The sequence below is a fragment of the Ursus arctos genome, unplaced genomic scaffold, assembly GCF_023065955.2.
Source record: "Ursus arctos isolate Adak ecotype North America unplaced genomic scaffold, UrsArc2.0 scaffold_13, whole genome shotgun sequence".
Classification (NCBI taxonomy): domain Eukaryota; kingdom Metazoa; phylum Chordata; class Mammalia; order Carnivora; family Ursidae; genus Ursus; species Ursus arctos.
In genome coordinates this window covers 63351416-63423504 of record NW_026622797.1, presented here as the reverse complement: position 1 = coordinate 63423504, position 72089 = coordinate 63351416, and positions in this window count along the sequence as shown.

The following is a 72089-nucleotide window of genomic DNA, read 5'->3' as shown; positions in this document are numbered from 1 at the left end:
TCATGACTTTCATTTAAGTCAGATTCCCTCCCAAAGTCTTATCTCCAAATACCATTAAGTTGAAAATTAAGGTTTTGACATATGAATTTTGAGGGTACACAATTCAGTCTATACCACTATTCACTAAGGAACATTTTGAGATGAGCAGAAAAACAAGTTTTCCAGATTATAGAGAAACATTCAGAGTCCAGTGGGTTTTGTTAGGACAATGCTCAACTGAAAGTCAAGACACGTGGTGCTGAGTTCCAATGAGTTGGCCCAAATTAGGAAACATCTAGAACTTTGACCTTCTCTGGGAGTAAATTGGGACTATGAGAAAATTTTTCCATGGGATTGTGCATTTCTAAATTAGATAAGAAATATGCTGTGTCAAAACAATAATGGAAAATTACAGGTAAGATATCTTGAAGATGACTTCTTTATTTTAGAGATTGACATATGAATTAAGTTTTTAAAGCAATCATGAGACTGACAAACTGTTTAGAGAAAGAGCAACTTGGAAAAAAGAAGAGTTGTATGGAAAGATGTTTGGGGAACTCTATTTGGAGCTTTCTACCGTTGATTGTCTTATTAGCATTTCTATACTGCTTATTGGATATTTTTCTTCCCTGGAAGTTTTATTTTCTTTCTTTAAAATGGAATCTATGAGATTTTAAACTGTATTTTTTGCATTCAATTGCTCTAATCATTTAAACAGTGTTCAATGGTTTCATAAGCAGTGCTGTAAGAACTGATGGGTAATTTGTTAAACAAAACAAGAAAAAAAAAAAAAAACCCTGTGAGACTGGGAAGAGAGACGGGGCATATCAAGACACTGTTGCGACTGTGTTAGAGCATTGGGTTAATTATTACTTTCCAGAAGTTAATGATGAGAACTATTGGCTCAAATGTGAGAGTGAGGAAAAGAACACAAACTCAATAGTTACTTTTCAAGTGTGAGAAAATAGTTACTTGTTTTCCCTTGAACGTGACTATCTATTTTTATGGGTACATAGTTAACCTTTAAGGGCTGTGCCCAGCCAGCATTAGATATTAGTAATAGATGTGCTGCAATACATTTGATTAGCACTACAAAGCAGATATTTTCCAAATGAACATTTTGTGTAATTTTATTAAATATAATCACACATTCTCTCCTTTCCCCCCAATCTTCCTCTACTGGTTAAACATGTGTCATCCATCTTTAAAAATTATGTAGAAGACTCAAAAGCCCTTTACAGCTTGAACAATAAATTGTGCATAGGAGATATACAAGTTTAGCTGGCATAGGGACAGAAGACCTGCTGTGTTTTATTCCAACTATAAAAATAGAAACGATCCCCAGTGTAGTTTGATAGATAATGATGGAGGTTGCAAAAATTATTGTGACTAATTGTGTTTACCCTTTTTGGTTAAGCCAATTGAAAATCAAAGTGGAATCTCCCTCTAGATAAATTCTATATTTTATTACATTTATAAAATCATAAAACAATATGTCATCCTCAATTTAAAAAAATAATTATATTGTTCTTGAAACTGTCAGAACGTATTTGATGGCATATTACATAAAGAGGTAAGCAATCTGATACGGTGACCTAAATGTTCCCAGTTTAGCCATTGCAAGACTTGGTTCTCTGACTTCTGTTTAAAAACAGTGAATCAATTGCATCTTACAACCTGTTTGCATACAGTAAGAGATCTAGTTTGACAGCCTACGTAATACTGGAGATTTCTGTTCTATAAAAGATCTCAGGATCTTAACTTCTTCATTAGGGTTATACATTAAACAAACATTGATGAAACTAGTATCTTTTTATCCTCCTAGGATAAAAGGAATAATTTAAATCCATTTTGAGAATCCAAACTTTGGTGGTCAGTTGTCTTCTTTTGTTCTCCAAGTTTGTAATTAATGAGGTTTAAATAAAACTTCAATCTGGTGGGTAAACTGGTTTGGGCTTTTGACTTGATTGGCCAGTTTGAAAATGGTCAATCAATTAGTTTGCTTCTGCCCTCCCCCCTTTCATTACCCCCAGACCCGGATTGAGCTGTTGTTTACCTGAGTAACTTATTAGCCTTGGTTTTATGTATTAGCATAGTCTTGGGTGAAGAAGCTTATCCAAATGTATTTGCACTTTGATAAAGCCCTTGTTCAATAGAAAGGACCATAAAAGTATTTATCATATTTCTGATGTGTATTAGTCAATACAAAGCATGAATCATTGAAATCTAACTGGGTGCAGTATTAGATGGGGTGTCAGCTCCAAAGGGAGAGTAGAGATCTTTCCCTGCTGGTGAGAAAGCTACATATACACATCCAGCACTATCCAATGCTGTAAGGATGCTGGGAAGCAGGCAGCTGGATGAAACCCTGAATCACCTCACACACAGCTGCTGCTTCACTTTCTGCGAGAGCAGGGTTATGCTGATGAAGATATGAGTATCTGAAGAGTTGTTGTTGTTGTTACTCCTTTTTCTCTTGTCTGGCCATCTGTGAATCATGGACAAACAGGAATGGGTGGCTCTCTCCCTGCAGCACCTCATTACCAATCCAAATACCCCTCTCTCATATATAATTTTGCCCGGGCCAAACTATTTCTCATTATTTGATCTGGTTCTGCATTGTCTTGTACCTTTCATCTTGCGTCTTCTGCCTAAAATGATTCTACTTCAATCTTCATTTATTGAAAGGTACCAATGACCACCATTTCACTGAAACCTTTGCTTATCACTTGTTCCCCTATACTTACAAATGCTTCGCCTATACCACTATTATACACATAGTTTTTACACATAGTCTTGCATTTCTTTCTTTCTTTCCTTTTTTAAGATTTTATTTATTGATTTGAGAGAGAGCTCAAGCAGAAGGAGTGGCAGCCAGAGAGAGAGGGAGAAGCAGGCTCCCCGCCGAGGAAGGAGTCAGATGCCGGGCTCAATTCCAGGGTCTTGGAATCATGACCTGAGCTGAAGGCAGACGCTTAATAACGACTGAGCCACCCAGGCACCCAGACTTGCATGTCTTGTTGTTATTTTAAAAATATGTCCACAAAATATTCTTTGATACCCCTTGTTGCAAAAGGTGCAGCTCAATTCAGCAGTCTCTTGGCGGGGGGAGGAGTTGGACTTAGTGACTCTTCTAGTAAATAGAATTTGGAAGAATTGGAAGAAGTAACGGAGTGTCACTTGCAAGAATAGATTATAAAGATCTGTGGTTTCCTTCTGGGATGTTATGTCTTGTTCTCTCCTGAATCACTCTCTCTGGGGGAAACCAGTATCATGAGAAGACTCAAACAGACTTCAGAGAGGCTTACGTGGTGAGGAGGAACAGAGACCTGCCAAATGCAGTGACCTCAGAAAGGACTCTTTCCCAATGAACCTTGAGACACTTCCAATTGCAGCCAACAGCCTGACTGAAACTTCATGAGAGACACCAAGGCAGAATCATCCAGTTTAGCTACATGGAACAGGTCTTGATCCTCAGGAACAGTGAGATTATGTTTGTCATTTATGCTGCTAAGTTTGGGGTAATTTGCTTTGCAGTAATAGATAACTAATACACTTATATTTCCTTACTTTCTTTTTTATTGAAGTATAAACTTTTTGACGACTATTGATACATTTTTAGTCAAGATAATACATGACTACGGCTGTAAAAATGAAATTTCAAAAACGTAATACAATAAAAGTTTATTTTTTACTAACACCAAATCCAATACGGGCATATTTTCTCCAAGTGGAGACTCGGGTATTTAGGCTCCTGATATCTTTTGGCTCCATTGTTCGCTAGAGTTACCACAGAGACAACTGTTTCTTTTCCTGCATCTGGGTGGCTGAGAAACTAAAACAGAATAAGAGAGGCATGCTGGCTCTTTAATATCTTGGAATGGAAGAGATCCGTTCCATTTTCACTCATATTTCATTCCATTTAGAACTCAACCACATGGATCCACCTAGTGGATCCTCCTAGTGACACAGGAGGCTAGAAAATACAGTTTTCTTTTGTTCCTAAGGAAGAAAAGAACCAGATATGGGAGAACACTAGCAATGTCTTGCACAGGTTTCTAACCTTTATGACATTTAAGTCAATGTTCTACAAAATTAGTGCTCTAAAGAATTTGTTGAATGACTGGATGAGTAAACAAATGAGTTATCATAGAATAAAATATTATTTTAAAATTAGCTGTACAAGTGTTAAGTTTGATATTAATTCAAGTCAAATATTTATTGAGCAGTTACTATGTGACAGACTCAGTTATATGTGCTAGCACGTAGCACATAGCAGTAGTGATCGACACGCGTAAAATCTACTGACAATCCACTGAGTGTGAGATAATAACAATAAACTAGTAAATAAGATAATTTCCAGTACTAATGAATACTCTGAGAAATATAAAATGTTAATTTGATGGAACGACTGAGGAAGGGAAAGTGGAGTGCACATTTAAATAGAGTATTTAGAAAGGCCTTTAGGAGAAGTTGATATTAGAACTGAAATCTGAGCATGACAAATCGGCTCTACAAAGATCCAAGGAAGAGCATTCCAGACTGAAGAAAAAGAGCAAATGCCCTGAGGAAGGACTTTCCTCTTTAGCTGGTTGACAGGAAATGATGTCAGAGAGGTAGGAAGCCACCAGGTAAAGAAGTATTTTGTGGGCTGCAGTGAAGAGGTTGGCATTCATCAGAGAGTTTTACGCAGAGAGATAACATAATTTGGTATAGATTATTGAACTTTTACTATCTTAGGTTGGGTTTTCTAGAAGCAGAGCATGAGAAAATAAGCAGTATCAGGAGGGAAACAAGAATGAAGTCTCAGTGGAGACTAGCTTCAGTCTGATCCCATGCGAAAGCTCTAAAGCAAAAACTGCAGCACAGAATTAGTCCCTGAGGCAGGAGCCAGTCTTTTTTTTTTATTCCACCTACCAGTCACTGGCCATTTTCTATCCTGAAGCTCTAAGAGGGCATATAGCCTCTGGAAAAGACAGCTCCTATTCAATATAAGTCAGTACTCCAGAGGAGACCAGGATCAGCTATGTATTATCAGCCAATCCTCGCAATAGCTGGAAAAGGAGACCAACACAGGTCTCCAAAATCTCTACTATAGTCACATTGGCTGCTGAGTGGAGAATTGATAGTGGTGGTGGTGGGGCGGGGCAAGTGGAGAAAAGGAAAACCAGTGAATGGACTACTATAATATTACACATGAGGGGAGGGAGTGGATTAAACTGACGCTGGACTTAGAAAAGTGGGGTTGAAAGAAAGTAGAGATAGAGGATGTATTCTGGAAGGAAGGTAATGAGACTAGACGTGCATTGAGGGAACGTGGGGATTAAGGATGACTTTTTTTCTTTCATGTATGTATGACTAGAAACCGCAACTTACAGAGAAAATTTATGGAGGAATAAATAAGAAATATTATATATCTTTCCAAGATCCCCCAAGATAATTTCTTTTGTTAAGAAAGACTTCATTTTCATATATCACTTGGGGAGAATAGGGGAGAGAGGTTTTAAGGGGAGGAAGGAAAAGTGGAGAAGGGAGGTACAGGTCCAAAAAGAAAGGGGTGTTTAGAGAGATAATAAGATGGAGAACAGTAAATAAGGTAAGGAGAAAGAAATAAAAACATGTATGAAGGGGAAAAAGAAAGACCCAGGATAATGAGTGCGAGGGGGTTAAGGAAGAGAGAAAAGTGAAAGTAAAAGGGGATCTATAGGGGCGCCTGGGTGGTGCACTTGTTAAGCGTCTGCGGCTCAGGGCGTGATCCTGGCGTTCTGGGATCGAGCCCCACATCAGGCTCCTCCGTTAGGAGCCTGCTTCTTCCTCTCCCACTCCCCCTGCTTGTTTTCCCTCTCTCACTGGCTGTCTCTCTGTCAAATAAACAAATAAAATCTTTTAAAAAAAAGGGGGGGATCTATAGAGCAATGGTTCTCAAGGTGTGATCTGAGGAGCCCTGGAGATCTTGGAGACCCTTTTGGAGGTCTGTGAGGTCCTTCACTGCCCCCACTCCACGTCTGTTTAAGGTCAGGCTTTCTTCATATACTTCAACCAAACTACATATTGCAACACACTGAACACAGAAGCAGGTATGAGAATCCAGCTATTTTTTATCAGCCGGGCACTAAGGAGACTTGCGAAAATGCAAAACAATGCCATTCTTTTTTTTTTTTTTTTTAAACTATAGTTGTTTTCTAATAAATATTTTATTTTAACATGTAATGTGTTTCTGTTATTTTTTAAAGGTTTTTTTAAAACTTTTTTTCCAAAAAAGTGTGTCATCAACTGGTTATTTAGTAATCATATTTCAGAGGTTCCATTCTGAAACAAACATCCAAAGTTGCTAGATAAGAAGTAAAATACTCAGCATGACAGCAATTTTCTCATAGCTATGTCAACTCAAAGTCTTTTCACTGAGCGGAGTCAAGTCAATATCAGAATGGGCCCCACATAACAGAGCATTGTTCATTTCTCCTACTTTTTTTGTCTGTCCTACCCCAGTGTTCCATGATTAAAAATGGTAGGTGTTTTATGATGTAAATAATAGAGAAATCGAGGCATCCAAAATTCATTAGTAATCCAAGAAATTCTGTGAACTGACAAATTGCTTTTGATGAGGTATGAAACTCACTTAAGACATCTTATGTCGAAGAAACTTCAATATAGGGATAGTTGAGACCTAAAATCAGAGCAGTCAGTAGCATCGCTATGGACAGAGGGCATCTAGGAACCAGCTAAACACTGACTCTCAATCCTGGTCCATGTTGTTTTTCCTTCGTGCCTTTCACATTTCTCATTTCTCCTCTTTTCACCGCATGGTACCCTGTATTTTCCAGGTCCAAGTCTATAGAGGGTCACTTGCGTCAATCATCCCAGCCCTCAGGCATGGCCTCCACAGACATTACCGCAGCACTGTGCCCCCTCCCAGCCCATCCTTGGCTGCTCCTCTCAAAATTCATCTGCAGTTGGCAGCCAGAAAAGTTTCAGTGAGCAGGCAGCACAGGCCATGGAAGACACAGAGGGCATGATTTATTTTATACATCTATTTAATAATTTTAAAAGAAGCTACAACTTTTCAAAAATCACGAAATTGCTCTCATGGTTGGCACTCATTTAGAATACAGTCATCGTCGTTATTCAGGCCAATTTTTTTTTTTTCCAGTTAATGTTGTCTTAATATGGACTTTAACGCTTTGGCCTAAAATTAGAAGTGGAGAAATCCAAAGTTTTTCCTCCAGGTCAACTCTTAAATATGTTAAAATTGTTCCTTTACTTTGGTTAGAAATACCCTCCATTCTATTAAGGACAATTTTTGAAGAATTAATCAGAGGTGAGAAGACAGATTTAAAAGAAGATAGAAAAATCAGACACCAAGTAAGCAAACCTATTGACATGATGTTGTCAGAATGTGCAGTAGGTATCAATAGCAGTTGTAACAAGTTATTGGAAAAGTGCTTGTCATTTGGTGCTTGAAGGCAGTTTCTATGAAGAAAAATCTTTCGCCATACAGTAGGTCCTGCGGTAAATTTGGGCAAGAGAATACTCTGCTAGATAGGATAGGGACTAGTAGTCACATGGTCATTATCACCATGATCCCTAAAAAATAAGAACACAACATGTAAAGCTTGGAGATACATTCACAGCTCCAGGAACGTGAGCCTGATTCGGATCTGCAGAAGCAGGCAGCTTCCTGTCCCATTGTACTGAGGGAAGTGCTGCATCTCACTCACTGCAGATGTGCGCTCCAAGTGCTCAATTAACTTCTACTGAGATCCATAATCAGGGATTGTTTCTAGCTTTAAATTTAGACTGTGTATCAGAAGAGACTTTTCATAGGCAGTTTGAAGCCATGAGAACTGATTTTTTTCCCAGCTTTATTGAGATATAATTGACGTACAGCATGGTGTAAGTATAAGGTGTGCAATGTGATGGCTTGCGAAATGATTACCACATAAGGTTAGTGACCACATCTATGACCTCACATAGTTTTCATTTTTTTGTGTGATGAGAACATTAAAACTCTACTCTCTTAGCATCGTTCAAGGATGTAGTACGGTACCTTAACCACAGCCATCACGCTGTATGGTACATCTCCAGAAGTACTCGTCTTATAAAGGAAAGTTTGTAGCCTTTGACCCACACCTTCCCATCCCCCTCACTCCCCAGCCTCTTGCAACCACTAATCTACTCTGTTTCTATAAATTCAACTTTTCTGGATATTTTTTAATTTGGCAAAAGATTATTTAGAGAGAGATTTTATTTTTATAAGAATTTCTTAGACACTGTGATGCTTTGATATGTTCAAATACTTTTGATTTACTTTGGACAAAAAACTCATTAATATGGCAAATCAACTATAGCGAGGAAATTTCAATTAGATTTATAAAAAGTTATTCTTAATACAAGGATAGGTACACAAATACTCATGACAATATTCGATGAAAAATTGCTAGGTAGAGATCTTTTAATCTATATAAGATTAGCTTATCATAAATAATGCTTTTTCGGGGCGCCTGGGTAGCACAGTCGTTAAAGCGTCTGCCTTCGGCTCAGGGCGTGATCCTGGCGTTCCGGGATCGAGTCCCACATCAGGCTCCTCCGCTATGAGCCTGCTTCTTCCTCTCCCACTCCCCCTGCTGTGTTCCCTCTCTCGCTGGCTGTCTCTCTGTCACATAAATAAATAAAATCTTTAAAAAAAAAATAATGCTTTTTCACAAAAAAATATATTTTAAAATATATTAAATTTCTTCCAGATATCTTCATTGCTCTATTAGTATTCCTAATGTATTCTTTTTCTCATCTTTAATTTCAGGTCTCATTCTATTTAAATCATCATAAATTCTCAATTAGTGAAAATTACATTGCAAAGATTTTACTGAATTGCTGAGAGTATTGGTCCATTTTAATTTTGAAATTAAATTATAAACTGTTTTGTTACGTGATAGAGAGATAATAGAATTGGGACAGTGATTAAGTGATTTAAAAATAAATACGTATTCGGTAGTCATTTTATAATTCTCACAATTCTAGATTATATTCTCTCTCTCCCTGTCTCTCACAAACACACCCCAAAGGAGAAAACGTGGAAATAGAGATTCATACAGGTTAAGTAACAGTGCTAAAATCACAAAACTAATTTCACCTTAAATTCTGCTTGATAGTAAAACAAATTGGATTTCTTCTTGCTTTGAGAAATTTAGTGAGAATGACAATTAGAGACAGACCCTATACTCGGAGGTAGAAGACTTAGTTATAGAGAAGCTATGTGTTAAAAAAGAAAAAAAAAATCCTGAACCTCTAGCCACTGGCTTTCTCTCCTGCAAAGCCCGTTAGTATTATCTACTTTACAAAGGTGTGAGGATTATATTCCGAAAGTCCTGTTTTACCCAGACATATTTTTCCCTGTGCTTTTTTATTTCTTTTAAAGATTTTATTTTTTATTTGAGAGAAAGTGAGCGAGAGAGCATGAGCAGGGGCAGAGGGAGAAGGAGAAGCAGACTCCCCACTGAGCAGGGAGCCTGATGCAGGACTGGATCCCACGACCCCGGGGATCATGACTTAAGCCAAAGGCAGACACTTAAAGGACTGAACTACCCAGGTGCCCCTTTCCCTGTGCTTTTAAAATGGATTGGGGCATAAAATGAGAAGCCAAAGGGGGAGGACTCATTTGTCATGTTGTGTGGGTGAGGAGAGAACTGTACTAATGATCAGTTTTGGCTGCAGAAACTCAGCTAGAGAGTGCAAAACAAATGTTGTTGCTCATAGTAGTGTTCAGTGAGGGTTCTGTGACAAAGTAAGGGGGTTCCATGCACCTGGAATCTAGATAGGCAACTGTATTTGTTTTCTACTGCTGTGCAGCACACATCTACAGATTTAGTGACTTAAAGCAACACCATGTTATTATTTCAGTTTCTTTAGGCCGAAGTTTGGCCATGGCTTAGCTGGGTCCCTGCTACAGGTCTCACAAGGTTGAAATCAAGGTGTCAACTGGGGCTGTAAACTTATCTGATGGTCAAAATCCACTTTCAAGCTCTCCTTATTGGGACAATTCATTTTCTTGTAGATATGGGATAGAGGAACTTCGTTCCTAGAGTTCATTCATTGTCCTCTGCCATATGACCCTGGAAATTTGATTTCTTTAAGGTCAACAAGAGCACATCCACTGCTACTCCCTATCTTTTACCTCTAGATCCTCTTTTATGTGCTTCAGCTGATTAGGACAGGCCCACCCAGGATGAGCTTTTTTTGATTAACACAAACTTAACTGAATAGAGACCTTAATTGTATCTTCGAATTCCTTTGATCTTTTCCATATAAAGTAACTCAATCATAGGAGTTATCTCATTATATCTATAAATCTTACCCACCCACAGCCTGAGGGAAGGAATAATAAAGTAGGGTCATGTTACAGTTTCCTCACAGTTGATATTATGGTTGTCATCTCATGATCTATTTCACTACTTTCCCTTATAGGGCAGGCATACAGTTTGGGGACAATACTTTGTCTCCTGGAATAAGCCCTGATTAGAATAAGCAAGTGCTTTTAAACATTTTTAATGCAATTGATAAATGCATAACCAATGATGTATTGCAGTCTAATGCAGACACACACACACGTATATAAATGTATACATGAAAACATCTAGGATTACAAAGTGTAATTCATTCTGTTATTTTCTAGTCCAGTTTAGCTTATTCTACTTCAGCAAATTGAGATCATAAACCCATTAATGTGTTATCACCATAGGAAGTAAAGAAACACTGGACTAAGGCAATCATTGTAATTCTATTCCCTTGCCAGTGACTGCTATAAGAAAGCTAAGCATTTTACCCCTCAAAACAGGACAGGCTAAAAATTCAGAGGGAATGACTTCTCCAGCAGGATAAATTAATAGGGGAATTAGGACATTTAAAAGCAAAATAATCTGGAATACATGAGAATACATGTAGAAATATTTACAAATATAAATGGAGGACACATTACAAATTAATATTTTGTTATCCCACTGTGGCTGTCCTGGGTTTTTAATAAGCCTTGCTAGACTTGATGGTGTCCCTATTCATTCTATATATTCTTCTCAATTGAGTGAAGCAATATTGTGGCTGAAGCCTTGTCTCGTTTCATTTATTTTATGTCGCCATGCTCAGGAATGTAAAGGGAGACCTGGAAGCTGGTGTCATGGTTTTATGTGCACAATGGCAGTACCAGTTGTCTAGAATTCAGATTTAGAGGATCAGCTTTGCGTACCACGTGAAGACTAATTGTATAAATGTCAATCTTTTTTGGGGCTCATTTAATTATGATACTTAATTAACATCAATGTCAGTGAAAGAAAAAATACCCAAAGCTTTCCTAAAAGCCGTTCATATTCAAATATATGTTGATTGATAGAAGCCTATTGTTTCTCAGTGCCTGGTAATGTTCTTCACTGCATATATTACCTGGAGACTTCACCAAACACTGAGATATTTGGAACTCTAATGAAAAAATAGCTTCTGTTGTTAGAAAGTGCAATTTTATGAGCAGACTTAGTGACTCTCCCTATCCATCTACTGAGCATGTATCTACAACTTGATTGATTTCGACACATTCTTTACTAGCTGGTTATTGGTCACAGAATCCCATGAATAAAAATAAGAATCTATTTATTGGTTGGCATATCAGAACATGTTAGGAAGGCATGGTTTCAATTTATAAAGTATCGTCTTGACTCCATTCCTAGGTAATATGGAATAAAAATAAACATGTAACTATGTGATTTCTTAATTTAAATAGACTTATCCAATATAATTTAAATTAATTTTGTAAACTACTTTGTAATGGATTACTAAATAATGAAACCAGTTAGACCAGAAATAGGGTTAGACTCTAAAGAAACCATGCTGCTATCAAGTAAGAGTGTGAATGGAAACATGAATCTCGTCACATCTTTCTTGAGCCTTATTACTGGCTACATAAAATGTATTAGTTCTATGGTATTTGTAAACAAAAAAGTGATTCTAACTTCTTTTGCAGAATAGGAAGAAATATGAAGTGATGGAGCTTATTGAATAATGCTGATGGTAGACAGCCACGATCAGTTTCAATGCACGTTTGTACGATTTGAGATGAATAGGTTATAGCGATCACAGTGATCTTACAGCGGGGTAGAGTGTAAAGAACAAAGAGACAAATTAAATAAAAATCAAACGTATTCATTAGGAAGCACAGAATGTATGGCATGTTTTTATTTCGCTGATAAATACATTGTTTATCAAAGCCTTCAGCATATGGCAAAAATGAATTATTTCTTTCCCTGTACCCTTAAATGCCTTTAAAGTCATCAAAAAAAAAAGAATAATGCAGCGCTAGAGAATAGGCTTAGAAATAGAAAAAAGTAGAGAAAAACAGAAGCGAGTGAATCTATAAACCAGCAATCTAAGTCCTAATGAGAGAGGAAAACTATAAGAATAGATTCAAATAAAAGCTACAGTTATAGTATAATATTAACCTCCAAACAAAATGTAATTAAGTGTAGAGGCAAGACCTAGTTCTATAAATAGCTATCCATAATCATATACAATCGGCATGCCATTATTTTCTATTAGAAAAAAAGTAAATGAGAATAAAATGTAATATTAAGTGTCTGATAGAATTGAGCTCCTAATTAAGTCTTCAACTGAATTAAGTAAGCATTTCCCTTTCACTTTTTCTTTATGTGTCATGTATAGGCTGTTAAAAATGCTTGGCATAATTACAGTCAAAATAGATGTATTTTTGCCTGTTCTGAACAACATGAAGTTTGGCAGGAAATGAAGCACCCAAACCACAGCCAAATTACTGAATCCTTGAATTGCTCATGCAAACAAGAAAAACCTACGGTCTCCTAAGCTGGAAAAATAATTATACTTTTGTGACTTCCCTGTCCAGCACCTAGTTTACAACAACAACTTCCTGCCACATCCAAAATAATCCTTTCCTGGCACTCAGCTGTAGGCGGTGGTTTAATCTACTGAATGTTTATTACAGGATCTTCACTAACATTTCCTGTATTAGTAAATCTTAAAGAAATATTTAAGTCCTTCACCGTTTGTAAAGGGTGACTTTTTCCTCCAAATTGGTCACATTTCATTAGGCTGTTACACTCTGGCCTTTTGTAATAAGCTTGAAATCTCTATACTTCAATTCCTAGAAAGGCTTAATTTGGGGGCTGAGGGAAAGCATGAGGAGACATGTAGCTTTTCACCACTAAGTTCTACATTTAAATCCAGTGTCCATTGTCAGTAACCAAGTATCCTTGCATCTCATGACCATTCCAGAGCTGCTACAAGAGCTTTAGTTGCCTCAATTTAATTTCTAGTGAATATGCTGTATTTATTACTTCAAACTAAAACCATGTCTGGCTGAAAGTCTTAGCTGGGTCTACAATTAAATGATTTGTCAAGAAATAAGCTACACGCTGAGTCTTAGTTGTGTGTGGAAATTCTAGTTCATTTGGGAAGGTTTTGCTCTCTTCTAGATTTTTTAAGAACTTTAGGAAGAAACATAATATTATAACTCAAATTTTTCCATAAATATGTTATAATTATAAAAAAGTTAGAAATTGACTAAGTTATGAAATTTGAAAGTAAACTATGTTTCGCCTATATTAAAAAACAAAAACACTTAGGACTTCTGGTTCTAGCCATGATGAAGTAGTTGGTATTATTGCTATTATAGGAGCTTCTTTTTTGTTGTCATAAACAACTATAAATACTGGAAATAAATACAAAACAACTTTTTGAGACATTAGATAGCAGAGTGCCACAATTCTTGAGAAAAGGACAAAGCATGAAGTGAGCTACACATTTGCCTTGACTTTCTCTCAGAAGCCATTTTCCAAGTTATGTAACGAAGTAGAGCTTAAACTGGGAGCAATTCTGAATGGGGAAGCTGAGATTTCTATTCAAGCTCGCTAAACGGGGCTGAGTTGGGGGGCAGTGGCTAGAAAAGAAGGGAGCCATAAGAGGCTCTTAATCATAGGAAACAAATCATAGGAAACAAACCTGAGGATTGCAGGAGGGAAGGAGGGTGGGGGATGAGATAACTAACTGGGTGGTGGACAGTGGAGAGGGTATGTGTTATAATGAGCAGTGGGTATTATGTAAGACTGATGAATCATGGACCTGTATCCCTGAAACAAATAATACAGTGTATGTTAATTTTTTTTAAAAAAAAGTTTAAAAGAATAAAACAATGAATAGTCATAATCTTACAACCTAGTTTAAGAAATAAACCTTTACCAGTGTAGCTGAAGAAGAAGAAGAAGAAGAAGAAGAAGAAGAAGAAGAAGAAGAGAAGAAGAAGAAGAAGAAGAAGAAGAAGAAGAAGAAGAAGAAGAAGAAGAAGAAGAAGAAGAAGAAGAAGAAGAAGAAGAAGAGAAACACAAAGACCAAATCTCAAAATTCTGCATAAAAACTCCCACAGATCCTTGGCTAACTCCTAACTTATGCATACACAAGGCAATACTTTAGGAGGCGTAGCAGAGCTGAACAGAGATTTCAGAAGTCACAAACTGCTGTGGAGATATTAGGACTCAAGCCCAGTCAGAATGGAATGAACCTGATCAACAGCCCAGGCATTGAGTGGAGACTTCAAAGGGTCAAGCTCTTATAGTCAGGGCTATACCTAAGAAGTAAGGACAAAATTAAAATAGACCTGCTCCAGAAGGTTGGTTAAAACCAAGCCTTGAAGTGACTCAGTTGCCCACTGGAAAATAAAATAACCTTCTTCAGAAGAATGTAACATAATCAGAACCTCAGCAATGGCCGGCATCCAAAACAGACTCACTAGGCATATGAATAAGAAACAAGTGACAGATATTCAAGAGATAAAGTAGCCACAGACCCGAAGGGGAGCTAGATTTCAATTTTAACAACAAACCTGCAAATAGGATTAAGTGTTAAGCTACATATTAAAAAATATATAGAAAAAGGTGAACGCAGAGGACTAACAGATGAAGTAATGAAAGAGAGAATAAGACCATTAAAAATTAGAAACACTTTAGAATTAGAAAATGCGGTATCTGAAATAACTCTTTGGTAGCTCTTGGTTTTCATCAGCAGTGTTACTGAAATTCAATGGGGAAAGGAAGGTACTTTCAATAAAAGGAGCTACAGCAAGTGGATAGTTACATGGCAAGAACATGGACCTTCACTCACTGCATTCCATTAACAACAATCAACCTGAAGTGGCTCAGAAACCTAAATAGTGAGAGTGAGGACAATAAACTTCTAAGAGCAAACATATGAAAACATCTTCATACTTTGGAGAATGCAAAGATTTTAGTAATACGCAAAAGGTACTAACAATAAGAGGAAAACTAAGTTTAACTTTATCAAAATTTGAAATTTTGCTCACTCAAGATACTACTAAAATTGCAAGTTCAAGGCACATACAGGTAGAAAACTTTTGCAATACGTATGTCTGACAAAGACGTTTATCCAAAATACATAAATAACTCTTACCAATCAGTTTGAAAAAAGCAAACAAGTTTTTCTTTTTTAACAGACAGAAGGCTTGAACAGGCATAAACCCCAAAAAAATCAAAAGCAAAAAAGAATATCTGAATGGTCACTCAGATTGTTCATCAACATCATTCAGCATCAGGAAATGAAACTTAAATTTATAAATTAAAGTATAAACTAAAACATACTTTCCAGATTGGGTCAACTAAGCAGACTGGCAACATCAGAAATTGGCAATGATAGAGAGCCATATATCACTCGTAGTAGCTTGAAAAGCACAAGCAATTTGTAAAATGTTTGATAGTATTTTATAAATTGACACAGTAATTCCATCACTAGATATATACCCCAGGAAAAAAGGAACATTTTTCTAATTCATGGCCAGTTTATTCACAATAGGCCACTACTAGAAACAACCAAGCCAAAACTCAAAAAAAAAAAAAAAAAAAGGAGAATGGATAAATAAATGGTAGTACATTCATTCAATAGAATACTACTCAGAAATTTAAAAAAGATTGAGATATTGTTGCACATAACAACATGGATAACCCTCAAAGAGCATTATGTTTATTGAAGTTGGCCAGGCAGCAGAAACATTATATGACTCAATTTATTTTAGGTAAATAAAGGACATTATCAGATGATCTAATATATGCTTAATTGGAGTCTCAGGAGGAGAGTTGAGAGAGAATGGGACATAAGTGATACTTGAGGAAATAATAGCCAAGAATTTTCTAAAATAGAGAAATTAATCCACAGTTTCAAAAACTCTTTCTAGCCAGGAAAAAAAAGAAAAAGAAAAGTAATTAAACCATATTATGGTCAAAAACTGCTAAAAACCGTAAAATAGACTATTAAAAATATCAAGAGGAAAAGAAACACACATTACCTTCAGTGGAACAGGAGAAATAGGTCTCACTTTTCAGCAACAGAGCGGAAGCCAAAAGACAGTGAATGGGTATCTTTAAAATGGTAAAAGGAAAAAAAATGCTCACCTAGAATTCTGTATTTGTTTAAAATATTTGTTTAAAGATTTTGTTTATTTATTTGATAGAGGGAGAGAGATAGAGATAGAGAGCACAAGCGGAGGGGGAGGGGCAAAGGGAGAGGAAGAAGCAGAATCCCCGCTGAGCAGAGAGCCCCAGGTGGTGCTCCTTCCCAGGACCCTGGGATCATGACCTGAGACGAAGGCAGACACTTAACCGACTGAGCCACCAGGCGCCCCTAAAATATATTTTTGAAGTAAAGATGATATATGAAGTTTTTTTTTTAAAAAGCTGAGTATCTGTCACCAAAGGACTTGAACTATAAGAAATACTAAAGAAAGTTCTTAAGCCTAAGAAATTATCTCATATGGAAGCATGAAGTGCAAGAATGAATTAGCAGCATAGAATGAATATCAGCGAAAATGTGAGGGAAAATTGACTGTTTAAAACAACATGAATTTTAATGTTTTATGGGGTTTATAACATGAAGAAATAAATTATATGAGAATAATAGAATAAAGGTGTGCATTACAGATGAAATTAAACACTGGGTGTTCTATGGAAGTGTTGAATGACTATATTGTATACCTGAAACTAATATTACACTGTATGTTAACTACCTGAAATTTAAATAAAAACTTCAGAAAAAAGTAAAGTAAATTCTTTTGAAGGTTTCTGCATTATTTGGAATATGGCAAGAATAACTATATATAGTAGACAATAAGGTAAGAATGTATGTTTTAATTTTAGTGTAATTAGTAAAAAAAAAAACTAATAGAAGAGATAAAATGGATTACTGTGAAATTCTTGATTCACACAAAGAGGCAGTAATGGAGAAATAAAATAACAAAAATACTCTTGGCACAAATAGAAAGCAAAAACAGTGGTGCTAAACCCATTTCATCAAAAATTACAATACTTAGGAACAATTGAAGAAAAACATACTTCTAAAGCATAACAGTGTGTTAAGTATTCGGAAATCCAGCAGCTATAAATAATTCTAAAAAATTAAACAAGAAATAGATTTTTTTAAAAGATTTATGTATTTATTGGGGGGGGGGGGCACAGAGGCAGAGGGAGAGAATCTCCAAGCAGACTCCCCACTGAGCCAGACTTGGAGCTCCACCTGGGGCTCCATGAGCGGCTGGACATGGGGCTCGATAGCCCGCCCCATGAGTTCGTGACCCATGAGATCACGACCTGAGCCGAAACCAAGAGCTGGTCACTTAACCAACTGACTCACCCAGGTGCCCGAGTAGAGACAGATTTTATTTTATTTTATTTTCACATTTTATTTTATTTTATTTTTTTATATTTTTTTATTATATTATGTTAGTCACCATACAGTACATCCCTGGTTTTTGATGTAAAGTTCGATGATTCATTAGTTGTGTATAACACCCAGTGCACCATGCAATACGTGCCCTCCTTACTACCCATCACCAGCCTATCCCATTCCCCCACCCCTCTCCCCTCCGAAGCCCTCAGTTTGTTTCTCAGAGTCCATAGTTGAAGAGACAGATTTTAAAGTCTAGTTTCCATTCTCATGTTTATCTGTCATGTTCAATGTATTGTGTAAGTATGCTATATTATTACAAACAACAGGTGATATGCTGGATGGATATACTTGGTATCACAGGAAATGCAATCATTCATGAAGGATAAATATGACATAAATCTATCTGTATATTAAAAATATTCTGTATTTTTCACATTTTGCTTTAACATTTTTATCACAGTTCAACAATTTTGTTAAGTAAGCATTTGTGTATCAGCATATTGCTGCTGATTAAGTGAGTCTGGTATCCCAGAAAGATAGTGCCTTAATGTGATACTGATATAAATCAGAGTTCATGAATACAAACAATACTGTGTGAAATCAATCAATGTAGAGTTCCAGTCAATGGCCCTGTTAGATTAACCTATGAAACACACTTGAAAACTCTTCCGTAATCCTTAAGCAAAATGACCTTCATTGTTCTGTCAGTTCAAGTCTCCATCTGCCAGGACTTGATACCTCTCTAGGATTCTATGAATTTTTCTTCCTGATTCTTTTTTATTTTCGGGTAGCAATTTTTTCAAATCATCCCAGAAATACAAATTTATAAATTTTGATAATTATAAAATTATTGTTGTATCATACAGAACACTTAATTATTAAATTGTGAATACAATTTTCATTTTTCATCAGTTGAGAGATTTTAAGAGAATTGAAAGATAATGTAAACAAAATGCAAAAAATAAAATAAGGGAAGCAAGACTTTGCAATGTTTAGAGACTAATTCTTTTATCAGCTTCTAAAATATAAACAGCTTGGTAAAATATGAACAGCTTCTATTCTGACAGTGTATTACTTCTCATTGCCTCAGCAAAACTATTTTTGAATCTACAAAGCTTTTGCCACTATCCTATTCATGGGAAATCTATCACAGTTCTGCAAATCACTCAAATTTTGTAGGAAATTATAATGCTGAAAATGATCACACAAGGCTCCATTTTAGCTTCAGCCTAGTTCTGTTCTTGGATATCAGAACATGCTGCAGGTGTTTAATCCTGAAACAACTCTACAAAATTTGGTTCTTACTACCAATGAAGTAGTCATTCTTTTTCAAAAGCCATTAATTTCATATTAATCATGATTGTATCTTATGCAATTTTTACAGTTAAAAAGTTCATGTTTCCAATTATTTAAAGTCAATATTTTTATATTTACTGCTAATATTATAATAGTAAAATATTACATTTTGAACATATTCCAATTCTAAATCTATCTGCCTTGAGGTTAACATTATCACAATTTGCTAGAGGATAAAGCAGGGTAGGTAATTTGAAAGGGAGGAAAAACCTACTGAATGGAGTTAGGAAGTGGTTCATAAAAAAAAAGTAAATGGATTTGGGAAATGAGACACACATACTTTGTATAAGTAACAGCTACTTTCGTTGGCCTTGGCTTTACATATAATTTTGGAATTACCTTAGAAAGAAAAGCTTACTTTTTTTGTTGTTTGATTGATTGATTTGGGGCCCTTACTTGTATCCAAGTGAAAACTTATTTAAAGGTATCATTTGTGGGCATGTACTTTGAAATTTTCTTTTCAGCTAAGGCAAATGAAAATTTTAAGGTATTAGAAAAATACTTCTCCAAACACTGCAATGTTCCAATAACTTCATAAAATTGCATTAAAATGAGTAAATTGACCTAGTAGGCCACCGAAGTAAAATTAACAATTAAAAGTTGGCATTTGAGATATTAGAAGATATTGAAATAGATTTATTCATATGGAATATTCGACTCCTAAAATATTAATTAATTTCATGATTGCTATAGAAGTTTTAGACCAACTATGTATTAGAATTAGATTTAAATCAGAAACTAATTAAGGTTTGTTATAATTATATGCACTCTTATGTAGATTCTCACTTATCCACCACAACCAGATTTCTGTTGTATAATCCAGAGACAAAATTTGCTAAAATTCCCATATAAGATCAGGATAAAGTCAAGCAAATATAGGAAAACTTTGTTTCTTCCTCCTTCTCACTCTCTCTGATGTGAAAAACGGGATGCCGAGAAAGTTCGACTTTTCTGAAAACTTTAAGGAGCGGAAAATCTTCTTGTCATTTTCTAATAATTCCTACTGCTAGGTTGGTATTATTAGGAATAGACATATTTTGATGATCATGCCTGTTGTAATTCTTGCATAATTATTTCTTAAATTATTTGAATTAATCAACCATAAAAGACCAAATGTATTTGAGCTATGGTTTCTCAGAATTCTAACATTTCCAACATAGTTACCTGTGCTCATGAGACACATTCGTCACTGGTCACATGATGTTTTATGGGAAGAAAATCCTGGTACCGACTTTAGCTCAGAACCAGATTCAAGATGATCAAGACTGTGGAAACAAGTTCTTGAGATCCTGCGGGCAAATAGGCAATATCTGAATTTCTGAAAGATTTTTACCAGGATCGTGTAATCCTAAGGGGGTGGGCTTGACAGTTCCACAATTAGCTCCAGCTGTGCTAGTGGTGGCGCTTACGCTAGTTTCATAGCAGCCCAAATTCTTTGTTTTCTCAACATTGAGTTTATTAGTTTAGCAAGGAATTGATTACTTTCAAGCAAAAAAACAAAACATCATGCAATGAGTAAAGCAAAGAAAGTATGGTGGTGCAGGAATATTAAAATAGGTATTTCATAATACCCAAGGATGAGTCAAACAATAGGGCCTCAGGACTATCTAGAAACAAGAACTTAGAAAGATATTAACGATGCACAAAGGACATGGCCTGTGTTACCTGGGGATATAGGGGCTGACACTTTCACTTCTCTCTAGCTCTGCTTGGTTATTCGTTCTTTCTGCAGATTTTTTGTTCTACCTCATTTATATAAGGTCGATTTATATCACTCTCTAATTCTAGTAATAGTAATATAGTACTCTTGACAATCTGCAAAATAATTTCAAAAATTTACTTAGTTTACTGTCAACAGTGTTATGATACTGCAATTTTGAAGCCATTTTATAAATGTTGTATGAATATATATGTATGCGTAAGAATAAGTAGATAGATAGGTAAATAGATAGGCAGACAGATTTATCGTGGAGAATCAGTTCACATGGTTAGGGGAGCTGAAAAGCCCCAGAATCTGCCATCCGCAAACTGAACATGCAGGGAAGCTGGTGGTGTTAATTCCATGCTGAATCTGAAGACCTGAGAACCAGGGGAGCTGATGGTGTAAATCCCAGGTAAAGAGCAGAAGACTGATGTCACAGCTCGACAGGCAGGCAGAAGTAAGAGGGGTGATGCTATGTGGAAATGTAAAGGGGCGGGAATAGTCAAGAGAACCTTGAATAAGTACAAATTGGAAATCTTAAACTACTAAAGAAAACATCTTATAACAGCACCTCACTACATAGTGGACAACTTGACAATGGCATATTTATGTTGGCTAATACTATTTTTAGAAGATGCATAATGAATAATTGGGAAAAAGACATCTGACATTGAAACATATTATCAGTATTTTAGGAAATTTTTTTTATACACATATATAATTTTATAGCAAAAATTGGATAATTACTGATGCTAGATGTTAGGTATATGTGTGTTACAGTATAATTATTTCAATATTTCTATATGTTTAAAATTCTTATAATTAAGAATATTGGACAAATATTCAGAATGTTCTGAACTTGCCTTTTAGATGCCCCATCCTGCTGAATAGAGGGAAAAAAGAATTCATACAGTAGGATGGCTGTAAATTTCTTTTTGTGTGTTAATCCCAGCACTCCAGTACCTATGTTAATCTTTTTCTCAAAATCTTGCCTAATGTATTCAGAAGTAATCACCTAATCCATTTGTCTCTGTATTACTAATCCATTTAGAATATTCTATGACAGAAAGTATCTGGCTTCTGATATCACACCCTTAGTGAACATGTGTTGAGTGACTTCAGACAAAGATCTATGTTCCATAGTATGCTAATTTTCCAATTTAGGGCATCACAATTAGTTCCAATTTTATCCAATAGCAATTCTATGTGCTCCACATTTTCTCTAAGGGTCTCATTGTTTGCAATTCCACTCAAGGAATAAATACCAGTATTGAGCCTTGTTTAATTGCAGGAGACAGAAGCCTACTTAAGTTTGATCAAGTAAAGGAGATTTATTATACAGCTATTAATGAAAAAGGGAATGCTGATCAAAGCCTCAGAAAGAGAGGAAATTTGGGCTGCCATAATTTGTTAATAAGAGATTGCTTTTAGCTTCTTAGTTTTTATCTTTTTATCTCCTCAATATCTGTGTCTCGGATTTATCAGGAGAGACTAACTGATTGAATCAGTCCAAATGATGAATTGTTCTTTGGAATAGGAGTCTTCACGTCCATGCAGATGCAGTTAGGAGGGAGGGAGCTTGTATGTCCCATATTCAAAGTGGGAGAACCATAGCTGTTGGCCAGAAAGATTCTTTCAGAAGAGATTGTGGGCTGGGAAATAGTGATCAGCATCTTCAAGACATCTTGTCAACTCAAGCATTGTCAAGGTCATTAGCAAACTGAGCCAGTTTTCAGCAATGATTCTAACTTGGAAAAGTAGAAGGATTAGGTCTGCATGCGCATGAATTCAGCTAATATTTTATAATAAATGAGAAGAACATTTGAAAAATCTTGTATGTTTCACGATCAGCTTTCTGGAAGAAGAGACTGCCCTGAATACATTACTTCATTAGTATTATACTAAATGCCTCAGACCTTCATCAAGGTGTAACAAAGTGTTTAGATAAAATAGCCAACTTGTAATTACAGCACTGATAGAATCTGCTCTGTTATCTGATCCGTGGGTCTGCCACAACAAGCTCCTTGAATCTATGCAAAAGAGGGGAGAATAGATTTACATTTACATCTGTCTTCCTACAGAAATGTGAATGAAAGGAATGTCATGCATTTTAAAGAGGTTTCCAATGGATTCACTCTGGTTGGACCCACCTGTCTCATCAAGGTATTTAATTCAACTTGGCAAACATTTAACTATGATGGCTTAAGAATACTAAGTTTTGTGGGGAAATTAATACAAAGTCTATACCCTCCTAGAACTTAAAGTTTCTTATGATTATAAAATACAGATCAGTTTGTGAGCAATATGGTTAATATATGATAAAGTGTTAATGTATCTGTTATAAACCATGTGAAAGGTAGTCTGGAGAAAGAGTTAAGAAATTTTCAGGCACGGTGTGTAATGACTTTGACAAATGGGTAAATTCTGGATAAATGGAGATGAAAAGGGAGACACAAGCTGAATGGACGAATATTATAAATAGAGTGTGATGAATTGAAGTTAGGATACTAAAGACCACAGGCTTAAACCATTTATAATTTACGAGAAATTTTTGGAGAAAGGCAAGGGGAACATATCCTCTCCTCTATGATTTTATGGACAGAGTTGTGCTTTGTGGAATTAGGACTGGAAAATTATGCTGAGCAAGTCTGGTGAATTTGAAAAAGATGTCTCATTCCTTTGCTAATCTAACTGAATAATGATTCAGGAAGATGCAAGTGTCATTTTTGTGACTCAATATTATCTATTTTCACAAGTACCATCCAAATACTGAAACAAACACAAAGACAAACCATGGATTGTCTGCTGCTTCTTGGCAGTAGTACAGTAAACGGTTTTACTAAATTATATGTTGTTTTTCAAATATTGTAATGAAAGTCTGACAAAAATTCTATTAAGCAAATTTTTTCATTAAAGATACACAGTTTATAGGGGTCTTTTAATTTGAAGTACCAAGGATACTTTCAACTATTTTTCCTAGGAATCTCTCAAAACCCTGAAAATTATTTTTCATGTAGATTAAAAGTTCATGTTAAGTAATAAAATGTGTAATTTATTGTTATAGCTTATCACTGAAAAAATAATTCTTATCTTTTTCCCCCACTAGCTCTTTAGAACTTGCACATTTAAAAAAACTATCTTCCACCTTTTTATTTATCAAACGTAGCTAGTGATATCTCCCTGTAGGGTTACAGTGGGAATTAAATGAGATATTTGAGTAGATTTAAATGTACTTGAGTAGAAGCAGCTATAAGAATCCAAGCAATAATCTAACAGCAAAGTGTGTCCATAGAGAGCCATTTTAACACTATTAATGTCATGTCAAACCAAGCAGCCTGGGGGAGGTATCACTACGTTGTAAACATGCTACCTTTTTACTCCTCTCTTTAGACATTGTTTCAACCTTATCCTTTATTTCTTATAACCAATATTAATACTCTCCCTTGAAATATCTCTTTTTCCACCAGCCAAACTATTATTCATCAACAAGCACTCCTTCAATATTTAGAATGTGAGCATTTAAATGCCAAGTTTCATATAATTCATAATATATCTGAGTTCTCTGTTGTGACTTGAAGATGTGAACTGGTCTTTAAGGATTCTGAATAGGGGCACCTGGGTGGCTCAGTCAGTTAAGTGTCTGCCTTCAGCTAAGGTCGCAATCCTAGGCTCCTGGGATCCGGCTTCTCCGTCTCCTGTCCCTCCCCCCATTTGTGTTCTCACTCACTCTGCTCTCTTTCTCTCTCAAAAAAATAAATTAAAAAATCTTAAAAAAAAAAAAAAAAGAACTCTGAACAAATTGAGGAGTAAATGTAGCTTCAGAAATGGCCCAAAATATTAACTTATTTTTTGAACTGGAGGGTGAGATAAGTCACTAATGCTACCATGATGAGGGGTTAAAGCTCCTAAGAGCTGGAGGAGAAGTGGAAATGTTTTATCCATATTGCCCTGGAACAGTAGAGGATATTGAAAGAAACTTCTTTTTCATGGATCAAGGAAAGAAAGCAGAAAATCAAAGGACATGTCCTTCTACACCATGCTACCTGTTCCGAGTTGGGAAATACAACCTATGTGCAGTTTCTTAGTGATCAAGAGAATATTTATACCAAAGGGGATGTTAACAAATATTCCTCCGAGGTTTTAAAATGCATGATTCCCCTACATGCTTGTGATAATTCTACCGTGACCTTCTGTCTCATTCCAATATTAATGTTTTCAGCAAAATTTCAATCTCTATACTATTTTAATAGATTGCTGTTCCTGAAACTCAAAGAGACTACTGTTTTAAGTGAATCCATAAATTTGTTCTTTTATTCTAAGACCTGACAATTCTTTCCTTGAGAATAGCCTAAGGAGTCCCATTAAGGCAAAACTCGTTGTGAATATCCTCAGATCTTACTGAGTAGTACTTAAATTAGAACACCTTCATGATTAGTTAAACAAAGCTATTCTTTTTATTTAAATTTTTGGGCCTTTTCTGGAGATTTAGCCTAGTGGTTTTATTAAGAAATAGGCCTGAATTATTTGAAACCTCTGTGAATACATTCGCAAGGCTATATTTCACAAAGTAAATTCCCTCTGTATTTCACTCTCCTACTTTTTAATTAATGTGACTTAACCTTTTTTGTTTAGATATCAATCATTCATCATCCATTTAGTTTTTATTCTTTGTACACTGAAGTTAAGCTACTACCAGCATAACATAATTTACTGTTGGTGATTGTATCTGATAAAATGACTTCAGCTACATGTCATGGAAACTGATTCAAACTGGCTCTAACAGTCTAGAAATTTGTTGTGTCATAAATGGTTGTCCAAAGATAAAGTTCAGGGCCAGTTGATTTCAGTTTCCCAGTTCCACTTTCGTGTATGTGTATGTATATCTTAATTGTATGGGGCGCTGGGGTAGCTCAGTCAGTTAAGTGTCTGCCTTTGTCTTGGGTCATGATCCCAGGGTCCTGGGATTGAGCCCCACGTCAGGCTCCCTGCTCAGCAGGGGAGTCTGCTTCTCCTTCTGCCTTTTCTCCCTCTGCCTCCACCCCTGCTCATGCTCTCCCTCCCTCTCTCTCTCTCTCAAATAAATAAATAAAATAAAATAAAAAATCTTAGTTGTGCATGGTGGCTTCTACTTCAGGCAGCATTTCTCAAGGTGGCTTCAGTTTTCACACTAGCATACTTTGGCATGCAAAGGAAGAGATGAATGCTTGTATCCTAACATGGCCAGGAAAACTCTAAGACACACTTCAACTGGAATGTTTAACTCATATATGTGCCATGATGTTTGTCATGGGAATAGAATACATTGATTAATTTAATCCAAATTTAGGCATTAGCTATATAGTTGGCTCTACCCAAGGCCTAGCTATGACTCAAATTTGGATATCTTAATCAGATTAGGATTTGTATTACTAAACAGGAAGAAGCCATGTAAATGATCACCCTGCCCACTATAATGATCTTCTTTTGAAACAGAACCTTCTGTCCAGTGTCCTTTTCTCATGATCAAAGGCAGTTTTATTCCACATTGTGCAAAGGATAAGAGGTGCTATGTGTTAGTATAGAAAATTTTTTCCCCTCTATAAATCTTACAAGTACATATTTAGTTAAATATCATGATCTTTAGCATCCCATTTAAACCCTTGGGCTAATTATCTCAAGGGTGATCCATTACATGCTTAGGGACAGCATTTAGGTTACTAAGATCTATTGATTATTTGTCTAATTTATTCACAGTGATGGTGTTTCTAATTATTTCAATCAGAATGTGCCATCTACTTATACTTGCTAAAACTGTGTTTTAAAAGTAATAGTTTACAATCATCCTTCAAATATTCTGAGGTTTGCATTCCTGTAAAAATCAGTATATGTTAAAATGAGGAATATCAGATCCAGTGTTCCCGTAGAAAAAATTTTATAATGGAAAGTTATGTTGCAGACAAAGAGCCTGATGCGTTTTCAGTTTTGTTTTATTTTAGAAATGGCTACAAATAAACTGATTTATCAATTCTTAAATTAAATATAAAAAATATACTTGTAAGACAAATAGTATGTTTTTCAGTGCGTTTATTGAATTGGGCATCATGGTGCCCAAGTACCTAAAATGTTATGAATTCTGATAGAATTCTAGAATAATTTTTCTTTACTTTAAGAAATTAGAGGTATAAAAAAACATGAGTCAGGAACATAGAATATAAGTGGCTCCTTTGAAACAATTTTAGCAGGAAACTTTAAGCTATTTTAAGGGATACAGAGGATGACTGCTGGATTTTGTTTGAACATTTATTTAGCTGTTTGTTTTTTTGTTTGTTTGGAAGTTGGTTCATGGATGCTTATTTTGATAATTTCTATTGATCATTGTAATATTCTCTGCAACAAAAATAAGCTTAGAGTCCTCTGTATTTGACATTGTATCTATTTCTTCATGACTGGGTAATATAATTGTGTTATATCTAAATTGTTTCAGAAAATGTATATGCCCTTAAAGTACAGTATTAGAACTGTCATTGCCAATACTTAATGATCTATTTTTATTTTTCTAGATTTATTTATTTATTATTTTATTGCATTTGGAAGCAAGAGACTATAGAAGGAGGGAACACAGATCTTCCATCCAAATTCATTGGGAATTCCTTTTTTGGGGGAGTGGGGGTGGAATTCTTTTTACTGCAGGATTGTCAGTGCTGTCCATGAGAGATTCTAGGGAGATACTCAATTCAAGCTAGTTGAAGCCAACACAGGGATTTTAATCAGCTCACAGAACTAAGAAAGTCAGGAATGGAACTAGGCTGTTGGAAGAGTGGACATCAAGAGCATTCTCTTTCTGTTCAGATTCTCTGAGTACTTGTCTCTTTCTTTTCTCCTCTAAATATGCCCCCTACCTGTCCTATTGCCAGCATCAAGTTTTAATCAGTTTAGCTCCAGATTCCAAAAAACAAAGGCCTTTCTCTTTGTCCCCATATATAAAACACTGGACACTGAAGTCCAAATAGTCAGACTGGACTCATGAAATGACCTACCATATCAATGTAATACAAGTCATATCCACATGTGTAATCCTGTGTCCAAGGATTAGGCAGCTGTAATTGGACTCCCTCCATCAAAACTATATGCAGCAAGAGAGAAAAAGTACTTTATGAAATGAGAGTGAACATAACAAGTAGAAAGCATGAAAAGATAATAGGCAAATAGAAACAGTAGGTACCCCTAATGTCTCTTTATATCTATGGTAGGCTGAATAATGGCCCTAAAAGATAGTCACACCCTAATCTTGGAATGTATGAGTGTTACCTTATGTGACAAAAATGAACTTTGCAGATATAATTAAGTTGATCATTTTGACAAGGGCAGATTATCCTGGTGGGCTCTAAATATGATCTCATATATTATTTTTTTAAGAATTTATTTATTTATTTAACAGAGAGCGAGAGCAAGCACAAGCAGGGGAGCACCAGGTAGAAGGAGGGGGAGAAGCAGGCTGCCTGCTGAGCAAGGAGCCCCACTCGGGTCTCAATCTCAGGACCCTGGGATCACGACCTGTCCTGGAGGCAGATGCTTAACTGACTGAGCCACACGCCTCCCCCCCCCCAAATCTCATGTATTCTTACATTAGAGAGCCAGAGAGCAATTTGACACATGACAGAAAAGGAAAGATATTGCACCACGAAGGTAGAGATTAGAGTGATGTGACCATAAGCCAGGGAATGCTGACAGCCACTAGAACCTGGCAGACGCAAGGAGTGGATTCTTCCCTAGGTCCTCAGGAGGTCATGCAGGCCTGCCCACACCTTGATTTGGGGTCAGGGATACTGATTTAGGACCTCTGGCCTCTAGAACAGTGAGGGAATAATCTTTGTGTGTGTGTTAGGTCACCAAGTTTATGGTAATTGTCCCAGCAGCCATGAGAAACTAAAACAATGCCCAGCAATTGCTCTCGTGGATTTTTTTATTAAAGCTATGTGTAGATGGTTTGTATAATCCTGATCCCTCAGCTTCCTTCCACTATACTATATTGCCTCAAATCCTTTCAGGAAGGAAAAATGGATGAGAAGAAAGACCATGACTATTTTAATGAAGATACATAGGTTCAGTGCTGGTTTCAACCTTCTCAATTATTTGATTTTGTGCATGTTAACTGACTTCTTTGATGTGTACCTATACACACATTAATGGCACTTCCATAGGAAATTTGGTATACCTTAGGTACTAAAATACTCTTGGTTACATTACTCAATTCACCATCACCTTCCTGTCCATGCACATGTAGACATACTCCCTTCTTTTAATGGTCAACGTCTCTCTTAAAATATTGCACCAAAATCAGTGTAATTATTAGCATAATAAGTCATATATGGACTAGTTAGCACATAATTAATTCATATTTCTCATTATCTGGAATACACACACAAATTATTGATTACAAAGTATTTCAATTGATCATTAAACATTATAGATACCAGTTGTAAGATTGTGATTTAAATATGTATATATATTTGCGCATCCAGATGACCAAAATATATTTCTTACCTACATCTGTCTTCACCCATGGCTCCTGGCTCTTAGCTCCCAAACCCTTGGAATTTCCTAAGTGTTGAGAGTGATAAAGTTATCTTTTGTTATGTCAGTAAAGTAACTTTTGGAAAGCACCTAAGCATGGGAGCTGGTTGCCAGTGGAGCCAACCTATGATTAGAGGGTTGGAATTTTAGTCCCACCCCTTGGACTTTAGGGAGGGGAGGGGGCTGGAGATTAAGTTCAATCTCCCATTGTTAATGATTTAATCAGTCATGCCTGTGTAATGAAGCCTCCATAAAACCCAAAAAGATGGGATTCAGAGAACTTCCATGTTGGTGAACACAGTGGAGGAGCTGGGAGACTGATGTACTCATGGAGCATGAAAGCTCCGTACGCTTTCCCCATACCCTGCCCTATTTGTGTCTTCCATCTGGCTGTTTCTGAGTTATATCCTTTTATAATAAACCAGTATAATCTAGTAAGTAAAATGTTTCCCTGAGTTCTGTGAACCACTCTAGCAAAACAATGAACCCAAACAGGGAGTCGTGGGAACCTTTGATTTATGACTGGTTAGTCGGAAGTCCAGGTTAACATTCTAGACTTGTGAATGGCATCTGAATGTCAAACAGGAGGTCATGGGAACCTCTGATCTATAGCTAGTTGGTCAGAAGTACGGGTAACAACCTGAGTTTGTGACTGGCATCTGAACGTGTGTGTGTGAATCTTGTGGGACTGAACCTTTAACCAGTGGAATCTGAAGCTATCTCCAGGAAAACAGTGGCAGAATTGAGTTCAATTCTCAGACACCCTGCTGGTGTCTGAGAATTGTTTGTTGGTGTGGGAAGATTACACACACACACACACATTGAAATCGGGCCCAGATACACTTTTACCAATATATCCCAAACCACAATAAAATAGATGTTCACATTGGTCATTGCTTAATGAAAAGAAATAAAATTTGACAGGTTTATTAAAGTCTGTCTTCACCACCCCCATTCGCTTTCTTAATCTCTACCGGGAAAGACTCACCTGAAATCAGTATATTTCAATCTGATACATGTTTTGGTCACTTGGCAGATATAAATGCATTTATTACCATTGTGTTATTGCTTTCTATGGCTTAAAAATACAAAAATGGTGTAATGTATATACTACCTCGTAATTTCCTTTTATAACTCAAAAAGATTTTAAAGATTTATCCTTGCTGAATAGTGCAGAATTTGTTCATTTATCTTAATTATTTTTTATTAGTCAACACTTTGTTAAATGCATATATTCAGATCATTTCATTTATACATTCTCTTGCGGAGGAATAATTGGGTTGCTTCCATCTTTCCCCTATTACAAGCAATCATGCAATTAACATGCTTAAATATGTTTTCTTGTGCAGTGTTGCCTGTGAACCCATGAGTGTAAATTATTAAATAATAAAGAATATGAAAATTTATAATTTTATTGCATATTTTCAGATTGCTTTGCAAATGAATTGTATCTCATTGCTGTACCGATAGCTATGCAAGAGAAATTCTATTTCCTACAGCTTCATCAACACTTAGTGCTTTCAAACTTCCTATTTGTTATCATATGATTTAATGATATCTTATAATTTTGATTTGCATTTTCTGGTTTTTAGTGAAATTAATTTGACAACGAGTTTATTATCGTTGGTTTAATTTTCCTGTTCCATTAACTGCTTTTTTATAAATTTGCTCATTTTTTTTGATGGGGGTGCTTTTCTTTTTCACTTAATAGATATATAGGAGTTTCATATTCTCTAAATTTTGAACTTTTATTAAACAAATGTGTTGCACATACTTTCTCCAAGGCTTTCCCTTGTTTTTCATTTGGTTGATGGTTGTTTTTGTTTTTAGTATTGTTTACTAATGTAAAAATTTAAATGTCAAATGTTATCAAATTTAATGACATTACTGATGTCATAAAGATACCTTGTACATTATGTTTTAATAATATTCATATTTGCATCTTTAACCCATTTGGAATTTAATGTATAGGTATGAGTTAGGATCCAATTTAAATGTTTCCATATAGATTGCCAGTTATTCCATTCTTTCTCCAGTGTTTGTAATGTCATTTCCTATATACATGTATATATGGGAAATATATATATACATACTTGTCTGTTTCTAGATTCTCTCATTTGTTACATTGCCTCAGGTTTTTTTTGTAGTGTTCTTATAATTAGTCTAATTTTATTGTGAGTTTTATATGTTGTTGGATAACTCTTCAAAGTTAGCTGGGCTGTTCTTGGACCATAAGTCTCACATAGACATTTTAGCATAGCTTTACAAGTTCATAAAATATCATATTGGGATTTTAATTGAAACTGCTTTATATTTAATTTCATATTTAACTTGGGCGACATGACATCTTTATAATTTTGAGTCTTCTGATTCTGAATATGTTATAATCTCTCCATTTATTTGCCCTCTTTTATGCCCTTCAATAAAGTTTTATATTTTTTTCCATAGAGAATTTGCACTAATCTTGGTTGGATTAATTCCCAGAAATCTTATGATTTGGGTTGATTTCATGAATGTTATATTTATTAAGCTGCATTTCTTAATTATTTTATTGTGGCAAAGTAATGTTATTGATTTCAGAAATTGTTCTCAAATCCATCAAACATAATTAACTATATAGTCTCAATTATGCGTAATTATAGCTTTTTTTCTCACTCACTTTCAGTTTTTTTATTCTTGTCTTACAATGAATAGGATCTCCAGTACAATGTTTAAGATACAAAGATCATGAACCCTCTTGCCTTGCTTCTGATTTTAAAGATAATGCCTCCAAAAATACAATATTAAGAATATTTTCTATATTTTGTTGTTCGTTACAAATATCAGGTTAAAGAAATTTATTTTAGTAGTTTGCTGTGAGTTTTCTTTATAAATGGATGCCATGTTTTTTCTGCATTTAGTGACATTATCTTTGGTCTTCTCCTTTAATCTGTTAATATGGTGACTAATATTAATAGATTATCTAATATGCAATACCTGAATTGAGAAGATAAATCCAGAAGTCTGTAAGTGTGTCTTAAATTTTCCAAATGCATGGAAATCAGAAGCTAGTTTTTCTTTGCTAGGACTACTGTGCATAGCTTTGCATCATGGATAGCTAAACTGACCAACCATCCCAGTTTTCCTGGGGCTGTCTTAATTTAGTACCAAGAGTCCTCCATCCTGGGAAACTACTCTCTGGAACTCCAAGTGTCCCACTTTTCACTGATACATGTGGAAGTTGGGGAGAAAAGAACAAAAGTCATATAGCAACCAAAAATAGGTACTAGAAGCAACACGGTTTTTAGTATTAAATAGACACAGCAGGGATCCTTGCCCTCCATTGTCCCTGTTGCTAGTTTTCCCTGACCACTGATGTTGGCAGTCATGATTTGTAGTTCCTGATAATGGATCATGCAATGTTGCCATCACTTGATTGACTGAAGATAATTGTGTACCTTAAATGTGTTGTATTTGTGAACATTAACAATTTGCCTTTTGCCTGTGGATTAACTATTGTCCTTGTATCAAGATACAACTAGTTTAGTTTCAAACATGGTGAATACTGTGACCAGCTTTTCCAAGAGTTTAGATAATGAAAATGAGAAAAAATATAATATTAACATCAGCGTTACCTAGAACTCAATGGAAAAGAAGACTAAACAACTGTGTAATTTTAATGACAAATAAAAACAGGCTCAGGAGCTATGTAACCAAACAAATCATACTGTAAAATATGAAGAAAATAATTTGAAGGTGGGCATGGGGGAGAAAGCCTGTATGAAAACTGAATCCGTAAGTCAAAAACCAGCCAAGTACTTCTAAATCAATCATGTTTGTTTGTTTGTTTTTTAATCTCCCAAAGACACCACTGCTCAGTCAAAAATTATGGCTGCTGAATTAGTTTTAACAGATCACATGCATGAACATACATGACCATATCTATCCCTTGATTGCTCAATGGCAATGAGTAATGTTACACTTCCTGATATAGAGGTTGCAACTAAAATGTGTCGTGTTTAAAAAAGAATGTCTAGTGTTTGTTCCTTGTCAGGTAGAGCTGTTTCTGTCAGATCTTACTAATTATCATGCTTTTTTATAGTGTATTGAGTGAAGAGGTCAAATCACAGCAACAAAAACAACAATGACAAAAAATGTTCCCCTTCGCTTCTACATACTTTAATTTCTGAAATGAAGGTTCAGTCTGCTTAATTTCTATGAAAACTTTAATGAAATCATAGAAACTACAAAAGAGTAGATTGCTGATATCTCGTCTAAATACAAACCAGGCCACGCTCATCTGTCTGCATATTCAGCAGAAAGTGTAAATATAAAATTTGGCAAATTCCATTCATCTATAAACTTTTTGCCAAAGAAAATGAACAACTCTAATCTGCTAAAATGTCCTGCATATCTTGTATACTAAAAAGAGGCATGATTTGCTTACCTATGATATTGGTACGGTTATAATGAAAGTTTTTTGTCACTTCTTATTTCATGAAAAGCACGTAACAATGAAGTCTCTGACTTGTAGAAGTTTTTATAATATGTATATCATTATTGTCTCCCATAGAAAAGATGTTTTAAAAATCTGCCATAAAATCATATTTTCAAAATGTGGGAAAGAAGAATGTCCTTCTCCCGTTTGAAAATACATTGATGTTGAGTGTAGAGGAAACGATTACAGTAAAATAAAAATATCTGTGCTATTTCTCTGCAACTCTTTGGTGGTCTTTTGAAGAGGTCATAGGGAGTCTAAAAATGGAGTTAACTAACTGCGACCTGAATTGCTAGTTGTGATGTGCAGGTCATGACAAAAACTTATATTGTGAAAAATGAATAATTTTTTAAATAGAAATAAGACTGCTTCAGAACCCAAGAATGTGATCCAAAAAGGACAGTGAGGTAAGCAGGACTTCTTCAATTTCTTTACTAAAAGTATAACTTAGTGGGATGTAATTTCAATTTCACAAATTCTGATTGCCTCTATGCTTTAAAATAATTTTTTTTCCTGAAAAAGAGAGATTAAAATCTGATGACATTCAATGTGATTCAGTGTTTAAAAATGTTGGCTATTTTAGAGATGGATATTCTATAAGATGAATTTATAGATGCAAAGAACTTGATTGCAAACACTGGCTTACCTAAACAAGACTGTAGAACAAGGTAAAAGGGCAACTTTGGAGAAACAGAAAGTAATGCCAACAAGTTTAAAAATTTGGTATTGTGGGGAAGTAAAATACTAGTATTCTATGCTCAAATGCTATTATTGAGAGGTCATTCAGCTGAATGTTATTTAGATTGACACCAGAAATGAGTGTAATGGGGACTTGCTCAAAACAGACATAGAAATTGAAATTAGTCTTATGGTTGATTATATTCAGCTTTACCTCTAAACAAAAGAAAAGGATGATGTCCTAAAGGCAGTTCAGGGAAGAACTATTGGAAAAGGAACAGAGGGGTAAAAACACCCTACTGGATCTTGAAAGAGAAAGAAACATGTCATTATTATTTCATATAGGTAAGATATCTTAATTTGTCCTATTGTATTGTGTTTTTATTTTATTTTATTTTATTTTTTTAAAGATTTTATTTATTTATTTGACAGAGATAGAGACAGCCAGTGAGACAGGGAACACAAGCAAGGGGAGTGGGAGAGGAAGAAGCAGGCTCATAGCGGAGGAGCCTGATGTGGGACTCGATCCCAGAATGCTGGGATCACGCCCTGAGCTGAAGGCAGACGCTTAACCTCTGTGCCACCCAGGCGCCCCTGTGTTTTTATTTTAAAAGGTATTACATTTATAATTTATAAACAGCATATCTGGGGCACTTGGGTGGCTCAGTCATTAAGCGTCTGCCTTTGGCTCAGGGCGTGATCCCAGAGTCCTGGGATCGAGCCCCACATCAGGCTAGTCCGCTGGCAGCCTCCTTCTTCCTCTCCCACTCCCCCTGCTTATGTTCCCTCTCTCGCTGGCTGTCTCTCTTTCTGTCAAATAAATAAATAAAATCTTTAAATAAATAAATAAATAAACAAACAGCATATCTTATATAATTTAACATTCAATAAAAGTAAAAAAGAAAACAACTTGCTGTCTCAGAACACAGAAACGAAATTTCAAGTGAGCACCAATTGTTCATATTTTTTAAAAAATAACATTTTTAAAAGGATCACTATTCTATAGTATTTACTTTACTTATTATTGTTGTTGTTACTATTATTATTGCCTGGAGAGGCCGTATCTTGAGTTTACTCTCTAACATATTGAGTAGGTGGGGCTCCTGGATGGCTCAGTCAGTTAAGTGTCTGTCCTGGATTGAGCCCCGGTCACAGGCTCCCTGCTCAGCAGGGAGTCTGCTTCTCCCTCTCCCTCAAGCCCGTCTACCCCACTTATGCTCTCTCTAGGGCTTTCTCTCTCTCAAATAAATAAATAAGTCTTTAAAACAATAAAAATAAAATACTGACTATGCTAGGTATAGTCTTTATAATATGATCTTTGGTATTTGTTGTATTGCTGTTTAATACATGCTTAATTTTTGCTTGAAGAGAATATAATCATTCATTGTAAGGGTTAAGAGTTTAATATTCATATCAATGTATAGAAATTAACATTTGTTTTGTTTAAATCATTTATATTCTTACTTTTGTCCTGATTGATCGGTTAGTTTCTAAAAAAGGGGGAGTATTATTGTCCCCCACACTAACTGAAGATATGTCCACTTTTCCTCACAATACAGGCAGATTTTGAATTATTTATTTTGAGAATGTTTTAAGCTCATACCTGTTTTGAATTATAGCATCTTGTCAAATTATTCCTTTAATCATTGTGTAGAGTAATGACTTTATCTCTAATAATCATTCTGCCTTAAATTCAGACTATCTGATTAATATCATTAGACTAGCTTAGCTCCCCTTAGTATTTGCCTGTCATTTCATATCCTTTCACTTGCAATCTTTCTCTGTCATTGTTTTATGTGTGCTGCTTGTGTACCTCATATAACAGATTTCTTTTTAAATACATTTTAAGAATTTCTGTCAACTAATGATATTGACTTGTGTCTATTTATTGTTATTACTGATACATTTGAATTTATTTCTGCCATCATATTTTATACTTTCTATTTACCACACTTTCCGTTCCTTTTTCCTGCCTTTTAAAAAATTTAATAAATTATATTTTTAGAGCAGTTTTAGGTCCACAGTAAGTACTGAGAGTTACCATCTACCCCCACTTCCCACACATGCACAACCTTCCCCACTATCAATATTCTCACAGTGGTGCATTTGTTACAACTGATAGACCTGCATTGACACATCATTATCACTCATAGTTTACATTACGTGGCTTAGTCCCTTCAGGCTTCTATAATAGGATGTCATAAACTGAGTGGCTTGTAAACAACAGAAATTCATTTCTCATACTTCTGTAGTTTGCAAAATCCAAGAAAAAGTTCTGGAAAATTCAATGTCTGGTGACAGCCAGCTTCCTGATTCATAGATGGCTGTCTTCTTGCTGAGTTCTCATAGAGTGGAAGGGGTGAGGGAGCTCCCTGGGGTCTTTTTATAAGGGAACTAATTTCCATTCACAAGGGTGCCACACTCATGATTTAATCATCTCTAACATTACATTAGGAAGTTCAACATATGAGTTTTGAGGGGACATAAACTTTCAGCCTACAGCATTAAGGTTCAGTCGTGGTGTTGTACATTTTAGGGATTTGGACAAATGTATGATGGTATACATGCACCATTGTCATATCATACAAAATAGTTTCACTGCCCTCAAAGTCTTCTGTGCTCCTATTCATCTCTCCTTCTCCCCAACCACTGGCAACCACTGATATTTTTACTATCTCCATGGTTTTGTCTTTTCCAAAATGTCCAATAGTTGGGATCATACAGTCCGCAGCTGTTGCAGATGGATTTAGTACTATGCATTTCAGTCCCCCCTCCCCCACATCCTTTCATGGCTTGATAGCCCAGTTCTTTTTAGCAGTGAATAATAGTCTATTGTCTGGATGTACTCCAGTTTATTTATCCTTTCACCTACTGAAGAACGTCTTGGTTACTTCCAAGTTTTTTCAATTATAAATAAACTTGCAATTTTTTTGTGTGTTGGTATGTTTTCAATTCATTTGGGTAAATACCAAAGAGTATGATAGCTGGATCATACGGTAAGAGTCGTTTTAGTTTTATAGAAACTGACAAACTGCCTTCTGAACTGGCTGTACCATCTCACATTCCCATCAGTATGAATGAGAGTCCCTATTGCTGTTGCTCCACCTTCCCACCAGCCTTTGATATTTTTAGTGTTTTGGGTTTGGCTGTTCTAATAGGTGTGTAATGGTATCTCATTGTTGTCTTAATTAGCAATTCCCTAATGATAGATGATGTTGAACACCTTTTCATACAGTTATTTGCCATCTGTTTATATTCTTTGGTGATGTGTCTGTTAAGGTGATTGTTTTTTTTTTTTTTAATTGGGTTTTTTTTTTTTTTATTTTTGAGTTTTAGGAATTCTTTGTATATTTTGGATAACAGTCTTGTATCAGATGTCTTTTACAAATATTTTCTCCTGGTATGTGGCTTGTCCTCTCATTTTATTGAAAGAGTCTTTTTCAGTGCAGAGGTTTTTAATTTCTGTGAGTCCAGATTACCAATTATTTCTTCCACAGATCATGCCTTTGGTGTTGAATCCAAAAAGTCATCACCATAGCCAAGACCCTTTATGTTTTCTTCTATGTTAAATACTAGGAGTTTTGTAGCTTTGCATTTTATAGTCAGGTTTATAATCCATTTTGAGTTGATTTTTGTAAAGAGATTAAATTTTTTACATGTGGATGTTCAATTGTTCCAACACCATTTGTTAAAAAAGACTATCTCTTCTCTGTTGCATTGTCTTTGTTCCTCTCAAAAGTCAGCTATATTAATGGGGATTAATTTCTGGGTTCTCAGTTTTGTTCCATTGATCTGTCTATTCTTTCACCAATACCACAATGTCTATTACTAGTTTATGGTAAGTCTTGAAGTTGTATAGAAGTACTTTGTTCTTCTTTAATATTGAGATGACTATTCTGGATGTTTGGCCTATCCATATATATTTTAGAATTAGTTTGTTGATATTCACAAAATAACTTGCCTGGGATTTTGATTAGGATTGTGTTGAGGGGTGCCTGGGTAGTGCAGTTGTTGGGCGTCTGCCTTCGGCTCAGGGCGTGATCCCGGCGATCTGGGATCAAGCCCCACATCAGGCTCCTCCGCTGGGAGCCTGCTTCTTCCTCTCCCACTCCCCTGCTGTGTTCCCTCTCTCGCTGGCTGTCTCTGTCAAATAAATAAATAAAATCTTAAAAAAAAAAAAAAAAGGATTGTGTTGAATCTCTAGGTCAAATTGGGAAGAACTGACATTCTTATAATATTGAGTCTTCTGTCCATGAATATGGAGTATCTCTTCATATATTTAGTTCTTCTTTGATTTCATTTATCAGGGTTTTATAGATTCCCTCATATAGTAGACCTTGTACACATTTTGTTAGATTTATATCTAAGTATTTTGGTTTTTTCGAGTGCAAATTTAAATGGTATTGTGATATATAGTTATAGTTATATATAATTTCAAATTCTACTGGTTTTTTTGCTAGTTTACAGGAAAATGATTGACTTTTATATATTAATCTTGTATCTTGCAACCTTGCTATAATTGTTTATTAGTTCCAGGTGTTTTTGTCTAGTCTTTTGGATTTCCTAAATAGATGATTATGTCATCTGCAAACAAAGACAGCTTCATTTCTTCCTTCCTAATCTATAATATGGAATGTTTGGGATCTTCGATGTATTTCCCACCATCTGGAAGAATGCCCTGGGCAGGGAGAAAAGCTGATATACAGGGAAGAGTTAGTAAAAGTGGCAGAAAGATTCCTGGAATGATTTTGAGTGCCTGGTATTTTTGAGGCTGAGCAAGAACACTCCTCCTTTCAGAATCTGAAGGTTAAAATTCCCTTCAATTTTTCGATGTAAGCTACTATCTTTTCAAAAATTGTTTATTTCCCCCTAAACCAGTTTGAATTACTTTTCTGTCACTTGCATACAAAAGTGTCTTGATATAATCACATTAGAATGTTAGGATTAAAAAAATGGAAATAAAACTGTATTTATATGTATAAGCCTGAAATATTCAAAGTAAAATATTTTTTAACTGTATAAAAATCAGAATTCTTTAATTCACTCACTTAAAAAATATTGAGCGCACACTATTAGCCATGTCTTTTTAAGCCCTGGGGTTTTAAGTAATATTTGTCTTTTGATGTTCGGATTACAGTTAATTGTATTTGTTATTTTTCTTTTCAAAATGTTTTAAAATGAACTGGTAATTTTAAAGAAAATACAGCAGGTGTAGAGGGGAAAATACCACTTTTATTATGGTATAAGTAATTAGATAACAAAGACTGGTTGTCACAAGTGTGCTGAGATTATATTGTTTAAAATGATAGAAAGTGGTGATAGCAAAACACTAATCTTATTTATCTGAGTTTTCTAACCTGTGTGCTGAGGAACACAGTATGCTTACAAACAGGCTAGAGAGGTGCTGATTTAAGATCTTAGCTTTCCTAGGAGCTGAATGGAGGCTGGGGTGGCAGGTGCCTAGGTTGGTTTCCACAAACTAAAAGAAGACTTTCACGGTCTCCCTCATTATCACTCTAAGTAGTAACCGTAACAGAGGTTTGGGGACATTGTTTTAGGTGATCACTTAAGTGATGTCTATGAATTTTGAATATAACATTCAGTTTCATTAAGATGACTGATGGACAAAATATAGGTCCCTTCTGCCACAAAGAACTAAAAATCTTTGAAATAAAATAATTAATCAAGATAATTTGAATGCATGTCTGAGTTCCTAAAAATGGAAACGAAATTTGAAGTTTCCAAAATTGGAGTTAAAGCCAAAAAAATAAATATCTGATGAAGTTATCACCTGAGGAGGGCTCCCCCTCCCCCCATTTTGAAGTGTATTCCCTGCCTCCCTTTCCTGGCTGCCAGAGCCATTTTAGGCCTACTTACAGGTGCAAGATGAAAAACATATATATCCTGGGGCACCTGGGTGGCTCAGTCGGTTAAGTGTCTGACTCCTGATCTCAGCTCAGGTCTTGATCTCAGGTTGTGAATTCAAACCCCCTATAGAGCTGACTTAAAAAAAAAAGTCTGGTATATATATATATACCGGAGACATAGTTCAGTCCCAGGCAGACTGTTAAGGGCTGGGTGGGGGAGATTCTGTGTGGTTGCTTCTGACTATCTGTTCAGAAGTCCATGCCCTCATTTGCTCTCCCATACTCCCACCCCATGCTGATACAGAGAAATTCTGTGTGGCTCCCAAGATTGAAATTAAGGGGCAGAGTGGAGGAATATGAGAAGGGCAAGAAATCCCTCCACTTCCAAGATTTTGTCACCCCTCCGCCCATATACTTTCTGAACTGGGTTTTCTTTCTGTTTTTCTTGTCATTTAACATTCTTGTTAGTCTTTGGTTTATAACATAAATATTAAGAGTCCTTCAATGTGCTGAGCTTTAATTTTTAAAACTCATGAACATCATCTTCAGTCTATTGTTCGGACCAAAAGGTCCAAAGGCCTAATTTGAATTTCAAAGCTGGGATTTTTTTGTTTTCTTTGCTAATGTGACAACCCTGTCCTGCAATCCCAGATGAATCAGCCTCACATCTAATTTAAGGACAGAGTCCACAGACTAATGAGGGAATTACAGAAAATAAAGAATACATGGTCTGATATCACAAAAGGTTATTCTCTCAGTTTGTGATAGCTTTGCTCTCCTCTCTTCTGTGGAGCAGACCCTTCTTCCTGGGTCATTGCCAGTACAAGAAGATCCAAGGGGAAGCAAAAGAATGACCACGAGGCTGAAGTCCGGTCAGCTCAGACAGGGCTACAAGGCAACAGACTTCAGCTTTTCGGAAATCTATGGTAGCCTTCTACAGTGGAAATACCTAGAGAGAAGAACAGATTAGGCCATGAGGAATTTGACCACACGCTTATTAACTACATTGACTTAATTAGAGTCGGCAGAAGGATCAACGGAAGATAATATTTGCCCCATTTTTACGTGAGACAAAACTCAAACTTTGCATATAAGAACTCACTGAAATTATGGCAATGATAGACAAGCATCCCATTTCATTAATTTTCTGTTACTGCCTTTACAAATTACTCTGAATTTAGTGTTTTAAAACAATAACTATTATTATCTTTTTCTACTGTTATCATTTATTATCTTATAATTTCTACGGGTCAGAGATCCAGCTGGGCTCAGCTAGGTACTCGGCTAAGGGTCTAACAAGGCATAAACCAAAGTGAAGGCCATCTGAGTGCTTAGCTAAAGACTCTAAGATCCACTTACAAGCTTATTTAGGTGTTTTGGTATAATTTGGTTCTCTGCGGGTACAGTGCTGATGTCCCATTTCTTTGACATGTTGCCCCCACCATCTTCAAGGCAGTAACACTGCTTCAAATATTTCTTGTCTTTTAAATCCCTCTGACTTCTGTCAAATCTCTCCGATGCCCTCCTGTGCTTTAAAGAGCTCATGTGATTACACTGGGCCCTCCAGATAATCCAGAATAATCTCACTATCTTGAGGTCAACAGTTCTGTCACTTTAATTATATTTGTAACGTCTCTTTTGCCATGTAACATAATAAATTCGCAGGCGTTACACAAGGGGACAAAGACCACGGGGGCCAAAATTCTGCCTACCACACATGTATACAATATAAACATTCTGAAGATGACACAGATTAACACAGAGCATAGTTAGTTTCCTCATTTTCAACATTCATGTAAAAGAAGCATGTCCAGACCTGCTATCTGACCACTTAGGAAGCAGAGGAGCCTCTTCTAGTCTTTGCTTAGACAGTATATCAGCTGAGACCCGTCATTTAACCTCTCCGTGCCTCTGTATTTTTATCTTAAAACAGGAATAATGCATATTACCATATCTAATTTGCTGAACTGATGTAAGCATCACAAGAAAGAAGTGAATAGTGGTGAATACAGTATTTCAAGAATTTAATGCTTATTTCTTATTTCTCATCATTGAGACTAGACTATGATTAGAACCACTGCTCTTGGTGTAAAAAAAAAAGGAAATAAGAAAAGTCAACGTTTAGAATAATATGTATTTAGTATTATTTAATCTAATGAACTTTGAAAATCTTGTGGAAAAATCCATATGGCGTGTATAAGTGCAAACACATAGAAAAAAATCAGATGAGAAATCTATTCCTTTTCATGTTTCATTTTGCCAAGAGATAATGCAGTCCTCGCTCTGGAATCTCATCTGTCACACTGTGCTCTATAAAGTGACAGGACACGATGTGACATGTTGATGAGACCCAACGTGACACAGGGCATGCTTTGTGGTCTCTGTTGGCATAGATAATTAGGAAAACCCAGGAAAAGGGTAGTTTGAGAAGGATTTAATGAAGAATTATATGACAGATAAATAAAAGGTAAGAATGAGCATCCTTTTTTTGATAAAATAAAACATGCAGAATATTAGATGGTCTTCCCCTGACCCCCAAATTTTATAATCATCTGTTTGGCATTTAACCTTCATATATGATTAAGATAGCAAACCTCATACCACAGCATTCCCCTGGAAGAGGAGAATATAGTGATATGAGGTAATTGAATTTTGTTCTGACCCTCTTTGGCCTCTGTGCAGAAGCAATTTGTGAATTATTTAGGAAAAAAGGAAAAGGATATTTGCCTCAAGAGAGAAATGCTGGGTGCAAAGAAGAATTTAGTTCAGTGGCGCTGTCTCTTAGAATACATCTGCTTTCCCAGCTTGAAATGAAAATCGAAATGGAAATTTCTATTCATCCTTATGCATTAACAAGATCCCTTCCTTTCCCTGCCATGCTTCATATGTCCTAAACTAGACCAATGGCAGATCTAAAACTTTACAAATCATGCTGAAGCCTTTGTTATTAAAATGACAATCTATGGCTGAACCAATAACAGAAAGTAACCCCATTGTAAATAAACACGGCATGAACATTTGAGCTTCTCAAGCCCAAACTAAGGCAAATTAAGAGCAGTGTTGATGTTAATTGTAGCATTTCTGTTCCATTATACCTCTTTGTATTTATACACTTTAAGAAAAGAACTGCAGTTTATAGGCAAAAGAATAGGGGTGAAATGAACAAAAAAAATTTTTTTTCTTGTCTCTTTCTTTGGTGTTACTTTATTATGTCGTGATTACATAACTTTCCTTCCAAAAGAATAAAAAATGCCAATATTATCATCGAGCTTTAAAATAAATCACAAATACGCCTAAAGAACACCGCTCACCAGAGATTACAGACACACTAATTTTTATAACCATCGACGGTATTGGCATGTATGTGACAGCAAAAGGGGCAGAATGAAAATGATTTAATAAAGAAATTCCAAACTAACACACAAAAAATGAAATTGCAACCAGACTGTCGCAGCCTTAGAGAGTTGAGAGGCCAGTATGAAACATTTTGTTTTATTTCTAAAGCTTTGATTGGCCTGCCAACATGCATTTGGGCTGTCACTCTGAGGACCCTTCTAGTAGCATTGAAGTGGCAGGCAGCTCTTGATTGATGAGTGTTTTCATCCATTTTATTATTTGTTGCATATTTCTTCCCTGACATGTTTAACTAAAAAAAAAAAAAAAAAATTCGTATGAGAACTTTTACAATTATGTGAGTCAACCTGCACCACAATTCCATTTCGGTGTGGTTGGCAAACTGCAGCAAAGACAACCACTCACACAAGCACAACAGGTTTCTCGGAGACAAGGAATATGATGCCAGTTCCATAACATTATGAATAGATTCCTGTTGAGGAAAGGGGGAACGAAGAATCGAATCCCCAAGAGAAAAGGCGGTAAATAAATCAGACGTGGCTAAGAACTTTCTGCAATTGTTTCAAACAATTTCTTGCTACTTGCTATTTTTTCATTGCAATTTTTTTTTTTTTGCAAATGGTAAAGAACCTGAAGATTGAGACTTTAAATTACAGCATTTGATTGTCTAAATATTAGCAAACAGTGTTTAGAGACTACAGTGGCCTTGTAATCAAGCACTTCGCATTCTCAGTTCACGAGCTTCTAGGGGCTGGTACAGTGTTAATGCCATAAGCCCGAGGTTGGCTCAGGGTGCAGGCGGGGGCACACACATTGGCTTCTACTCGGTCTTTTACTGTGCCACCTGGCTGAGTACAATGCAGCAAAATATATTCCCCTCCTCGCTATTCTGCCCTTGATTTCTCTTCCCTCTTATCATGGAGCAGTTTTTGTGTGGTAGGGCTCTTGATGTTTCAGTTAAAAAGAAAATAGGGGTGCCTGGGTGGCACAGCGGTTAAGCGTCTGCCTTTGGCTCAGGGCGTGATCCCAGAAAGTCCCACATCAGGCTCCTCTGCTATGAGCCTGCTTCTTCCTCTCCCACTCCCCCTGCTTGTGTTCCCTCTCTTGCTGGCTGTCTCTCTGTCAAATTAATAAATAAAATCTTTAAAAAAAAAAAAAAGAAAAGAAAATAACTCAAACCGGCTTAAATGGTACATGCGAGGGCGTGGGTTTTTCTTGCCTTTCCCGACTTTTAGAACCTGAGCACCCAGGGCTGGGCATCAGGCAGGACTGGCTTGTTTGGCTGCTCAGGGCATTGCCTGTCGGCACGCCCCGTTCAGGTGCAGCTCCATCTCCGGACCGGCGTCTCTCCGAGCGGCAAAGTGACTGCCACGGATTTGCGCCTCACGTTCACCCACCTCCCAGTCCGGAGTGAGGCACCCGGCTAGCTTCTCTCTCAGAATCCGCAGAAAGCTCAAGTGTCCTAGTTGAGTCAGAGGGTCTCTCTTGAGCCAATATTAAGAGCTTGATTGATAACCACCAAATACCAAACACAAAACGAAATTAAGAGAAATTTAAGGCTCATGAATTACGGATTACTGTGTTGATGAGTGTGGTGAAGAAATTTTTGTGGAAATCGAATTAATTCGCATTAAAAGTTTTCCTGAAAGAAATGATAATTTTGAGAGAGACAAGAAATACAGGAAAGAATGTGATGAACTAGGAGGGGTGTGTATCTGTACTCACCCCTACTTCAATACCTGTGCATAAGCATGTGGGATGCACTTAAACCAGCTTCTCTCACAAGCACTATTGTAAGCACTATGCTAAGCTCTTTATAAATATTATTTCTACCGTATAATAACTCTGTTTAGAATCAGATATTATTATCTTTATTTGGTAGATGAAGAGACTGGATTTCAGAGAGATTAAATAACTTTTCCAAGATCATTAATAGAAAGTGATGGAGGATAATTTGAATTCATATCTTCTGTAAATTTTTTTTGAGTACAGTTGACACATACTGTTACCTTAGTTCCAGGTGTACAAAACAGTGATTCAGCATCTCTCTACAGTATGCTATGCTCACCACAAGTGTAGCTGCCATTAGTTAGCATACAATGCTATTAAAATACTATTGACCCATAGTCCTTATTTTGTGCCTTTTATTCCAATTACTTACTTCATCCCATAACTAGAAGCCTGTCCATCCACGTTGTTGCAGATGGCAAGATCTCATCCTTTTTCATGGCCGAGTAATATTCCATTGTTCAGGCATGCACACACGTGCGTGTGTGTATACATAGATATGTATACCACATCTTCCTTATCCACTCATTTATTGATGGGCATTTAGGTTGATTCCATAGTTGGGCTATTGTAAATAATTCTGCAATAAAGATAAGCGTGCATATATCTTTTTTAATTAGTGTTTTCATTTTCTTTGTGTAAATATCCAGTAGTGAAATTATTGGATCAAATGGTATTTCTATTTTTATCTTCTACTTTCAAAGTTCATGATCATAACCACTACATTATTGTTATACCTTTTTTTTTTTTTTTTTTTTTTTTTTTGGTTTACAGGTCAACCTCTTACTATATGTGAACTTCCTAAGGGCAAGGATTTTTTCTGCCTCATTCACTACCATATCTTCAGCACCTAAAATTGAGCCTGGTTTTTGGTAGATATTTAGTTAACATATAAACATTGTTGAATATATTGGATTGATTATATCTCTTTGGCCAGAAAAAAAACGATATTTAATGATTGGCTTTGGGCCATTCTGAAGTTCATTGCTATATAAGACTGGAGGGATAGAATTTACCATAGGAAAATAAAATAACTACAATGTCTGCAATGTCTGTGCATAATCCTTGAAAAAAAATTCTGGATTTGAAATTTGGCACCAATGTTTATTAGCTATATACCTTAGATATAATTTTCTGTTCCTCCGTTTCCTCATTTTAAGAATTACTGTAATTTACAGTATACATAACATTCTTTTATTGTGTGTTACCGAGATGATTAGATAAAGTTACATATGAAGACAGTCATTATGCTTTCTGCTGAGAGCATATTATTCTTATTACCCTCGTCTCCTATTTCAGCACCATCCTTCTCATCATCTTCATCACCATCATCATCAGGTCTCAAAGTGGCTTATTTATATATATCCTGAGGGATGCCATTTTTATAATCTATTTTAAAGTGTAAGATGGTCCTTAATGGCATCAATAAATCTGTTTCAATTGGATAAGTATGCCTGAGAAGAATATTTGGACTTATTTGTCCTAAATCAGGAACTCCCTAGAGACTGTCCTCATCAGAAGTCATTTAAAATTCTATCTAATGAGGGCTTTGCCAGTAGCAACACAAAGAACTTAAAGGATGCCTTTGATATCTAAACAGAATATTTTTAATTCTGACTTGGCAGACCCAGGTAGCTGAAATAAATTACCCAATTTTTCAGTTTCTGGAAAGGTAGAATTTAGGAATTCCATAAAATACATTTAGTTCTGAAGACTTAATTAAATTTTATTCCCACTCTATAAGACTGATCTTAAATTCATCTCTACTTTAGGAAACTTTTTAATCACTTTTCATCCACTGAAATGTTAATGCTCACACCTGACATTTGTAGCTATTTATCACATAGAATTTGACAGTATTAGTTGTTGTTTAATACGTATTAGACTTGCTTTTCTAAAAGTTTTTGATCATTACGTATTCTCATGGTGACAGGATCTTCCAGCCTGAAAAACTCACAATATAATTAATGTGTATACACACACACTTACACACAGAGTACTTGGGAATTCTTTTAACATACCAACCTCTTAAAAGATAGTTAAGGCAAGTCATTTTATTTTGCCATGGAGAAAAGTCTAAATTTCAGAGCATTAAGTCGCTTATTCAAGGTCACTCATCTAGTAAGTGACAGATCCCAGATTTCCACTCAGGTAGGTCTTTACACTTCAAATCTGGTACTTTGGGCTCTTTTCTAATATAAATATTGCTGCTGCTTGTGTATGTTCTTGTACTAGACTGGCAGATCTATGAGAGTAGGTACTTTTTCTTGATTTCTTTATACTTCTTAGAATGTTCAATGTATTTCTCAGAATACACAAAGTGGCTATAAAAAATATGCTTAATTGATAAGAAAGGAAACCAGAAGCATGTACAGAGGCTGTGTGTTGGAATGATCCAGTCCTGTCTTCTGTGGACACTTCCAAGTAATAGCTTTAGGCAAGGTTGAAACGTAGCTTCTCAGTTCATAAAACACTGCACATTTGCAAATCAAATTTGGATAACTTAGTTTATTTAAAAATACAGTAATCACAAAAATGTGTGGGGTGTGCGGGAACTGCAGGGAATAGTGTAGGAATCCTGGAGTTGTCTCCATCCTAAGGCTTGAAGAACCTGGAAGGAGAGGAAGTCTGTAAAGCAGACCTTCAGCCAACTGGAGGTAACCTTATAAGAGGGAATCATGGAAAGAAGGAATCTGACTCCACTCCACTCTCCTTCCTTTCTTCTGCCAATCTTTTGACATGGCAGAGCATTCTATTTTTATGGTCTGTAGAGGCTGGTCTAGAGGAGTAGAGAAGGGGATGGGGAGGGGTGGAAAGGTACAACAAAGAAATTGAAAACACACTGATCTTTCTGTATAGTTGTGAGAAATAGTAAAATCATGTGCGTAAATGTGCCTGGTAAACTGAAATGGATGAAGGTACTCTTGACTTTATGTCATCTAAAGGTTTATTAAATAATTGTTAATTGAATCAGAGTGTAATTCTTTTTTATAAAAAAACACAGGTCTATAACTTGTCCAGCTAAAGAACAAAATTTTAGTTTTAATCCTATTACATTTTCTAGGGAAATATGGTGGTTCGGAATATCTCAACTGTTTTTTTTTTTTTAATTGCTGAGTGAACTAGCCTTATAGTTAATAAAACAAAAAAACACACAAAAACAAAAATTGCATTTGGGCTGCAAATGTCATCAGCTCTTTCTGTCTTCAAGTCCACCACGTACTTTAATAATCCTTTAACTAAGCAAACTCATTCCTCTACAATTCAGATAAATAAGAAAAGTAAGTGAAATGCCTCAGAATTTTGCACTTAGAAGAAAAAGTGAAGATGATTAAGTAATCCATTTTCTATCTACACATGATAGAAGTAAAGCTCAGAAACATAAAGTAACTTGTCCAGGGTCATGGAACTCTCAGAGGGGATTGACTATGAGGCCTCTGACATCCTACGTAGTGAGGCTCTTTGCATTACTCTATCCTCATTCAGCTATACTCACTGAAGAATGCTAATTTATTTAGGCAATGTCTGATTTTTTTTTCTGACTTTTTTTCAGTGTTTTTATTTTCTTAACATTTATTATAACACATAGAATATGAGAGTAGTGTGTCACTCCAGTGACCCTCAGAACTGGTTCAACTTATTTGACAGTATAAATAGGGGTTCTACTTCTTTCTATACTCCTACAATCCTTTCTAATATTGTATCCTCAGACAACGAACATGACCATTCCATAGAGATGAGGATGCAGATCTTGCTAGAGCCTCTAAGCAACTAAATATTATTTAACCAACTGATTATCAAACATTCATCCATCTTTTCATTTATTCATTTAATAAATATTTATTGAACTCCTATTGGATCAGTGAGGATATAACAATGAATAAGATAAAGTCTTTGACCTCAAACAATTTATAGTCTAGTGTATAGTGCAAGAAGGATATTGGTAAAACCACAGGGATACATTTGATGTTTGGAGTAGCCATTGGGTGTAATAAAAGTGCTTACTACTACCAGTCTCTGTTCTAAATAGTTCACATGTGTTGGCTCAATTAATATTCACACATGCCTGAGAGATAGGTATTATTTACTTCATCATACAGATAATACAATAGAAATCCAAATAAATTAAGTAAATTTCTCAAGGTGGTGATAATTATAGAGTGACAAAATTAAGGCTTAAAACTACACTGACTGAAGAATCCAAGTTTCATACTACTTCCTTGCAATCCAAGTGCTTGGTGGATACCATTACGTCACTCAGCGGATTCTACCCAAATGGTTGTTTTCCTTGCAATCCAAGTGCTTGGTGGATACTATTACGTCACTCAGCGGATTCTACCCAAATGGTTGTTTTCCTTGCAATCCAAGTGCTTGATGGATACTATTACGTCACTCAGAAGATTCTACACTATATGGTTGTTTTCCTTGCAATCCAAGTGCTTGATGGATACTATTACGTCACTCAGAAGATTCTACACTATATGGTTGTTTTCCTTGCAATCCAAGTGCTTGATGGATACTATTACGTCACTCAGCGGATTCTACACTATATGGTTGTTTTCCTTGCAATCCAAGTGCTTGGTGGATACTATTACGTCACTCAGAAGATTCTACACTATATGGTTGTTTTCCTTGCAATCCAAGTGCTTGATGGATACTATTACGTCACTCAGCGGATTCTACCCAAATGGTTGTTTTCCTTGCAATCCAAGTGCTTGGTGGATACTATTACGTCACTCAGCGGATTCTACCCAAATGGTTGTTTTCCTTGCAATCCAAGTGCTTGATGGATACTATTACGTCACTCAGAAGATTCTACACTATATGGTTGTTTTCCTTGCAATCCAAGTGCTTGATGGATACTATTACGTCACTCAGAAGATTCTACACTATATGGTTGTTTTCCTTGCAATCCAAGTGCTTGGTGGATACTATTACGTCACTCAGCGGATTCTACACTATATGGTTGTTTGTGTGCATGTGCCATTTTTTTCTGCTAGATTTTTAGTCCCTCAGAGAAAGAAACCATATTTCATGTGTCTGGGACTTACCCACAGTATCTATCATCTTGTTTTGGAAATAATTACTTTAGAAACACATTAAGGATTAAATGACCCTTTCTTTATATAAATTTGTAATTAAAGAAAATATATGAATAATATCAACTATATGGAATGAGCCAAATACACAGTAAAATTTGCAAATACATTTTGTAATAGCAAAATGTAGGCTCTTAGAGTAATGCAGGATGAGCTTAATGTTCAAAGAATAATCCTGTTCTATTGTTAAATCAAATAGGACGTCTAATTAGCTAAGCATAGATTTTTCTCTTTTTTCCTCCCCCAGAAACCCATTCAATTTTTAAAATATTCAAAATTCCTAAACGAAACAATTTTAATCATCTATCTGTAAGTTGGTAGCACTATAGGAAATTGACAGCCTGGCATCAGAGTTAAACACCCTTTTAATTCTTCTTGCTCCTAATTTGTATCATTAGCGTATCTTAGTCTGTCAAAGTAATCAAAGCCATCAGTGGGGGAGAAAAGGTGACTTGTACGTACGGGTATCATGTATTTATTAATATGATTATTTAAATCATTTAGTTGGAGAGAGCTTATTTGTAGTGAGCACAGTCGCTGACCATGTATATATTAGCGTCTTTCTACAATGGCAAAGGTCCATCCGCAAGTAAGCAAGCTGTGACTAGCATCAAGGATTGGTAATACGGCTCTGAGTAATGTGTGCTTATGCACTGTGAGGGCATACACGTGTGGCCTTTGTGTAAAGCATAAGCAAACTGCTAAAATCAAATCAAAGGCATTTGGGATAACATCTCTTATTTCATTATTCTCCAATTAGAATAATATGAGACCTTGTGGGCACGTTATCTCGAATGAAAAACCAAATCTCACCCTGGGTATGACCACATGGTGCACCTTAATTGTTGACAAGAAATGTTTCTTTCTTGGGGCGCCTGGGTGGTGCGGTAGTTAAGCGTCTGCCTTCGGCTCAGGGCGTGATCCCAGAGTTCTGGGATCGAGCCCCATGTCGGGCTCCTCCGCTGGAAGCCTGCTTCTTCCTCTCCCACTCCCCCTGCTTGTGTTCCCTCTCTCACTGGCTGTCTCTCTCTCTGTCAAATAAATAAATAAAATCTTAAGAAATGTTTCTTTCTTGTTCAGTGTCCCTGTCAGCCCATTTCCTGCGAGGAGCTGCTTGGTGGGGCTGCTGCAGAGCTTTGTCTGGAGTACCAGGTGGATGAATGGGAACGTCTACCTGCCTTCCTCTTCCTGGCTTCTCAAAGCGCGTCTGTGATCTTATGCTACGACTGCCAACCTTCCGATACACCGGACTGAGTTTGGTCAGTGCCAGTCACTAGAATTGTAAACGCAATTTGAGGAAACTAACATTTGCTTTTGGTCTTCAGTGTGGACTACTTTTCCCTCTTTCTCTTGACCATTGCCTGATCCCAGTAAAAGAAAATACACATGAGCATGCATGTGTGCGTGAGCCCTGCATATGAAAATATCTAGTCGTATCCGTAGGTGAGAAACACACACTTACCCATTCAGAATTCCCTAGGAGGACGAGCAGAACTTAATAGAATGCAGTGTTTTATTTTTAGTTTTGAGAAAGTATTCATTAAGGGTAAAACAGGAAAGACGATCAAAGCACATGAAAGAGAAACTGCATTCTTTGTACTTTCCTTGTTGTCTTGACTGAAATTTAGTCCTCTTCACCTCTTGCCCCACTGAATTCACTAACCTCCAGTTTTCTTCTCCCTATTGTGCTAAACTCAAAAAAGTGCCTAGAAACCAAAGAATAAGGTTGCCTGTGACTTATGTATGTTTGGAATAGGGAATTACCATACCTAAGCTTTCTCAGATACTTTTGAATTATTTTTAACCCCTCAAGGAAATGGAATCCTTTATTATTTTTTTTTTTTTCTTGTTTCTTCCCTGTCCCACTCCCACCCGCCTTTGTCAGTTTAGATGCTGTCTGAAATAGGCACTATGAAAACACTGGGTGGCAGCCCCTCTCCCTTCCACCACCACCACCGGAACGGACTGTCATCGCCGGTGTTCCAGCTCCACCGCACTGGATCATTTCCCTGTGTTTGCTGGCTGCTCTGAAACTCTAAATCCTGCCGAAGCCCAGCAGGTCAGGAGAGACAGGGCAGTGCAGAGCAGCAGAAATAACAGCTTTTCCGAAAAGCGTGTGTCACAAAGCAAAACCATGAGATTTCCTAGGTCAGCCAAAACACGAACCTGGAAGTGAAAAATGTCCTGTTCAGTGATCCAGTCAATGGGATTAAATCACAAAACTCCCAACAGTTGTTTTCAGTAATCTCACCCGTGATGTTCTGAGTACAGATGCATATCTCGTGATCCCGTATCCTTTTTCTGCCTTCCACGTCTTTTCCGTGTACCGTCATCATTTATACGGGTTTCCTGTAATGAAAGCCTCTGTAAGCTCTAGCATCTGGAGTCTTCTGCCATACTCTTTTTTTTTTTTTTTTTTCTTTTACTCTCCAAACGCCCCCTGCCCTCAGCCCATCCAAGATATGCATTTGTGTTACGGAGCTCCAAAGTACGCATAGGACGGCTTGCCCGCTGGGACTCGGCGCTGTCTGGGCACAGGACTTACAAGTCAGCTCCTTCCCAACTCCTGAGCGCTGCTGGATGGAAAATAAAGATTAAAAAATATGACAACGCAAGACATTCAGAAAGTAATTACATAGTCATTGTGTGACAGTATAAATACTGTAAGCAAAAAAATTCCTATATGGTATATCTATTATAAGATATTTAACTAAAATAACCAAAACCATTTAAAGATCCTGAGTTTCCATCAGAAAGAAGTAGGTGGTTTAACCAGATGTCATGAGAGTCATACCGAAATGGAAGTTATCCATTTCTGTATCTTTATCTACATGGAGTCTTTTTTATTGTTGATGTTATGCCACTAATAATCTAAAACTCAAAATAAGTAAACAAACAGAAAGCAAATAAATACATTCAAAAACGCAAAGGCAAATTTTCTCAGCAACACATTCACCACAAAAGTGTTTCATGTCCCTTAAAAGTACTTTTTCTTGGGGCACCTGGGTGGCTCAGTCGTTAAGGGTCTGCCTTTGGCTCAGGGCATGATCCAGGAGTCCTGGGATCGAGCCCCACATTGGGCTCCCTGTTCTGCTGGGAGCCTGCTTCTTCCTCTCCCACTCCCCCTACTTGTGTTCCCTCTCTTGCTGTCTGTCTCTCTCTGTCAAATAAATAAATAAAATCTTTAAAAAAAAAAGTACTTTTTATTATCAACTGCCCATAAGGAGTTAATAGGAGTAAGATTTCTTCAAGGTTAATTATTGCAAAATTAAATAAAACAAGTTAATTAGTAAATTAAGATATAGCCTCCAAAATCATGCATAACATTCAGAAAAGGGTGCTAAGAATTTATTATTCAGGTAATTTTTCAAACAATAAGAATGTATTAATCACTACTTCTTTTAACAAATACTGCTTGAGTTTCTTCTGTGGTAGATTTTGTTGTGGGTTCCGGAGATTCAGCAATGCCCAAAATCGATGAAGCCAGGCTCATAGGGCATATACCTCATATATCAAGCATCTGTCTCCAATTCTACCTTAAAGGTGAGGTAACCATTTCTTATAGATCATTAAATTATCTAGTCCCTTATTTTAGTCATTGGAGATGCTCAAATGTTGTTTTAAAAGTAAATTAATTACTAATGCCTTTGAGAATGGGATGCTTGCTTGTAAAAAGCAGTGTGCCTGCATGTAAAATGATCAGCCAGAAGATTTTTTAAAATGCATACTTAATTATCAAGAAAAATTACATTAAAGTCTGTATTGTAATGTTAATTATAATGTGTAGCATTTTGATAGCACATTTCTAGAGGCATGAATACTTTGCTTACTCCTCTGACTACAATTTAAGTATTTATAATAATATACACAGAAATGGTAACATTTTACTTTTATCAGAAATTCAATATTGAAGTTCTTATATACAAAGTGGAAAATCTTGCCCATGTGACTCATGCACTGTGCCTGTGACTTTAATGCCTTTAACAAGACAGCCTAATGGCCCATTATTGTTTTTAACATGCCACCTTAAAATAACCTTTCGGCAAATTTTCTGACATATTTTATCTTAGCCTCCATTTATTTCATTTATATTGACCCTGGTCCCTTTAAAATAGCTGGTTTTTGAGAAACATTGGAGTAAGCACAGCATTTCTGCAAAGACTTTCGGATTCTTCCAGTAATTCCACGTTGACGTTGTTTCGTTTTATGGGTAGCAATCTGCTCTTCTTTGGGAATCTGTCAGGATCAGAAAAATACACATTAATCATTTACTATAGGAGCCCGTACAGCTCCAAATGTCCCCTATTTCAAGATGACAATTGGACACTTATCAGGAATTACCCGCATCCTTACAAGTGAGGAGCTGGCTGTGCAGTGCAAACCGTGGACTGCAACTCCTCGTCAGATGGTGTTCTTAGAGACCCCAGGATGGACCTCTGTAGATTGTCATGTGAATTCAGGGCTGCCATAAAAATGTTCTTTGTTTACGGATGTACTACATTAAGTGCTGTTTCACTTCCAAACCGAATCTGAACCTTGATGCAGCTCCAAAGGAGCAAGGCAGCTTTTAAAGGGCCTTTGGGTCAGGAGCAATGCCACCTGCAAAGGCCTCTTCAGACTGGAGTTGGGCCTAATCGTGGAGGAGGCCAGGAAGGTCATGGTTGTGAACTGGACAAGCAGTGTTGTGGGGATTCAGGGAGAGACTTAGTTCCTTCCTCAAAGATGTGAAAACACCTCTTTGACTGTTTGACATTGTGTGAAGATGTGTGGTCCCCAGAAATCATTAAACAGAAGCCTTGTAGGATAATTTTCGCCAACGGAATGTCTTTACATTTTTGTTATCTTCGAGACTCTTACCTTTAACATTCTGGCCTAGGTTCATAGCCTTTTAATTACTTACTCTTCCCATCTCTAGCAGGTAATATTCTCGATGGGGGGGGGGCAACCCTCCCATGTAGCTCTTGGAAATGCAAAATCCAGAATCAGCTAGAATGCAAATATTACTTTTCTAAAATATATGATAAACGAATCACTCTTTTTTAGCATATAAGCCAGGCAAAACACTGGAGAGAAATACATATGTTATTTCTTACTTAATCCTAGATCATCCTGTCTCTGAAAATACACAATTTTTTATTCTTCACATTTTGACTCACGTTATCCCCAAGATTACTAGGTCATTTATAGTGTAATTCCTACCCACATGTCCAGATATATTTTCTGTTTGAAAGAGAGAGAAAAAAGAGACTTAATACATTCATTCACATCTATTCATTTCTTTGTATCTTCTCACATTTTATTCACATCTATTTTGTTCTATTCAATATCAAGAGTTTAAAACTGGAAAGTAAAGATTTAACAAGTAGTAAAAGATAAATTGCAATATGAGTGGAAATCAAGTGTTGAATTAAAATACAAAATTTTGAAAATCTCAAGCACATGAATGTTTTTGTAATGCAAATTCAATATTGTCAGATAAGCACATAGATAAGGTGTGAGAGATAAAATGAAAAAAGTTATGAAAGACATTGGAACTTGTGTCTTTAAAAATTTCTTTGGATAAATTTCACATAATCTTTTCAATAAAAATGATCAAAGAGTAATTCAAATGTTATATCCAATGAGTATATATAATTCCGATACACAGTAGGTGCCCCTATTCAATTTTGTTAAATAAATGAATGAATGGATGAGTGAGAGAGTCAATGAATGAATGAATACATACATACATACATACATACATACATACATACAGGAATAGTTCAAGAAAGGTTGCTGTTGTCTGGATTTCATGAAAAATCATACCTGGCCCTTGAGTGAAAGAAATCTGAGAAATAGGAAGAGCAGAGTGCTATATTAACATTCAGCATGTGGAGCTGAGAGTATGGAAGGCATCTTAAGCTACTGAGGTTAGAAAAAGAGGGGAACAGTTTTCAAAAATTATGTAAGTGATGTATTGAAAGTGATTTTCAGGGAAGATTAATTTGGCAAAGTAGGAATATAAATTAATAGAAACCTTCTACCAAAAAACTTGATAAAACATATTAAAACCCCTTTATTTGAATGTTTAGTATTATCTGGCCATCCAAATTTTAAAAATGTATCTTGGGATAACTGAAGATACATGAGTATATGAGCACAGAGGTGCCTGCCTGGCTCAGTCTGTAGAGCACGTGACTCTGTCATGAACTGAAGCCCCATGTTGGGCATGGAGCTTGCTTGCTGAAAAAAAGAGTATATGATTGTAGAAATTCATTTTAGTATCGGTTTTAATGAGAAAAGAAAGAGACAGAAAATGGAACAAACCAAATAGCTAAAACAGGCTTGCAGGTTAAATAAATTAATCTATAAAATGTGTGAGTAATTTCTGATGTGGAAAAAGTGCCCAGACTACTTATTGAAGAAAAAATAAGTTCTGGAAAGATTTTATTATATAATCCATATATTAAAAAAATATGTATTTCTGTGTTTGTTTCTGAACCCTTTTATAATATGCAATATGACCTTTTATGTCATTTCATGGTTTCCTTGCTTTGAATCTGCATTTTTAAGATTCTCTCTCTCATCTGTGTCTATCTATCTATCTATCCATCTAAATTTGCCTATTAACTCCAGTTAAGAAGAACTTGTGCTTAAATACAAATTTCTTGGTACACACAGGTGGTTCAGTTGGTTAAGCATCTGACTCTTGAGTTTGGCTCAGGTCAGCATCTCAGGCTCAGTGTGGAGCCTGCTTGGGATTCTCTCTCTCCCTCACCCTCTGCCCCTTCCTACCGTACCCTCTGTCTCTCAAAAAAAAAAAAATTACATATTTCTCTTTCTTGGTTTAGCAATGCTGCTCTTTTGCCTTGGTTGTGATGACCTACTCACTACGATTTATCTGTCAAGATACTGTTAAACCCATCCTTGATCTTCCAGGCCACACATGACTTCTCAAAAATTCCAAGGCACTTTGACCATAAGAAAATCCTGATGTCCACATCAGTAATACATGGATTTGATTCTCAATCCCCTCCCTTATTAGCTATGGTCAGAAGGAACTAAATTATCCTATCTGAACCCCAGGCTCCTCATCCTTAAAATGGGGTCATTAAGTGTGAATTCACACACATGTGTTCTATGGATGACATATGTAAAGCCCCTGGAAGAATGTGCCCAACTCAGGTGAAGGGCTCTAGACATGTGAGTTCTTCCTCTAGGCCTTGGGTTTATATGATATTTTCCTAACGGCACTGAATCATGTTTAAGGGTAAATAAATTGAAATCTTTTTATCCCTGGTAATATGATAGAGCACCATGTATCTAGCGGTTCTTCAATAAATATTTGTTGACGGTGTGAATGTGAAGTCACCATAATGGAAATTTTAAACAACTTTTTAAATATCTTTTTGGGAGACATATGTAAAATGACATATTTCCAAGAATATACACTGTTTTCTTTTTCCAGATATCTTTATCACTCTAGGAGAACAGAAAAATGTTTGCTGATGCAATGGGAAACACAAAGCAGTAATCTTGGTAAAGTGCATATGAGTAAGATTTTCTCGTTGGTCGCTTATTCACTTGGTCAGACGATAGTGAGAACCACAAAAGAGGCAGAAACAAGGCTCAGAAAATATGACAGAGCTCAGCAAAAGAAGTTATGGAGTTTATCAAAATTATAAAAATAGGTTACTTTTTAAGAAATGTGATTCTTTAAAAGAAAGTTTTTTTCTTACTAATGAAATGTGTTGGCTTTGTTAATTTGCTAAAAACTGCCTTCTTGTCAGGGCAAGATATTGTTGGGGAAATCACTAGGGGGCCTTTTTTGGCTCAGGTATTTCCTTTAAGGCAAGCAAGCAGTCAAAGGAGCAAACAAAAAAATCCCTGAGAGAAAGGAAGCAAGATTTGTCTACTGAATTTCCTATTAATTACACATGAGATAGGGACATTTCAGATCAAAGCAGACAACTGTGACCTTGTAAATTTATTTTTTTTAGATTAAGAGGCAATACAATGTAGTACTCTGATCAGCCCCAAAGTAAAAAATACTGTTACTTGGTAGGCATTTACTTGGCATATCAAAGACATTTACCTGGCTAAAATGGGCTAACAGGTTTAGAGAATAGAACATGTTTTGTGGGAATGGATAGAAGCATATTTGAAAAAAATTTTTTTTGCTCAAGTCATTTGAGAAATGCACTACAAACTACATTGGAAAATAATTGCAAGGCCTGGCTCCCGCATTTAATCAGACGGCAGCTTTGGGCTCTCAGCTAACAGACTATAAATGAATTCTGTAACATTATTAGTAATTGTAGCATCACGTTTCACAAAACAAGCTAAAAATAATAGCTATGTGTAAATCTCTTTGCCGTAAGGCCCCCACTGCTGAGGCATTTATGTTGCATCATATCCTCACCAAAAGAAAAAAAAAAACAATCAATAGAACTGTCACTGAGTCATCGACACTTCTTAACTCTGTTCCCTACCGACAGATGCAGCACCTGCTGTAGTTCCCGGTGTTGCGCTCTCGCTTGCCTGGAGAGTGATGGCATTCACTAGCAATCGTCGGAACCGAGCGGGGTCTGACTCAGTGTCACAGAGGCCGATGTGTCATGCCCCCTGTAGGTAAGGAGAACTGCCGAGGGCATGTTCTTAATGCACAATGGACAGATTGTAAAACCGAAACACAAACACGGAAGCTGTGGAGGAGGAGGAAGAAGAAAGGAGAAGAAGAAGGACCAAGTGGCAGATTTAAATTTGTTTTGTTTTGTTTTCCCATAGTGGGACTGGATCCTGATAAAGGATTAATGATTGGAGCATCTTAGCCATGTTTTTTAAAAGGCGATGTTTAAAGACCCTTCTCTGGCTAGGAGGCGGAAAGATACTACTTTGAATTCTGGATTGAGGGAGGTGTCATTATTTTCCACCTATTTTTCTTTTTCTTTTTTTCCACTCCATCTCTCCCATTTCCCTTCCTCCCCTTCTCCTACCCACCTTCCTTCCTTTTTCAACGTTTATAATCACTGACACAACTTTTAGCTAAATATTTCTGAAAGGAAGAGAATGTTTCAGTGTGAGAGTGTGCGTGTGTGTGTAGGGGTACCCTTAAAGTAACATTTGCTAAACTGTGTCTTTGCCAATTTTGATTTCTTCCCCTGATTTTTTTTTTATTTTGCCAGAAATGTATTTGTTTTTCTTTACTTAGATAAAATAATTTAAATTCTCAAAGCTTATGTGACCACATCAGCTTATAATACTTTTTCATCTTAATACTTGAGATTTAATTTAAATGTTCTTATATGCAGCTAGAAAAAAATGAAACTAGTGATTACATGAACTCTTTCTTGGAATAATTAAAATAACTTGTGTTCAGTGGAAACAGCACCAATTTAGCCTTTTGACAATGGGAGAAAAAACTGGTCCACCCTTATTTTACTAATGCAAAATCGTGTTACAACATACCATTTGTAAAGTAACAGCAAAACCTGAATCTCTAATATAAATACTGGGAAGAATTGTTTTGTTTCTTGGGTCTGGATTACGTAAATCTAAATTATAAAATGATTTGATGCATAAAATATTTAGCAAGTTATTGTGCTTTAGGAAGAAATCATTTAATGTAGTGCTATTTTCAAAGAATCTTTCAGGCTACAATATATCAAGGATGTGAAAATGACTTTATATGTTAGAAAATTGGCCTTTAACGAGAAAAAAATATTAGACAATTTTAAGTGCAAAGCTATTAACTGGCTGATTTCTGATCCCTGACACAGGATGTCATCCTCAACCCAGTGCCTGGCTGCTCAGCATCCTGTGGGAACCACAGGCTTCCGAAGATTTCTCTTTACAACTAACAATCAGTTCAGATAGAGGAGACACAAGGAGAGCCAGTTAAACCTTTCACATCATTACCAGCCTCATTGTTTTGCAAATCAGCAGCATAAAGTAGAACACGTGCGTGAATCCTCTTACAGGTTCCTGAATGCTAGGGATTTCAAATATGTGAATCCTGTGATTAGCAATAAATGAGTAAGCCACATCATAAGCCATTACCTTTACAGCTAGGTAGCTAGTTTAAATTAAAGATTACAGGTTATAGTTTGAACTCATCAAGACTTGTCCATCTGAAATGATGAGTCTTTCCCCTATTCATATGTCAGTCCGTCATTATTGTGAAGTCTGCCACATCTGATCACTAGCTCAACTTGAATAGCTCAAAACAGCATTTCGAAAGTCTCTATTTATAGTAGAGATATGTAGAGTAATCCAAAACACTGTCTGCTTTAACATGCTAACCCTCTCTTGGCAAGAAATTCTTCTCAGGAGACTCCAGTTTCTGAAATGATCAGTTCCCAAAGCTGAGTGCCACAACAACGGGATAAAAAGTGATTTATCTGTATTTTAACTGGTTGCCCCCCCACCCGTTGTAATTTGCTTCTACAAATGCAATTATTCATTTTCTTCAGTAGGTGACTACGTTGATCCTATTGCACTTACAGGAATTTAATATTCACTTTCCTGTAATGATTTTTCAGTACTATTTCCCACCAATGTCAAAATCCTGAGTTGTTTATTTGAATCCTACTTTATCGCTCTAACAATGAGAGGCTCTAATTATAGAGTGCAGCGAACTAGGCAGCAGAGAGAGAGAGAGCTTGCATCCCAAATATTACTGCGAACATCGAGACAGACGATGCATACTAGTAACTTCTTCACAATACATTCGCTACTTTCTGGTGTTTGGATACAGACTGTTGTCTTACTTTTAGAGGGGTTGCAGCAAACTCTGGAGTTAGAAACTCCTTAACCTTGTTTGTACTGTCTATTCAAATTGAACTTCATCTCCGTAAGCAGAGAACTCCCCGGAAGCTTATTGCCCCGTAGTGGTGAAGACGATACTTTCTCTCACTCAACTGAAATAGCCGCGTAGAAAACAGACTTGGCACTGACACTCACCCTCGATCACTCCTGTGGGTGGTACAGTGCCACTCCACTCTCAACCACTTGTTTGTTACACGTAGCTAAACAATATTAGTTAGAGGGAGCACGCAAGGAAAAAAAAATGTTTTCCCCTCCTACTCCCCATCTGTTGTGGAAAACAGACAGGTTTTTCCACCACAGGTTTAGAACAACCTCATGTCCTTGGAGCACAGACTGCGTTGTAATAACAGTGTGAACCTTCCTCCCACTCCTCAACCCACAAACCTATTTTTAAGGCTGCGTTCTGAGAATAGCCTTCACCATGATGCTGTGGGAACATAAGCTACCATGGCTAAACGGCAATGGCGTGAGGCTGACTCATCTTGGTGAAATGACCGGCTGGCTCACTAGCTCCTCTGCAGAGCAGCAGTGACTACCAGCTTTGCCCTGCATCTATGGGTTGGAACACCTTCGCTGTTCTCTCAAAAGGTAAATGGTACAAAACCACTGTTCATCAAGGCAAAGCCTAGTTTTATTATTTTTTTATTTAACACATTTCATGTTTTCACATAATATTTGCTGATTTTTTTATTTAAAAAATTAAATGCAATTTCTACATCAGTTGTTGACCTACTGGCTCATCCGTGGACTCAAGGATCAGAAAATACACATGAGGGATAAAAATGACTTGAAAAATGCAGACGTAACCAAGGAAGAACGTTGAGGAAGTAGCTGATTCAGCAATAGAACTGAATTCAAACTCAGAATAACTCTTTCTCTCCCCTGAATAGCACAAGTGATTTAAACACAGTGTACCATGGAAGACAAATTAGATGGGGGCATCTGATTGCAGAGCTACAAATTCAAAGCTCTACGTTCTATTCTTGGCTTCATCACAGGTAATTTGTAGAATCTTTCCTAAATTACTTTTAACCATTTCTCCATATTAAAATAGACTCAACATTAATTTAACTGTCATTCTTCTAATTAAAAAAATAACATTTATTAGCAACCAACTCTTTGGAAAGTTCCAGAAAACAAGATGCATATAGTCTTTATAGATCTTACAATTTATTTTGTTTTAATGCACTTTTTTTAATAATAATTTTTTATTATGTTATGTTAGTCACCATACAGTATATCCTTAGTTTTTGATGTAATGTTCCATGATTCATTGTTTGCGTATAACACCCAGTGCACCATGCAATACGTGCCCTCCTTAATACCCATCACCAGCCTATCCCAATCCCCCACCCGCCCCTCCCCTCTGAAGCCCTCAGTTTGTTTCCCAGAGTCCATAGTCTCTCATGGTTCATTCCCCCTTCTGTTTACCCCCCCTTCATTCTTCCCTTTTTAGTATCACTCAAGAATTAAAAAAAAAAAAAATGATAATGCCTGAAGTAAAACAAGGGAACCTAACTTACAATAGCCAGTAATATGTGACTTGTGTTATTATTAATAATTTTACCTCAAAATTAAATTAATAATTTTTAGATAGTCAAAAAGTGACAAGATTCTACATATGATGTTATTTACTATTTAACATTTTTAAGATTTTATTTATTTATTTGAGAGATAGGGCATAAGTGAGGAATGAGGGGAGGGGCAGAGGAAGGGGCAGAGGGAGAGGCAGAGAGAGAAACAGACCCCTAGTTGAGTGCAAAGCCAGACATGGGGCTCAGTCCCAGGACCCCAAGATCATGACTTGAACCGAAATCAGATGCTTAACCAACTGAGCCACCCAAGTGTCCCTACAATTATTTTTTTTTACTATGAAACTTAAAATTAATTGCTAAAGACATAATAAACAAGAATGAGAACATAGCACTTCCTGCTGATTTCCCTGGAGACAAAAACTTGAGAAGAATGGAGACTTGATTCTACTGCACATGATATCAGCTTAGTTAAATATTCAGTGGAAAGAAAGCACACTTCATTTTTCCATAGGTTAAACTAGTAGTAAAATCTTAAGTTCTGAAGAGAGAATGAGAACACTATTTTTTTTTCAAGATGGCTGTTATCTTTTTAGCTAAACTTTATGCTTCCAATTAAGCTTCTTAAATCTTACCTTTTGATAACTAACTTTTCATAAATAACCCTTTATAATTAATTTCTCATAACCAACCCTTCATACCTGAAATACATGGTCATTACCTTTTTCTTTTCTTAAGATTTATTTATTTATTTTAGAGAGACTGAGAGTACGTGAACAGGGGAGAGGGAGGAGGGACCCAGGGAAAGGGAGAGAATCTGGAGCAGACACCCTGCTGAGCATGGAGGCTGACATGGAGCTCAACCTCAGGACCCTGAGGTCATGACTTATCCCAAATCAAGAGTTGGACGCTCAACCAACTGAGCCACCCCAGTCATTATCTTTTATTTAATTGCTAACATCCTTCACTGCTTCGTACGTCCACAGAGTGCTCACTGGTGAACACTGCTGACTGGTTGGTGCTTTCCTTCTGCCACTCTAAAATCTGAGTAGAATCCTCCTTTTGTAGCTGTGTCTCTAAAGAAGATTTGAATTCTTATCTCACGTGTCACCCGAAATACAAGAAGATAATGAGAACAATGGACACCAACTCAATTAAACAAAAATCAGTTTATAAAAACATAGTGATTAATTATATATGTCAGAATAACTTGAGACTCTTTTCTTTGTATTTATAGAGAGTCTAAATTTATTTGAAATAAAGAAAAGCATTAATTGTGGAATATTAAATGGAGAAATAAATGGAGATCAATATGAACTAAAATGGTAGACTCGACATAAAATTTTTAAAAAGTAATAAGAAAATAATGACATTTTTCAATGATGAGCTTTCTTGTATCCAAAGTTAGAATGGGGATAACATATTTCGATGTCATTCATCTCTTTTTTTCTTTTACCATATCAGTGAGGAATAGGGGCCAATTCTCAGTAATACTTTGGATACTTAGAAACCCTAGTGGTTTATTTGAGTTTATACTATATAAACTTATGTACTCCCAAAGAACTTGTAATGCCAATGGCATTTATCAGGTATTGTTTGTAACGGATATGAATAATAATAGTCCATCTGCTGTATTCCCTTTTCAGCAGAGGAATCATACAAATTAATGTCGGCCTGGATGTAATCCATTTAGGATGACTCATGAGAGTCATAAAAATGAGATATCTCTCTCTTAAAAAAAATTCCCTAGCAAGTTATTTGTCCACTAATTATTTTTCCTGCTTCTTTTTGTAAAGTCCATTTTAAAGTTCTTTAACTGTCAAGTACTGAATGACTATCTGGGAAAAATACCCATCAGCATCGTTGGGACCACCACCATCAACAATGATGCTAAACTTATATTTGTAAAGACCTAAGCTTATGCTGTGATATTTATGAGAGAGAAAAGAAGAGTATATGCACCAAGTATCACACTATAAGAAAAATGAAAACAAATATTTATTGAGTGCTTACCAACTACTCTAGAAACATGTTCTCCTTTTGATTTTCACAGTATCTCTTTCAGACAGATACACAAATTAACCTCATTTTACAATTGGGGAAACAGAACCTTAGAAAATACAGAACATCATCAAAAACTAAGGATATACTGTATGGTGACTAACATAACCCAATAAAAAATTATTATTAAAAAAAAAAAGAAAACATAGAACATCATCCTGAGGTCACACACTGAGGACATGACAGGGCCAGGACGGAAACGCTGGTGTATTTTCTGACAAATGTACGTTCTTAGTTACTATGAAAAATAGTCTCTGTTCCTGGGCTGACGGAAAGCAAACCTAGATAATAAAGTGGTGTGGAATGACAACATTGTATGACTAAATTGATTTTATTTATTAATTTCAAAAATCACTGATACACAATACTGTTTACTATTGGTAAACCATATATACCAGGCATAATTTATATCAGTCCTCATTTGTAAGCCAATAGAATTTTCCCTCCAATTTTTAAGGGGAGAGGAGCAAACAAGTTCTATTTAATTATATTTTTACATTTTCTGGTACATGTACATGGAAGATTAGAAATAGAATAGACATAATAAGAAAAAATAATACATGTGGACAGCTCATGAGTGGGAACTATCCCGAGTCTTAAAAAGATTAGAACATACACAGTTGTGGGGAATACTTCCTTTCATAGACATTCTGGCTTTTTCTTCATTTGTTCTTCTATTATAAACATTTTTTCATGCTGTCCTAGTCTTCCTTTTTTCCCCCAAGTTGATCTATTCTTTTCCACGTTCCAGGACAATCTCCTCTCTTTAACTTATTCACTACTAATATTAACACAGTGTAAATAGTTGAAGCAGAGAGGAAAAGATTACAGTATCGAACTTTTTATTCCAAAATATAATATCTATTGTTTGAGTGACTTCCTTTTGGGCAATAAAGGATCCCCTCTATGCTTCCTTACTAGATAGAAGGGTGGTATAGTAGAAAAAACAAAGACTAAGGGCTCACACACACTGGAATTTAAATTTTAGCTCAGCTACCTACTAGGTATGAACATTTGACCAAGTAATTCTTGTGTTCTAATTCCATCTGTGCATTGGAATTAATGATACTTATGTTTATTTTTTAATAAGTTAAGGATAATTTATATATTTAATTCAACTTAAAAAAATGTATTGGGTGCTTACCAAGAGCTTAGGAATTTTCCAGGTTCTTGGGATATACCATAACAAAATAGATAATTATTTCATTACTTACGGAATTTACATTTCAAAGAGGGGAGATAGAAAGTGAATCATTAACATAATGCATAAGTTATTCTTATGTTAAAAAGTGATTTGGGGAAAAAAGTAAGGCAGGATAAGAGATTTGGGAGCACTGAATGTGGAACATAGTGCAATTTTGAATATGCGATATTGAGTACATATTATTGAGGAGGTGACAGAACTGAAGAAAGGAAGAAAGACTATGTGAATCTTCCAGAGGAAATGGTATAGCCAGTGCAAAGACTCTGCAGAAGGAGTGCCCTGTATTAAACAAGAAGCAGTGTGGCATGGAGGCCAGCAGGAGATAACTCAGATGTTACAGAGGGGTATAGCTGGTGTACGGTCTTGCCTCCAGAGAAATAAGATATGCAACTGTGATGGTGTTTGGATGAGAAATGTTAGGCTTACCAACAGAAAAAATGTATATTGTCTTGTAACTGAAAAAAATAAACATAACCCCGTAAATATTTATTTAATATTGCCTGTGAGTCAAGCATTGTACTGATCAATAAAAAATTCTCATTTATTCCCCATGAAAGCCCTATGTGGAAAATGCCATTTCTATATCCACTATACAGACAAGAAAATGGACTCTCTCTCTCTCTCTCTCTTTTTCTTAAGATTTCACTCATTTATTTGAGAGAGAGGGAGAGAAACCACGAGCAGGGGTAGGGGCAGAGGGAGAAGCAGGCTCCTCGCTGAGCAGGGAGCCCCATGCAGGGCTTGATCCCAGGATCCCAGGATCATGACCTGAGCGAAAGGCAGAAGCTTAACCGACTGACCCACCAGGTACCCTTGGAGTCTCTAATAGGTTAAGTAGCTTGCTCAGGATCACCTTCTTATTAAATGACAGAGATATTATCCAATACTTTAATGTGATTCCTTTTTGTTTAATGTTGAATGCATGTGTCCCTTTGCTTCTATCCAAAACATACTTGTGATGTCCTTTTCATTTCCAGATTACCCCTTTACTTTCTTTTACTTCTTAGAGCTCTTTTGAGCTTTTTATCATTATATCCTGTCCGTAAATGGCATTCAGTGTGCTAGTTGTGAAAAATAAATTACTTTTCACCAGCTTTATTCTGTATTTCCCTTTCACTAGGGACTGGCTTTGATTGTCCTCTAGCTATCATTAGCTCATCGTGCAGGGATTTTATTTTAAATGTGGCCAAGCAACAATTTTGTGATTTCATTTCCTAAACCATATATTTTAGGTATCTTTCTTTTTTATTGCTGGTGTTATATTACCTCTCAAGGTATTCTTACTTGCATTAGCATTGATTTACTCATTCATTAGATTTTGGATTTTTTTTTTCTCTGAATCATTTTACTCTGTTAAAAAAAGAGAATTACCCTTAGATTTTTGTTCACATTTTTATGTAACGACATGCAAATCACTTGATCAGATTTTATTGCTGGCAATATGACAAAAAGCCTGCTGCTGGACCCATATGAATAAAGGTATTAAATATTATGCGTTCTTTCTTTTCAAAAATATCTATTTCCTATTATCAATATGATATTTTCAAAATTCACCAATGAAAGGAACATAAATTCTAATATATCCTCTAAATCTAGAGTGGGATTTATTGATTAAAACATATTATTACTGGGGTGCCTTGGTGGCTTAATCGCTAAGTGACCCACTCTGATTTCAGCTCAGGTCATGATCTCAGGGTGGTGAGATCGAGCCCGCCTCATCCAGCACGGAGTCGGCTTGAGATTCTATCTCTCCCTCTCCCTTTGACCCTTCCCCTGCTCCCACTCCTTGCCTCTAAAATAAATAAATAAAATCTTTAAAAAAATATTATTACAAGGTTAATGTGTATAAGCCATAATGTCTCCTTGTTTTTATATTTTTATATAATTTTTAACACCATGGCTTAATATTTATGTTCTCCCTAATTTTATCCCTCTTGTTTCTATTTGCTTGTGACAAAGACCGAAAAACTTATTATCAGAGGATTCAAACTTCAAGAAAGTGTAAAAAGCCAAAATTATAAAATAGTTTACTTATCAGAAGTATGCAAGTGGTTGTTTGCTTTTGAGAGCATTTAGATAATTGGATTTTCTACTCTTCATTCTTTTAGCATAGTATTTTATATATATAAAATATACATTTTTTTTTATTTCTTTAGGCAAGACTGACACAATTTTTCTGTAACCTGAGGGTTATACCCAGTGCAGTGTATTAAGAATCTACTGTTTTCAACACAGAAATTTGTTATGCTCCCTTCCTTATATCAGGGTACAAGACCTACAAGCACAAATGAGGTTAGCTGCAGAATCCTGATCTCCACTCAATCATTCATGAATCCATTGGTTACGGCAATCAGCTATTAGAATCATTGATGAATACAACTTCATGGTTTAAGAAAATTAACTTTACATGATCCAGTACTCTTATTGGAAACTTGGAATTCTCATAAAAAGAGGGAACTGGTCAAATATATCTGTGACCTGAATCTTAAAACAGTTTGAAAATTGATGTCACATAAATGTGTCAAGGAGCAACATTCATCGAATATTTAGTGTGTGCGAGGAACTGAAGTATTAATTAAACCATGGCAAATACTCATGATTTAATATTGAAAGAAATGTGATTTCATTTAAAAATGCTCTAAGACCATTTATAGTTCTCAATAATACAGTACACAAAGTAATTTTTATGATTTTGTTACCTATAACGTTGGGGTATATTAAAGCTAGAGGCGGTGAGAGGTGAAAAAGCCAAGGCATTATTGAGATGAATCAGTGAAAATTGAAGATCTAAAAAAGTAACTTAAATGTTCAATCAAATACTTTACCCAAAGGACAGAAATATCTATCATGTTACAAATGAGAAAAAAAAATGTCATGTTGAATCAGGAAGAGAAGAATTTTTTTTAAAGCAGAAAACTTTAACTGTTTCATGCCACTCTAACCCTTCAATCCTAGTAGAATATTAAGGGTAAAACTTGCTGCATGAAGAAACTAAGGTGACTACACAAACAAGTAGTGATAAATACCAGCTGATTATCTCTGCCAAATTTTTTCATGTAGATTATCCTATTCTGACATACATGCTGTAATCTATCACTATTTTGTTCTACGATTTATCAGCATCTTGCGTTCAATGAGGGATGTTCATGAGAGGTATTTGTTAGTGAGCATGCTAGTTATGTCTTAATTTGTTTGGGAAAAAAAAATCAGTATGGACCATTGTTAAAAATCCCACTTGATTTTGAAAAAGTCACATGATTACATATTGCCTTATATATATTAGCCCTGTTATTACAAAATACAGCTAGTAGATTTGAATTCTTTTTATAACTAAAATGAAGTGTTTTATTGTTTTTCTGGTATAACAGGCTTTGTTTTACTTTGTTATATTTACTCTTTTACATTTTTAAGTGTCAGGAACTTCATCTAACAAACTAAAAAATTAAAAAAATTTAAATCTCATCTAATTTTATTTTTAATACATATAAAAACTCATATATTATTACCTGCATTTTACAGATTAGGAAGTTGATGCTTATAAATTAACTGATTTATTCCATATCACTGAGTTAGAATATAGAATCAAGAAATTTAAACTCCAGAGACCATGAAATTTCTACTATATAAACTTTCTAATTGTCATATATCTTACAGAACGATGTCTGTAGAGTAAAAATACGTAGTCAATTGATAATGACTTCAACTTTATTTTTAGGCAATCTCTTCAAGAAAGATAGTTAACCTTTTATATTTTCTTTAAAAAAAGGCTTGGAAAGAAATGGGCTTGTATTCTTAATTCTCTGACCCACAGTGATCACAGGTTCCATTAAGAGCCTCTTGTCTTATAGAAGCAGAAATACAATCAATGTAGGTTACTGATCATTCTCCCAAAAGATTAAAAGGTAGCTCAGAGTTGGGAAACACAATTAAGCTGCTAAAATAAAACTTTCTTCACTGTGACATACAGTATGTGTCTGGCATGAAAGCAAAAATGGATAAAATGAACATTTTACGTGTATTAGAAATTAAGTGCATTTAGCTTTTATTTGACTTAAATGATTTCTCTTTTGCACAGCATTGTGCTGTTTTTCATTGACCTCTTTCAATTTGAGAATGTTTTTATTTGTATTACTCTTTAAAATATCTGAAAACCAAAGCACTTTTATTTTTTAAAAAGTCTAAATTAGTATTTTCATTTATTCAATCATTGAGTTTTATACAACAGTTGATCCACACGAGGCACCATTCTAGGTTCTGGAAACACAGCTGTAAAACAGACTGACATTCCTTGTAGCCAAGGAACTTGTGTTTTCATGGTAGCTACAGCCAAGGAAGTGATTGGGTACAACATAGGATAAGGGTTGTGAGTAGGAATATATGAATTCAATAGATGCTGAGGAACTTAGAAGGATCTATTAATTTGGACTTGGCACATTCAGCATTTTTTTCCAACATCAAAGCTGGAGTCTGACAGGTGGAGCAAAGTTAGTCAACTAATGGTGAAAGGAAAAAGGATAAACAGCAGAGAGAATAGAGGAAGCCAAAGAACTCAATGAGTCGTGAGGTACGGGGAGTGATACAGAGAAAGGAGTCAAGCAACTAGGAAAAAAAAGCAGTGCCATTCAGCATAAGAAAAGAGGGGTAGAGAAAACAAAGTTAGGAGTAGATATATTGACTTTACTTTTTGGACACAGTTTTTGGTGAACATGAGATGATCTCTAGTAACACATGTATATATATACACGCACATATATTTTATTTTATTGTTTTTAAGAAGCATATATTTTCACATTTTAATTTTCTAAAATCCAAATATATAGCACAAGCAAAAGTATCTTACACCTATAATTGCCAGTGGGCTTTCTTTCTTCCTTGTACGTAAAGTATTGGTGCATATTATAGTGAATGGTGTCTCAAATTGAATGAAATATGATATGTCATGGATTTCAGTCTCATCCTGCAATATTTAACTTGAACCTAAATCATTCATAGCCAACTTCCAGCCATTATATATCATTTTTGATATCTTTAGTGAACTTCAAACTCTCTTCACCCTGAAACCAATTCCAAATCCAGGCAGCACAGCACTTTCTAAGTCATGATTAGAATCCCCAAACAGGTATGCTCCCATCATGCTGTTTAAAAAGGTGATTTAGAGCCATATTATCATTTTACAATTCTCTGTCTCTCAATCCCCACAATGTATCTGGGAAACAAGAGCACATTCTTACCTGAGAAATTGTCCAAGTACCCTGCCATGGATACAACAATCTCACAGGCAGAGCCAGGATAAGCATCCATGTCTGCCTGCCTACTCCTGCTCCAATAAGCAGTCGTCTAACACTGTGTGCACACCTGTCAAACCTGCTGGGATTTGGGGCGAACATCTCCTGGATTTCTTTTCTATCACCTCTTTTCCGTTTATTTTTTGCAAGAACCATGCGATAATTTGGAGTAATTTTTAAAATGACCTTCTCATCTAGTAACTCTGTGAGACCTCATGCTAATTAAGGGCTCAGGGGTGATAAACTAATATAGAATATATCTCAGATTTAGTCTCTCGTGAGATTCCAGCGAATGTGCTTAGTTGGAGATTAAAGCTTTGGCTGGAATGTTATACTTGATTTTTTGTGAGTCTTCTTGTAATCAAAATGAGTACTTTTTTTCCCAATGAACAAAAGGTTACTTAATAACGAAGCTGTTACTTTTAGTTTTAACTTATTTTTAATTTTTATTTTTATTTCTTTTTTTGAAGTTTTTTATTTTAATTGCACTATAGTTTACATGCAGTTTTAACTTATTTTTAAACTATAAATTAAATAAAGTGTGTGTGTGTGTATGTGTGTACACATCACTAGGGATACAAATAATAAAAAGACACAAGGCACTTTCCT